Here is a 72089-nt window from a genome sequence, read left to right as displayed (position 1 = left end):
TCGAAATATGTCCGTCAGGCCCCTTCCCTTGAGATAAATCTGCAAATATCTCGGAAACGAAGAGAGCTATGGCAAAATGTTAAGAGACCTTTTTTGTAGAGAATTAAGTTTCCTACAATTTATGTTCTATGATATTTTTTGATCAGAAGCGTAGTTTTCGAGATATATCGAGATATTTAAAAGTTCCGAAGCCGCACCAACATAATAGAGATACAGAAACACCGTGGCCCCTTTCTTTGAGATAACTCTGCACTATTGCGAGCTGCAAATGCCACTTCCAGCTTAGCTGTGCAGAAGAAGAACAACAAGAAGAAGAAATATCTCGAAATATGTCCGTCAGGCCCCTTCCCTTGAGATATATCTGCAAATATCTCGGAAACGAAGCGAGCTATGGCAAAATGTTAAGAGACCTATTTTGTAGAGAATTATGTTTCCTACAATTTAGGTTCTATGATATTTTTTGATCAGAAGCGTAGTTTTCGAGATGTATCGAGATATTTAAAAGTTCCGAAGCCGCACCAACATAATAGAGATACAGAAACACCGTGGCCCCTTTCTTTGAGATAACTCTGCACTAGTACGAGCCGCAAATGCCACTTCCAGCTTAGCTGTGCAGAAGAAGAACAACAAGAAGAAGAAATATCTCGAAATATGTCCGTCAGGCCCCTTCCCTTGAGATATATCTGCAAATATCTCGGAAACGAAGCGAGCTATGGCAAAATGTTAAGAGACCTTTTTTGTAGATAATTAAGTTTCCTACTTTTTATGTTCTATGATATTTTTTGATCAGATGCGTAGTTCTCGAGATATATCAAGATATTTAAAAGTTCCGAAGCCGCACCAACATAATAGAGATACAGAAACACCGTGGCCCCTTTCTTTGAGATAACTCTGCACTATGGCGAGCTGCAAATGCCACTTCCAGCTTAGCTGTGCAGAAGAAGAACAACAAGAAGAAGAAATATCTCGAAATATGTCCGTCAGGCCCCTTCCCTTGAGATAAATCTGCAAATATCTCGGAAACGAAGAGAGCTATGGCAAAATGTTAAGAGACCTTTTTTGTAGAGAATTAAGTTTCCTACAATTTATGTTCTATGATATTTTTTGATCAGAAGCGTAGTTTTCGAGATATATCGAGATATTTAAAAGTTCCGAAGCCGCACCAACATAATAGAGATACAGAAACACCGTGGCCCCTTTCTTTGAGATAACTCTGCACTATTGCGAGCTGCAAATGCCACTTCCAGCTTAGCTGTGCAGAAGAAGAACAACAAGAAGAAGAAATATCTCGAAATATGTCCGTCAGGCCCCTTCCCTTGAGATATATCTGCAAATATCTCGGAAACGAAGCGAGCTATGGCAAAATGTTAAGAGACCTTTTTTGTAGAGAATTATGTTTCCTACAATTTAGGTTCTATGATATTTTTTGATCAGAAGCGTAGTTTTCGAGATATATCGAGATATTTAAAAGTTCCGAAGCCGCACCAACATAATAGAGATACAGAAACACCGTGGCCCCTTTCTTTGAGATAACTCTGCACTAGTGCGAGCCGCAAATGCCACTTCCAGTTTAGCTGTGCTGAAGAAGAACAACAAGAAGAAGAAATATCTCGAAATATGTCCGTCAGGCCCCTTCCCTTGAGATAAATCTGCAAATATCTCGGAAACGAAGCGAGTTATGGCAAAATGCTAAGAGACCTTTTTTGTAGAGAATTAAGTTTCCTACTTTTTATGTTCTATGATATTTTTTGATCAGATGCGTAGTTCTCGAGATATATCAAGATATTTAAAAGTTCCGAACCCGCACCAACATAATAGAGATACAGAAACACCGTGGCCCCTTTCTTTGAGATAACTCTGCACTAGTGCGAGCCGCAAATGCCACTTCCAGCTTAGGTGTGCAGAAGAAGAACAACAAGAAGAAGAAATATCTCGAAATATGTCCGTCAGGCCCCTTCCCTTGAGATAAATCTGCAAATATCTCGGAAACGAAGCGAGCTATGGCAAAATGTTAAGAGACCTTTTTTGTAGAGAATTAAGTTTCCCACTTTTTATGTTCTATGATATTTTTTGATCAGATGCGTAGTTCTCGAAATATATCAAGATATTTAAAAGTTCCGAAGCCGCACCAACATAATAGAGATACAGAAACACCGTGGCCCCTTTCTTTGAGATAACTCTGCACTATTGCGAGCTGCAAATGCCACTTCCAGCTTAGCTGTGCAGAAGAAGAACAACAAGAAGAAGAAATATCTCGAAATATGTCCGTCAGGCCCCTTCCCTTGAGATAAATCTGCAAATATCTCGGAAACGAAGCGAGCTATGGCAAAATGTTAAGAGACCTTTTTTGTAGAGAATTAAGTTTCCTACTTTTTATGTTCTATGATATTTTTTGATCAGATGCGTAGTTCTCGAGATATATCAAGATATTTAAAAGTTCCGAAGCCGCACCAACATAATAGAGATACAGAAACACCGTGGCCCCTTTCTTTGAGATAACTGTGCACTAGTGCGAGCCGCAAATGCCACTTCCAGCTTAGCTGTGCAGAAGAAGAACAACAAGAAGAAGAAATATCTCGAAATATGTCCGTCAGGCCCCTTCCCTTGAGATAAATCTGCAAATATCTCGGAAACGAAGCGAGTTATGGCAAAATGCTAAGAGACCTTTTTTGTAGAGAATTAAGTTTCCTACTTTTTATGTTCTATGATATTTTTTGATCAGATGCGTAGTTCTCGAGATATATCAAGATATTTAAAAGTTCCGAACCCGCACCAACATAATAGAGATACAGAAACACCGTGGCCCCTTTCTTTGAGATAACTCTGCACTATTGCGAGCTGCAAATGCCACTTCCAGCTTAGCTGTGCAGAGGAAGAACAACAAGAAGAAGAAATATCTCGAAATATGTCCGTCAGGCCCCTTCCCTTGAGATATATCTGCAAATATCTCGGAAACGAGGCGAGCTATGGCAAAATGTTAAGAGACCTTTTTTGTAGAGAATTATGTTTCCTACAATTTATGTTCTATGATATTTTTTGATCAGAAGCGTAGTTTTCGAGATATATCGAGATATTTAAAAGTTCCGAAGCCGCACCAACATAATAGAGATACAGAAACACCGTGGCCCCTTTCTTTGAGATAACTCTGCACTATTGCGAGCTGCAAATGCCACTTCCAGCTTAGCTGTGCAGAAGAAGAACAACAAGAAGAAGAAATATCTCGAAATATGTCCGTCAGGCCCCTTCCCTTGAGATATATCTGCAAATATCTCGGAAACGAAGCGAGCTATGGCAAAATGTTAAGAGACCTTTTTTGTAGAGAATTATGTTTCCTACAATTTAGGTTCTATGATATTTTTTGATCAGAAGCGTAGTTTTCGAGATGTATCGAGATATTTAAAAGTTCCGAAGCCGCACCAACATAATAGAGATACAGAAACACCGTGGCCCCTTTCTTTGAGATAACTCTGCACTAGTACGAGCCGCAAATGCCACTTCCAGCTTAGCTGTGCAGAAGAAGAACAACAAGAAGAAGAAATATCTCGAAATATGTCCGTCAGGCCCCTTCCCTTGAGATATATCTGCAAATATCTCGGAAACGAAGCGAGCTATGGCAAAATGTTAAGAGACCTTTTTTGTAGATAATTAAGTTTCCTACTTTTTATGTTCTATGATATTTTTTGATCAGATGCGTAGTTCTCGAGATATATCAAGATATTTAAAAGTTCCGAAGCCGCACCAACATAATAGAGATACAGAAACACCGTGGCCCCCTTCTTTGAGATAACTCTGCACTATGGCGAGCTGCAAATGCCACTTCCAGCTTAGCTGTGCAGAAGAAGAACAACAAGAAGAAGAAATATCTCGAAATATGTCCGTCAGGCCCCTTCCCTTGAGATAAATCTGCAAATATCTCGGAAACGAAGAGAGCTATGGCAAAATGTTAAGAGACCTTTTTTGTAGAGAATTAAGTTTCCTACAATTTATGTTCTATGATATTTTTTGATCAGAAGCGTAGTTTTCGAGATATATCGAGATATTTAAAAGTTCCGAAGCCGCACCAACATAATAGAGATACAGAAACACCGTGGCCCCTTTCTTTGAGATAACTCTGCACTATTGCGAGCTGCAAATGCCACTTCCAGCTTAGCTGTGCAGAAGAAGAACAACAAGAAGAAGAAATATCTCGAAATATGTCCGTCAGGCCCCTTCCCTTGAGATATATCTGCAAATATCTCGGAAACGAAGCGAGCTATGGCAAAATGTTAAGAGACCTTTTTTGTAGAGAATTATGTTTCCTACAATTTAGGTTCTATGATATTTTTTGATCAGAAGCGTAGTTTTCGAGATGTATCGAGATATTTAAAAGTTCCGAAGCCGCACCAACATAATAGAGATACAGAAACACCGTGGCCCCTTTCTTTGAGATAACTCTGCACTAGTACGAGCCGCAAATGCCACTTCCAGCTTAGCTGTGCAGAAGAAGAACAACAAGAAGAAGAAATATCTCGAAATATGTCCGTCAGGCCCCTTCCCTTGAGATATATCTGCAAATATCTCGGAAACGAAGCGAGCTATGGCAAAATGTTAAGAGACCTTTTTTGTAGAGAATTCTGTTTCCTACAATTTATGTTCTATGATATTTTTTGATCAGAAGCGTAGTTTTCGAGATATATCGAGATATTTAAAAGTTCCGAAGCCGCACCAACATAATAGAGATACAGAAACACCGTGGCCCCTTTCTTTGAGATAACTCTGCACTAGTGCGAGCCGCAAATGCCACTTCCAGTTTAGCTGTGCTGAAGAAGAACAACAAGAAGAAGAAATATCTCGAAATATGTCCGTCAGGCCCCTTCCCTTGAGATAAATCTGCAAATATCTCGGAAACGAAGCGAGTTATGGCAAAATGCTAAGAGACCTTTTTTGTAGAGAATTAAGTTTCCTACTTTTTATGTTCTATGATATTTTTTGATCAGATGCGTAGTTCTCGAGATATATCAAGATATTTAAAAGTTCCGAACCCGCACCAACATAATAGAGATACAGAAACACCGTGGCCCCTTTCTTTGAGATAACTCTGCACTATTGCGAGCTGCAAATGCCACTTCCAGCTTAGCTGTGCAGAGGAAGAACAACAAGAAGAAGAAATATCTCGAAATATGTCCGTCAGGCCCCTTCCCTTGAGATATATCTGCAAATATCTCGGAAACGAGGCGAGCTATGGCAAAATGTTAAGAGACCTTTTTTGTAGAGAATTATGTTTCCTACAATTTATGTTCTATGATATTTTTTGATCAGAAGCGTAGTTTTCGAGATATATCGAGATATTTAAAAGTTCCGAAGCCGCACCAACATAATAGAGATACAGAAACACCGTGGCCCCTTTCTTTGAGATAACTCTGCACTAGTGCGAGCCGCAAATGCCACTTCCAGCTTAGGTGTGCAGAAGAAGAACAACAAGAAGAAGAAATATCTCGAAATATGTCCGTCAGGCCCCTTCCCTTGAGATAAATCTGCAAATATCTCGGAAACGAAGCGAGCTATGGCAAAATGTTAAGAGACCTTTTTTGTAGAGAATTAAGTTTCCCACTTTTTATGTTCTATGATATTTTTTGATCAGATGCGTAGTTCTCGAAATATATCAAGATATTTAAAAGTTCCGAAGCCGCACCAACATAATAGAGATACAGAAACACCGTGGCCCCTTTCTTTGAGATAACTCTGCACTATTGCGAGCTGCAAATGCCACTCCCAGCTTAGCTGTGCAGAAGAAGAACAACAAGAAGAAGAAATATCTCGAAATATGTCCGTCAGGCCCCTTCCCTTGAGATATATCTGCAAATATCTCGGAAACCAAGCGAGCTATGGCAAAATGTTAAGAGACCTTTTTTGTAGAGAATTAAGTTTCCTACTTTTTATGTTCTATGATATTTTTTGATCGGATGCGTAGTTCTCGAGATATATCAAGATATTTAAAAGTTCCGAAGCCGCACCAACATAATAGAGATACAGAAACACCGTGGCCCCTTTCTTTGAGATAACTCTGCACTATTGCGCGCTGCAAATGCCACTTCCAGCTTAGCTGTGCAGAAGAAGAACAACAAGAAGAAGAGATATCTCGAAATATGTCCGTCAGACCCCTTCCCTTGAGATAAATCTGCAAATATCTCGGAAACGAAGCGAGCTATGGCAAAATGTTGAGAGACCTTTTTTGTAGAGAATTAAGTTTCCTACTTTTTATGTTCTATGATATTTTTTGACCGGATGCGTAGTTCTCGAGATATATCAAGATATTTAAAAGTTCCGAAGCCGCACCAACATAATAGAGATACAGAAACACCGTGGCCCCTTTCTTTGAGATAACTCTGCACTAGTGCGAGCCGCAAATGCCACTTCCAGCTTAGCTGTGCAGAAGAAGAACAACAAGAAGAAGAAATATCACGAAATATGTCCGTCAGGCCCCTTCCCTTGAGATAAATATGCAAATATCTCGGAAACGAAGCGAGCTATGGCAAAATGTTAAGTGACCTTTTTTGTAGAGAATTAAGTTTCCTACTTTTTATGTTCTATGATATTTGTTGATCAGATGCGTTGTTCTCGAGATATATCAAGATATTTAAAAGTTCCGAAGCCGCACCAACATAATAGAGATACAGAAACACCGTGGCCCCTTTCTTTGAGATAACTCTGCACTATTGCGAGCTGCAAATGCCACTCCCAGCTTAGCTGTGCAGAAGAAGAACAACTAGAAGAAGAAATATCTCGAAATATGTCCGTCAGGCCCCTTCCCTTGAGATATATCTGCAAATATGTCGGAAACGAAGCGAGCTATGGCAAAATGTTAAGAGACCTTTTTTGGAGAGAATTAAGTTTCCTACTTTTTATGTGCTATGATATTTTTTGATCGGATGCGTAGTTCTCGAGATATATCAAGATATTTAAAAGTTCCGAAGCCGCACCAACATAATAGAGATACAGAAACACCGTGGCCCCTTTCTTTGAGATAACTCTGCACTACTGCGAGCTGCAAATGCCACTTCCAGCTTAGCTGTGCAGAAGAAGAACAACAAGAAGAAGAAATATCTCGAAATATGTCCGTCAGGCCCCTTCCCTTGAGATAAATCTGCAAATATCTCGGAAACGAAGAGAGCTATGGCAAAATGTTAAGAGACCTTTTTTGTAGAGAATTAAGTTTCCTACAATTTATGTTCTATGATATTTTTTGATCAGAAGCGTAGTTTTCGAGATATATCGAGATATTTAAAAGTTCCGAAGCCGCACCAACATAATAGAGATACAGAAACACCGTGGCCCCTTTCTTTGAGATAACTCTGCACTATTGCGAGCTGCAAATGCCACTTCCAGCTTAGCTGTGCAGAAGAAGAACAACAAGAAGAAAAAATATCTCGAAATATGTCCGTCAGACCCCTTCCCTTGAGATATATCTGCAAATATCTCGGAAACGAGGCGAGCTATGGCAAAATGTTAAGAGACCTTTTTTGTAGAGAATGATGTTTCCTACAATTTATGTTCTATGATATTTTTTGATCAGAAGCGTAGTTTTCGAGATATATCGAGATATTTAAAAGTTCCGAAGCCGCACCAACATAATAGAGATACAGAAACACCGTGGCCCCTTTCTTTGAGATAACTCTGCACTAGTGCGAGCCGCAAATGCCACTTCCAGCTTAGGTGTGCAGAAGAAGAACAACAAGAAGAAGAAATATCTCGAAATATGTCCGTCAGGCCCCTTCCCTTGAGATAAATCTGCAAATATCTCGGAAACGAAGCGAGCTATGGCAAAATCTTAAGAGACCTTTTTCGTAGAGATTTAAGTTTCCTACTTTTTATGTTCTATGATATTTTTTGATCAGATGCGTAGTTCTCGAAATATATCAAGATATTTAAAAGTTCCGAAGCCGCACCAACATAATAGAGATACAGAAACACCGTGGCCCCTTTCTTTGAGATAACTCTGCACTATTGCGAGCTGCAAATGCCACTTCCAGCTTAGCTGTGCAGAAGAAGAACAACAAGAAGAAGAAATATCTCGAAATATGTCCGTCAGGCCCCTTCCCTTGAGATAAATCTGCAAATATCTCGGAAACGAAGCGAGCTATGGCAAAATGTTAAGAGACCTTTTTTGTAGAGAATTAAGTTTCCTACTTTTTATGTTCTATGATATTTTTTGATCAGATGCGTAGTTCTCGAGATATATCAAGATATTTAAAAGTTCCGAAGCCGCACCAACATAATAGAGATACAGAAACACCGTGGCCCCTTTCTTTGAGATAACTGTGCACTAGTGCGAGCCGCAAATGCCACTTCCAGCTTAGCTGTGCAGAAGAAGAACAACAAGAAGAAGAAATATCTCGAAATATGTCCGTCAGGCCCCTTCCCTTGAGATATATCTGCAAATATCTCGGAAACGAAGTGAGCTATGGCAAAATGTTAAGAGACCGTTTTTGTAGAGAATTAAGTTTCCTACTTTTTATGTTCTATGATATTTTTTGATCAGACGCGCAGTTCTCGAGATATATCAAGATATTTAAAAGTTCCGAAGCCGCACCAACATAATAGAGATACAGAAACACCGTGGCCCCTTTCTTTGAGATAACTCTGCACTATTGCGAGCTGCAAATGCCACTCCCAGCTTAGCTGTGCAGAAGAAGAACAACAAGAAGAAGAAATATCTCGAAATATGTCCGTCAGGCCCCTTCCCTTGAGATATATCTGCAAATATCTCGGAAACCAAGCGAGCTATGGCAAAATGTTAAGAGACCTTTTTTGTAGAGAATTAAGTTTCCTACTTTTTATGTTCTATGATATTTTTTGATCGGATGCGTAGTTCTCGAGATATATCAAGATATTTAAAAGTTCCGAAGCCGCACCAACATAATAGAGATACAGAAACACCGTGGCCCCTTTCTTTGAGATAACTCTGCACTATTGCGCGCTGCAAATGCCACTTCCAGCTTAGCTGTGCAGAAGAAGAACAACAAGAAGAAGAAATATCTCGAAATATGTCCGTCAGACCCCTTCCCTTGAGATAAATCTGCAAATATCTCGGAAACGAAGCGAGCTATGGCAAAATGTTAAGAGACCTTTTTTGTAGAGAATTAAGTTTCCTACTTTTTATGTTCTATGATATTTTTTGATCAGATGCGCAGTTCTCGAGATATATCCAGATATTTAAAAGTTCCGAAGCGGCACCAACATAATAGAGATACAGAAACACCGTGGCCCCTTTCTTTGAGGTAACTCTGCACTATTGCGAGCTGCAAATGCCACTTCCAGCTTAGCTGTGCAGAAGAAGAACAACAAGAAGAAGAAATATCTCGAAATATGTCCGTCAGGCCCCTTCCCTTGAGATATATCTGCAAATATCTCGGAAACGAAGCGAGCTATGGCAAAATGTTGAGAGACCTTTTTTGTAGAGAATTAAGTTTCCTACTTTTTATGTTCTATGATATTTTTTGACCGGATGCGTAGTTCTCGAGATATATCAAGATATTTAAAAGTTCCGAAGCCGCACCAACATAATAGAGATACAGAAACACCGTGGCCCCTTTCTTTGAGATAACTCTGCACTATTGCGAGCTGCAAATGCCACTTCCAGCTTAGCTGTGCAGAAGAAGAACAACAAGAAGAAAAAATATCTCGAAATATGTCCGTCAGACCCCTTCCCTTGAGATATATCTGCAAATATCTCGGAAACGAGGCGAGCTATGGCAAAATGTTAAGAGACCTTTTTTGTAGAGAATGATGTTTCATACAATTTATGTTCTATGATATTTTTTGATCAGAAGCGTAGTTTTCGAGATATATCGAGATATTTAAAAGTTCCGAAGCCGCACCAACATAATAGAGATACAGAAACACCGTGGCCCCTTTCTTTGAGATAACTCTGCACTAGTGCGAGCCGCAAATGCCACTTCCAGCTTAGGTGTGCAGAAGAAGAACAACAAGAAGAAGAAATATCTCGAAATATGTCCGTCAGGCCCCTTCCCTTGAGATAAATCTGCAAATATCTCGGAAACGAAGCGAGCTATGGCAAAATGTTAAGAGACCTTTTTTGTAGAGATTTAAGTTTCCTACTTTTTATGTTCTATGATATTTTTTGATCAGATGCGTAGTTCTCGAAATATATCAAGATATTTAAAAGTTCCGAAGCCGCACCAACATAATAGAGATACAGAAACACCGTGGCCCCTTTCTTTGAGATAACTCTGCACTATTGCGAGCTGCAAATGCCACTTCCAGCTTAGCTGTGCAGAAGAAGAACAACAAGAAGAAGAAATATCTCGAAATATGTCCGTCAGGCCCCTTCCCTTGAGATAAATCTGCAAATATCTCGGAAACGAAGCGAGCTATGGCAAAATGTTAAGAGACCTTTTTTGTAGAGAATTAAGTTTCCTACTTTTTATGTTCTATGATATTTTTTGATCAGATGCGTAGTTCTCGAGATATATCAAGATATTTAAAAGTTCCGAAGCCGCACCAACATAATAGAGATACAGAAACACCGTGGCCCCTTTCTTTGAGATAACTCTGCACTATTGCGCGCTGCAAATGCCACTTCCAGCTTAGCTGTGCAGAAGAAGAACAACAAGAAGAAGAAATATCTCGAAATATGTCCGTCAGACCCCTTCCCTTGAGATAAATCTGCAAATATCTCGGAAACGAAGCGAGCTATGGCAAAATGTTAAGAGACCTTTTTTGTAGAGAATTAAGTTTCCTACTTTTTATGTTCTATGATATTTTTTGATCAGATGCGCAGTTCTCGAGATATATCCAGATATTTAAAAGTTCCGAAGCGGCACCAACATAATAGAGATACAGAAACACCGTGGCCCCTTTCTTTGAGGTAACTCTGCACTATTGCGAGCTGCAAATGCCACTTCCAGCTTAGCTGTGCAGAAGAAGAACAACAAGAAGAAGAAATATCTCGAAATATGTCCGTCAGGCCCCTTCCCTTGAGATATATCTGCAAATATCTCGGAAACGAAGCGAGCTATGGCAAAATGTTGAGAGACCTTTTTTGTAGAGAATTAAGTTTCCTACTTTTTATGTTCTATGATATTTTTTGACCGGATGCGTAGTTCTCGAGATATATCAAGATATTTAAAAGTTCCGAAGCCGCACCAACATAATAGAGATACAGAAACACCGTGGCCCCTTTCTTTGAGATAACTCTGCACTATTGCGCGCTGCAAATGCCACTTCAAGCTTAGCTGTGCAGAAGAAGAACAACAAGAAGAAGAAATATCTCGAAATATGTCCGTCAGGCCCCTTCCCTTGAGATAAATCTGCAAATATCTCGGAAACGAAGCGAGCTATGGCAAAATGTTAAGAGACGTTTTTTGTAGAGAATTAAGTTTCCTACTTTTTATGTTCTATGATATTTTTCGATCAGAGGCGTAGTTCTCGAGATATATCAAGATATTTAAAAGTTCCGAAGCCGCACCAACATAATAGAGATACAGAAACACCGTGGCCCCTTTCTTTGAGATAACTCTGCACTATTGCGAGCTGTAAATGCCACTTCCAGCTTAGCTGTGCAGAAGAAGAACAACAAGAAGAAGAAATATCTCGAAATATGTCCGTCAGGCCCCTTCCCTTGAGATATATCTGCAAATATCTCGGAAACGAAGCGAGCTATGGCAAAATGTTAAGAGACCTTTTTTGTAGAGAATTATGTTTCCTACAATTTATGTTCTATGATATTTTTTGATCAGAAGCGTAGTTTTCGAGATATATCGAGATATTTAAAAGTTCCGAAGCCGCACCAACATAATAGAGATACAGAAACACCGTGGCCCCTTTCTTTGAGATAACTCTGCACTAGTGCGAGCCGCAAATGCCACTTCCAGCTTAGCTGTGCAGAAGAAGAACAACAAGAAGAAGAAATATCACGAAATATGTCCGTCAGGCCCCTTCCCTTGAGATAAATATGCAAATATCTCGGAAACGAAGCGAGCTATGGCAAAATGTTAAGTGACCTTTTTTGTAGAGAATTAAGTTTCCTACTTTTTATGTTCTATGATATTTGTTGATCAGATGCGTTGTTCTCGAGATATATCAAGATATTTAAAAGTTCCGAAGCCGCACCAACATAATAGAGATACAGAAACACCGTGGCCCCTTTCTTTGAGATAACTCTGCACTACTGCGAGCTGCAAATGCCACTTCCAGCTTAGCTGTGCAGAAGAAGAACAACAAGAAGAAGAAATATCTCGAAATATGTCCGTCAGACCCCTTCCCTTGAGATAAATCTGCAAATATCTCGGAAACGAAGCGAGCTATGGCAAAATGTTAAGAGACCTTTTTTGTAGAGAATTAAGTTTCCTACTTTTTATGTTCTATGATATTTTTTGATCAGATACGTTGTTCTCGCGATATATCAAGATATTTAAAAGTTCCGAAGCCGCACCAACATAATAGAGATACAGAAACACCGTGGCCCCTTTCTTTGAGATAACTCTGCACTATTGCGCGCTGCAAATGCCACTTCCAGCTTAGCTGTGCAGAAGAAGAACAACAAGAAGAAGAAATATCTCGAAATATGTCCGTGAGGCCCCTTCCCTTGAGATATATCTGCAAATATCTCGGAAACGAAGCGCGCTATGGCAAAATATTGAGAGACCTTTTTTGTAGAGAATTAAGTTTCCTACTTTTTATGTTCTATGATATTTTTTGATCGGATGCGTAGTTCTCGAGATATATCAAGATATTTAAAAGTTCCGAAGCCGCACCAACATAATAGAGATACAGAAACAGCGTGGCCCCTTTCTTTGAGATAACTCTGCACTATTGCGCGCTGCAAATGCCACTTCCAGCTTAGCTGTGCAGAAGAAGAACAACAAGAAGAAGAAATATCTCGAAATATGCCCGTCAGGCCCCTTCCATTGAGATAAATCTGCAAATATCTCGGAAACGAAGCGAGCTATGGCAAAATGTTAAGAGACCTTTTTTGTAGAGAATTAAGTTTCCTACTTTTTATGTTCTATGATATTTTTTGATCAGATGCGTAGTTCTCGAGATATATCCAGATATTTAAAAGTTCCGAAGCGGCACCAACATAATAGAGATACAGAAACACCGTGGCCCCTTTCTTTGAGGTAACTCTGCACTATTGCGAGCTGCAAATGCCACTTCCAGCTTAGCTGTGCAGAAGAAGAACAACAAGAAGAAGAAATATCTCGAAATATGTCCGTGAGGCCCCTTCCCTTGAGATATATCTGCAAATATCTCGGAAACGAAGCGCGCTATGGCAAAATATTGAGAGACCTTTTTTGTAGAGAATTAAGTTTCCTACTTTTTACGTTCTATGATATTTTTCGATCAGAGGCGTAGTTCTCGAGATATATCAAGATATTTAAAAGTTCCGAAGCCGCACCAACATAATAGAGATACAGAAACAGCGTGGCCCCTTTCTTTGAGATAACTCTGCACTATTGCGCGCTGCAAATGCCACTTCCAGCTTAGCTGTGCAGAAGAAGAACAACAAGAAGAAGAAATATCTCGAAATATGTTCGTCAGGCCCCTTCCCTTGAGATAAATCTGCAAATATCTCGGAAACGAAGCGAGCTATGCCAAAATGCTAAGAGACCTTATTTGTAGAGAATTAAGTTTCCTACTTTTTATGTTCTATGATATTTTTTGATCAGATGCGTAGTTCTCGAGATATATCGAGATATTTAAAAGTTCCGAAGCCGCACCAACATAATAGAGATACAGAAACACCGTGGCCCCTTTCTTTGAGATAACTCTGCACAATTGCGAGCTGCAAATGCCACTTCCAGCTTAGCTGTGCAGAAGAAGAACAACAAGAAGAAGAAATATCTCGAAATATGCCCGTCAGGCCCCTTCCATTGAGATAAATCTGCAAATATCTCGGAAACGAAGCGAGCTATGGCAAAATGTTAAGAGACCTTTTTTGTAGAGAATTAAGTTTCCTACTTTTTATGTTCTATGATATTTTTTGATCAGATGCGTAGTTCTCGAGATATATCAAGATATTTAAAAGTTCCGAAGCCGCACCAACATAATAGAGATACAGAAACACCGTGGCCCCTTTCTTTGAGATAAGTCTGCACTATTGCGCGCTGCAAATGCCACTTCCAGCTTAGCTGTGCAGAAGAAGAACAACAAGAAGAAGAAATATCTCGAAATATGCCCGTCAGGCCCCTTCCATTGAGATAAATCTGCAAATATCTCGGAAACGAAGCGAGCTATGGCAAAATGTTAAGAGACCTTTTTTGTAGAGAATTAAGTTTCCTACTTTTTATGTTCTATGATATTTTTTGATCAGATGCGTAGTTCTCGAGATATATCAAGATATTTAAAAGTTCCGAAGCCGCACCAACATAATAGAGATACAGAAACACCGTGGCCCCTTTCTTTGAGATAACTCTGCACTACTGCGAGCTGCAAATGCCACTTCCAGCTTAGCTGTGCAGAAGAAGAACAACAAGAAGAAGAAATATCTCGAAATATGTCCGTCAGACACCTTCCCTTGAGATAAATCTGCAAATATCTCGGAAACGAAGCGAGCTATGGCAAAATGTTAAGAGACCTTTTTTGTAGAGAATTAAGTTTTCTACTTTTTATGTTCTATGATATTTTTTGATCAGATGCGTAGTTCTCGAGATATATCCAGATATTTAAAAGTTCGGAAGCGGCACCAACATAATAGAGATACAGAAACACCGTGGCCCCTTTCTTTGAGGTAACTCTGCACTATTGCGAGCTGCAAATGCCACTTCCAGCTTAGCTGTGCAGAAGAAGAACAACAAGAAGAAGAAATATCTCGAAATATGTCCGTCAGGCCCCTTCCCTTGAGATATATCTGCAAATATCTCGGAAACGAAGCGCGCTATGGCAAAATGTTGAGAGACCTTTTTTGTAGAGAATTAAGTTTCCTACTTTTTATGTTCTATGATATTTTTTGATCGGATGCGTAGTTCTCGAGATATATCAAGATATTTAAAAGTTCCGAAGCCGCACCAACATAATAGAGATACAGAAACAGCGTGGCCCCTTTCTTTGAGATAACTCTGCACTATTGCGCGCTGCAAATGCCACTTCCAGCTTAGCTGTGCAGAAGAAGAACAACAAGAAGAAGAAATATCTCGAAATATGCCCGTCAGGCCCCTTCCCTTGAGATAAATCTGCAAATATCTCGGAAACGAAGCGAGCTATTGCAAAATGTTAAGAGATCTTTTTTGTAGAGAATTAAGTTTCCTACTTTTTATGTTCTATGATATTTTTTGATCAGATGCGTAGTTCTCGAGATATATCAAGATATTTAAAAGTTCCGAAGCCGCACCAACATAATAGAGATACAGAAACACCGTGGCCCCTTTCTTTGAGATAACTCTGCACTACTGCGAGCTGCAAATGCCACTTCCAGCTTAGCTGTGCAGAAGAAGAACAACAAGAAGAAGAAATATCTCGAAATATGTCCGTCAGACCCCTTCCCTTGAGATAAATCTGCAAATATCTCGGAAACGAAGCGAGCTATGGCAAAATGTTAAGAGACCTTTTTTGTAGAGAATTAAGTTTCCTACTTTTTATGTTCTATGATATTTTTTGATCAGATGCGTTGTTCTCGAGATATATCAAGATATTTAAAAGTTCCGAAGCCGCACCAACATAATAGAGATACAGAAACACCGTGGCCCCTTTCTTTGAGATAAGTCTGCACTATTGCGCGCTGCAAATGCCACTTCCAGCTTAGCTGTGCAGAAGAAGAACAACAAGAAGAAGAAATATCTCGAAATATGCCCGTCAGGCCCCTTCCATTGAGATAAATCTGCAAATATCTCGGAAACGAAGCGAGCTATGGCAAAATGTTAAGAGACCTTTTTTGTAGAGAATTAAGTTTCCTACTTTTTATGTTCTATGATATTTTTTGATCAGATGCGTAGTTTTCGAGATATATCGAGATATTTAAAAGTTCCGAAGCCGCACCAACATAATAGAGATACAGAAACACCGTGGCCCCTTTCTTTGAGATAACTCTGCACTAGTGCGAGCCGCAAATGCCACTTCCAGCTTAGCTGTGCAGAAGAAGAACAACAAGAAGAAGAAATATCTCGAAATATGTCCGTCAGGCCCCTTCCCTTGAGATAAATCTGCACATATCTCGGAAACGAAGCGAGCTATGGCAAAATGTTAAGAGACGTTTTTTGTAGAGAATTATGTTTCCTACAATCTATGTTCTATGATATTTTTTGATCAGAAGCGTAGTTTTCGAGATATATCGAGATATTTAAAAGTTCCGAAGCCGCACCAACATAATAGAGATACAGAAACACCGTGGCCCCTTTCTTTGAGATAACTCTGCACTAGTGCGAGCCGCAAATGCCACTTCCAGCTTAGCTGTGCAGAAGAAGAACAACAAGAAGAAGAAATATCTCGAAATATGTCCGTCAGGCCCCTTCCCTTGAAATATATCTGCAAATATCTCGGAAACGAAGCGAGCTATGGCAAAATGTTAAGAGACCTTTTCTGTAGAGAATTAAGTTTTCTACTTTTTATGTTCCATGATATTTTTTGATGAGATGCGTAGTTCTCGAGATATATCAAGATATTTAAAAGTTCCGAAGCCGCACCAACATAATAGAGATACAGAAACACCGTGGCCCCTTTCTTTGAGATAACTCTGCACTACTGCGAGCTGCAAATGCCACTTCCAGCTTAGCTGTGCAGAAGAAGAACAACAAGAAGAAGAAATATCTCGAAATATGTCCGTCAGACCCCTTCCCTTGAGATAAATCTGCAAATATCTCGGAAACGAAGCGAGCTATGGCAAAATGTTAAGAGACCTTTTTTGTAGAGAATTAAGTTTCCTACTTTTTATGTTCTATGATATTTTTCGATCAGAGGCGTAGTTCTCGAGATATATCAAGATATTTAAAAGTTCCGAAGCCGCACCAACATAATAGAGATACAGAAACAGCGTGGCCCCTTTCTTTGAGATAACTCTGCACTATTGCGCGCTGCAAATGCCACTTCCAGCTTAGCTGTGCAGAAGAAGAACAACAAGAAGAAGAAATATCTCGAAATATGCCCGTCAGGCCCCTTCCATTGAGATAAATCTGCAAATATCTCGGAAACGAAGCGAGCTATGGCAAGATGTTAAGAGACCTTTTTTGTAGAGAATTAAGTTTCCTACTTTTTATGTTCTATGATATTTTTTGATCAGATGCGTAGTTCTCGAGATATATCAAGATATTTAAAAGTTCCGAAGCCGCACCAACATAATAGAGATACAGAAACACCGTGGCCCCTTTCTTTGAGATAACTCTGCACGATTGCGAACTGGAAATGCCACTTCCAGCTTAGCTGTGCAGAAGAAGAACAACAAGAAGAAGAAATATCTCGAAATATGTTCGTCAGGCCCCTTCCCTTGAGATAAATCTGCAAATATCTCGGAAACGAAGCGAGCTATGCCAAAATGCTAAGAGACCTTATTTGTAGAGAATTAAGTTTCCTACTTTTTATGTTCTATGATATTTTTTGATCAGATGCGTTGTTCTCGAGATATATCAAGATATTTAAAAGTTCTGAAGCCGCACCAACATAATAGAGATACAGAAACACCGTGGCCCCTTTCTTTGAGATAAGTCTGCACTATTGCGCGCTGCAAATGCCACTTCCAGCTTAGCTGTGCAGAAGAAGAACAACAAGAAGAAGAAATATCTCGAAATATGCCCGTCAGGCCCCTTCCATTGAGATAAATCTGCAAATATCTCGGAAACGAAGCGAGCTATGGCAAAATGTTAAGAGACCTTTTTTGTAGAGAATTAAGTTTCCTACTTTTTATGTTCTATGATATTTTTTGATCAGATGCGTAGTTCTCGAGATATATCAAGATATTTAAAAGTTCCGAAGCCGCACCAACATAATAGAGATACAGAAACACCGTGGCCCCTTTCTTTGAGATAACTCTGCACTACTGCGAGCTGCAAATGCCACTTCCAGCTTAGCTGTGCAGAAGAAGAACAACAAGAAGAAGAAATATCTCGAAATATGTCCGTCAGACCCCTTCCCTTGAGATAAATCTGCAAATATCTCGGAAACGAAGCGAGCTATGGCAAAATGTTAAGAGACCTTTTTTGTAGAGAATTAAGTTTTCTACTTTTTATGTTCTATGATATTTTTTGATCAGATGCGTAGTTCTCGAGATATATCCAGATATTTAAAAGTTCCGAAGCGGCACCAACATAATAGAGATACAGAAACACCGTGGCCCCTTTCTTTGAGGTAACTCTGCACTATTGCGAGCTGCAAATGCCACTTCCAGCTTAGCTGTGCAGAAGAAGAACAACAAGAAGAAGAAATATCTCGAAATATGTCCGTCAGGCCCCTTCCCTTGAGATATATCTGCAAATATCTCGGAAACGAAGCGCGCTATGGCAAAATGTTGAGAGACCTTTTTTGTAGAGAATTAAGTTTCCTACTTTTTATGTTCTATGATATTTTTTGATCGGATGCGTAGTTCTCGAGATATATCAAGATATTTAAAAGTTCCGAAGCCGCACCAACATAATAGAGATACAGAAACACCGTGGCCCCTTTCTTTGAGATAACTCTGCACGATTGCGAGCTGGAAATGCCACTTCCAGCTTAGCTGTGCAGAAGAAGAACAACAAGAAGAAGAAATATCTCGAAATATGTCCGTCAGGCCCCTTCCCTTGAGATAAATCTGCAAATATCTCGGAAACGAAGCGAGCTATGCCAAAATGCTAAGAGACCTTATTTGTAGAGAATTAAGTTTCCTACTTTTTATGTTCTATGATATTTTTTGATCAGATGCGTAGTTCTCGAGATATATCGAGATATTTAAAAGTTCCGAAGCTGCACCAACATAATAGAGATACAGAAACACCGTGGCCCCTTTCTTTGAGATAACTCTGCACAATTGCGAGCTGCAAATGCCACTTCCAGCTTAGCTGTGCAGAAGAAGAACAACAAGAAGAAGTAATATCTCGAAATATGCCCGTCAGGCCCCTTCCATTGAGATAAATCTGCAAATATCTCGGAAACGAAGCGAGCTATGGCAAAATGTTAAGAGACCTTTTTTGTAGAGAATTAAGTTTCCTACTTTTTATGTTCTATGATATTTTTTGATCAGATGCGTAGTTCTCGAGATATATCAAGATATTTAAAAGTTCCGAAGCCGCACCAACATAATAGAGATACAGAAACACCGTGGCCCCTTTCTTTGAGATAACTCTGCACTACTGCGAGCTGCAAATGCCACTTCCAGCTTAGCTGTGCAGAAGAAGAACAACAAGAAGAAGAAATATCTCGAAATATGTCCGTCAGACCCCTTCCCTTGAGATAAATCTGCAAATATCTCGGAAACGAAGCGAGCTATGGCAAAATGTTAAGAGACCTTTTTTGTAGAGAATTAAGTTTCCTACTTTTTATGTTCTATGATATTTTTCGATCAGAGGCGTAGTTCTCGAGATATATCAAGATATTTAAAAGTTCCGAAGCCGCACCAACATAATAGAGATACAGAAACAGCGTGGCCCCTTTCTTTGAGATAACTCTGCACTATTGCGCGCTGCAAATGCCACTTCCAGCTTAGCTGTGCAGAAGAAGAACAACAAGAAGAAGAAATATCTCGAAATATGCCCGTCAGGCCCCTTCCATTGAGATAAATCTGCAAATATCTCGGAAACGAAGCGAGCTATGGCAAAATGTTAAGAGACCTTTTTTGTAGAGAATTAAGTTTCCTACTTTTTATGTTCTATGATATTTTTTGATCAGATGCGTAGTTCTCGAGATATATCAAGATATTTAAAAGTTCCGAAGCCGCACCAACATAATAGAGATACAGAAACACCGTGGCCCCTTTCTTTGAGATAACTCTGCACGATTGCGAGCTGGAAATGCCACTTCCAGCTTAGCTGTGCAGAAGAAGAACAACAAGAAGAAGAAATATCTCGAAATATGTTCGTCAGGCCCCTTCCCTTGAGATAAATCTGCAAATATCTCGGAAACGAAGCGAGCTATGCCAAAATGCTAAGAGACCTTATTTGTAGAGAATTAAGTTTCCTACTTTTTATGTTCTATGATATTTTTTGATCAGATGCGTAGTTCTCGAGATATATCGAGATATTTAAAAGTTCCGAAGCCGCACCAACATAATAGAGATACAGAAACACCGTGGCCCCTTTCTTTGAGATAACTCTGCACGATTGCGAGCTGGAAATGCCACTTCCAGCTTAGCTGTGCAGAAGAAGAACAACAAGAAGAAGAAATATCTCGAAATATGTTCGTCAGGCCCCTTCCCTTGAGATAAATCTGCAAATATCTCGGAAACGAAGCGAGCTATGCCAAAATGCTAAGAGACCTTATTTGTAGAGAATTAAGTTTCCTACTTTTTATGTTCTATGATATTTTTTGATCAGATGCGTTGTTCTCGAGATATATCAAGATATTTAAAAGTTCCGAAGCCGCACCAACATAATAGAGATACAGAAACACCGTGGCCCCTTTCTTTGAGATAAGTCTGCACTATTGCGCGCTGCAAATGCCACTTCCAGCTTAGCTGTGCAGAAGAAGAACAACAAGAAGAAGAAATATCTCGAAATATGCCCGTCAGGCCCCTTCCATTGAGATAAATCTGCAAATATCTCGGAAACGAAGCGAGCTATGGCAAAATGTTAAGAGACCTTTTTTGTAGAGAATTAAGTTTCCTACTTTTTATGTTCTATGATATTTTTTGATCAGATGCGTAGTTCTCGAGATATATCAAGATATTTAAAAGTTCCGAAGCCGCACCAACATAATAGAGATACAGAAACACCGTGGCCCCTTTCTTTGAGATAAGTCTGCACTACTGCGAGCTGCAAATGCCACTTCCAGCTTAGCTGTGCAGAAGAAGAACAACAAGAAGAAGAAATATCTCGAAATATGTCCGTCAGACCCCTTCCCTTGAGATAAATCTGCAAATATCTCGGAAACGAAGCGAGCTATGGCAAAATGTTAAGAGACCTTTTTTGTAGAGAATTAAGTTTTCTACTTTTTATGTTCTATGATATTTTTTGATCAGATGCGTAGTTCTCGAGATATATCCAGATATTTAAAAGTTCCGAAGCGGCACCAACATAATAGAGATACAGAAACACCGTGGCCCCTTTCTTTGAGATAACTCTGCACAATTGCGAGCTGCAAATGCCACTTCCAGCTTAGCTGTGCAGAAGAAGAACAACAAGAAGAAGAAATATCTCGAAATATGTTCGTCAGGCCCCTTCCCTTGAGATAAATCTGCAAATATCTCGGAAACGAAGCGAGCTATGCCAAAATGCTAAGAGACCTTATTTGTAGAGAATTAAGTTTCCTACTTTTTATGTTCTATGATATTTTTTGATCAGATGCGTTGTTCTCGAGATATATCAAGATATTTAAAAGTTCCGAAGCCGCACCAACATAATAGAGATACAGAAACACCGTGGCCCCTTTCTTTGAGATAAGTCTGCACTATTGCGCGCTGCAAATGCCACTTCCAGCTTAGCTGTGCAGAAGAAGAACAACAAGAAGAAGAAATATCTCGAAATATGCCCGTCAGGCCCCTTCCATTGAGATAAATCTGCAAATATCTCGGAAACGAAGCGAGCTATGGCAAAATGTTAAGAGACCTTTTTTGTAGAGAATTAAGTTTCCTACTTTTTATGTTCTATGATATTTTTTGATCAGATGCGTAGTTCTCGAGATATATCAAGATATTTAAAAGTTCCGAAGCCGCACCAACATAATAGAGATACAGAAACACCGTGGCCCCTTTCTTTGAGATAAGTCTGCACTACTGCGAGCTGCAAATGCCACTTCCAGCTTAGCTGTGCAGAAGAAGAACAACAAGAAGAAGAAATATCTCGAAATATGTCCGTCAGACCCCTTCCCTTGAGATAAATCTGCAAATATCTCGGAAACGAAGCGAGCTATGGCAAAATGTTAAGAGACCTTTTTTGTAGAGAATTAAGTTTTCTACTTTTTATGTTCTATGATATTTTTTGATCAGATGCGTAGTTCTCGAGATATATCCAGATATTTAAAAGTTCCGAAGCGGCACCAACATAATAGAGATACAGAAACACCGTGGCCCCTTTCTTTGAGGTAACTCTGCACTATTGCGAGCTGCAAATGCCACTTCCAGCTTAGCTGTGCAGAAGAAGAACAACAAGAAGAAGAAATATCTCGAAATATGTCCGTCAGGCCCCTTCCCTTGAGATATATCTGCAAATATCTCGGAAACGAAGCGCGCTATGGCAAAATCTTGAGAGACCTTTTTTGTAGAGAATTAAGTTTCCTACTTTTTATGTTCTATGATATTTTTTGATCGGATGCGTAGTTCTCGAGATATATCAAGATATTTAAAAGTTCCGAAGCCGCACCAACATAATAGAGATACAGAAACACCGTGGCCCCTTTCTTTGAGATAACTCTGCACGATTGCGAGCTGGAAATGCCACTTCCAGCTTAGCTGTGCAGAAGAAGAACAACAAGAAGAAGAAATATCTCGAAATATGTCCGTCAGGCCCCTTCCCTTGAGATAAATCTGCAAATATCTCGGAAACGAAGCGAGCTATGCCAAAATGCTAAGAGACCTTATTTGTAGAGAATTAAGTTTCCTACTTTTTATGTTCTATGATATTTTTTGATCAGATGCGTAGTTCTCGAGATATATCGAGATATTTAAAAGTTCCGAAGCTGCACCAACATAATAGAGATACAGAAACACCGTGGCCCCTTTCTTTGAGATAACTCTGCACAATTGCGAGCTGCAAATGCCACTTCCAGCTTAGCTGTGCAGAAGAAGAACAACAAGAAGAAGAAATATCTCGAAATATGCCCGTCAGGCCCCTTCCATTGAGATAAATCTGCAAATATCTCGGAAACGAAGCGAGCTATGGCAAAATGTTAAGAGACCTTTTTTGTAGAGAATTAAGTTTCCTACTTTTTATGTTCTATGATATTTTTTGATCAGATGCGTAGTTCTCGAGATATATCAAGATATTTAAAAGTTCCGAAGCCGCACCAACATAATAGAGATACAGAAACACCGTGGCCCCTTTCTTTGAGATAACTCTGCACTACTGCGAGCTGCAAATGCCACTTCCAGCTTAGCTGTGCAGAAGAAGAACAACAAGAAGAAGAAATATCTCGAAATATGTCCGTCAGACCCCTTCCCTTGAGATAAATCTGCAAATATCTCGGAAACGAAGCGAGCTATGGCAAAATGTTAAGAGACCTTTTTTGTAGAGAATTAAGTTTCCTACTTTTTATGTTCTATGATATTTTTCGATCAGAGGCGTAGTTCTCGAGATATATCAAGATATTTAAAAGTTCCGAAGCCGCACCAACATAATAGAGATACAGAAACAGCGTGGCCCCTTTCTTTGAGATAACTCTGCACTATTGCGCGCTGCAAATGCCACTTCCAGCTTAGCTGTGCAGAAGAAGAACAACAAGAAGAAGAAATATCTCGAAATATGCCCGTCAGGCCCCTTCCATTGAGATAAATCTGCAAATATCTCGGAAACGAAGCGAGCTATGGCAAAATGTTAAGAGACCTTTTTTGTAGAGAATTAAGTTTCCTACTTTTTATGTTCTATGATATTTTTTGATCAGATGCGTAGTTCTCGAGATATATCAAGATATTTAAAAGTTCCGAAGCCGCACCAACATAATAGAGATACAGAAACACCGTGGCCCCTTTCTTTGAGATAACTCTGCACGATTGCGAGCTGGAAATGCCACTTCCAGCTTAGCTGTGCAGAAGAAGAACAACAAGAAGAAGAAATATCTCGAAATATGTTCGTCAGGCCCCTTCCCTTGAGATAAATCTGCAAATATCTCGGAAACGAAGCGAGCTATGCCAAAATGCTAAGAGACCTTATTTGTAGAGAATTAAGTTTCCTACTTTTTATGTTCTATGATATTTTTTGATCAGATGCGTAGTTCTCGAGATATATCGAGATATTTAAAAGTTCCGAAGCCGCACCAACATAATAGAGATACAGAAACACCGTGGCCCCTTTCTTTGAGATAACTCTGCACGATTGCGAGCTGGAAATGCCACTTCCAGCTTAGCTGTGCAGAAGAAGAACAACAAGAAGAAGAAATATCTCGAAATATGTCCGTCAGGCCCCTTCCCTTGAGATATATCTGCAAATATCTCGGAAACGAAGCGAGCTATGGCAAAATGTTAAGAAACCGTTTTTGTAGAGAATTAAGTTTCCTACTTTTTATGTTCTATGATATTTTTTGATCGGACGCGTAGTTCTCGAGATATATCAAGATATTTAAAAGTTCCGAAGCCGCACCAACATAACAGAGATACAGAAACACCGTGGCCCCTTTCGTTGAGATAACTCTGCACTAGTGCGAGCCGCAAATGCCACTTCCAGCTTAACTGTGCAGAAGAAGAACAACAAGAAGAAAAAATATCTCGAAATATGTCCGTCAGGCCCCTTCCCTTGAGATAAATCTGCAAATATCTCGGAAACGAAGCGAGCTATGGCAAAATGTTAAGAGACCTTTTTTGTAGAGAATTAAGTTTCCTACTTTTTATGTTCTATGATATTTTTTGATCAGATGCGTAGTTCTCGAGATATATCAAGATATTTCAAAGTTCCGAAGCCGCACCAACATAATAGAGATAGAGAAACACCGTGGCCCCTTTCTTTGAGATAACTCTGCACTATTGCGAGCTGCAAATGCCACTTCCAGCTTAGCTGTGCAGAAGAAGGACAACAAGAAGAAGAAATATCTCGAAATATGTCCGTCAGGCCCCTTCCCTTGAGATAAATCTGCAAATATCTCGGAAACGAAGAGAGCTATGGCACAATGTTAAGCGACCTTTTTTGTAGAGAATTAAGTTTCCTACTTTTTATGTTCTATGATATTTTTTGATCAGATGCGTAGTTCTCGAGATATATCAAGATATTTAAAAGTTCCGAAGCCGCACCAACATAATAGAGATACAGAAACACCGTGGCCCCTTTCTTTGAGATAACTCTGCACTAGTGCGAGCCGCAAATGCCACTTCCAGCTTAGCTGTGCAGAAGAAGAACAACAAGAAGAAGAAATATCTCGAAATATGTCCGTCAGGCCCCTTCCCTTGAGATAAATCTGCACATATCTCGGAAACGAAGCGAGCTATGGCAAAATGTTAAGAGACGTTTTTTGTAGAGAATTATGTTTCCTACAATCTATGTTCTATGATATTTTTTGATCGGAAGCGTAGTTTTCGAGATATATCGAGATATTTAAAAGTTCCGAAGCCGCACCAACATAATAGAGATACAGAAACACCGTGGCCCCTTTCTTTGAGATAACTCTGCACTAGTGCGAGCCGCAAATGCCACTTCCAGCTTAGCTGTGCAGAAGAAGAACAACAAGAAGAAGAAATATCTCGAAATATGTCCGTCAGGCCCCTTCCCTTGAAATATATCTGCAAATATCTCGGAAACGAAGCGAGCTATGGCAAAATGTTAAGAAACCGTTTTTGTAGAGAATTAAGTTTCCTACTTTTTATGTTCTATGATATTTTTTGATCGGACGCGTAGTTCTCGAGATATATCAAGATATTTAAAAGTTCCGAAGCCGCACCAACATAACAGAGATACAGAAACACCGTGGCCCCTTTCGTTGAGATAACTCTGCACTAGTGCGAGCCGCAAATGCCACTTCCAGCTTAACTGTGCAGAAGAAGAACAACAAGAAGAAAAAATATCTCGAAATATGTCCGTCAGGCCCCTTCCCTTGAGATAAATCTGCAAATATCTCGGAAACGAAGCGAGCTATAGCAAAATGCTAAGAGACCTTATTTGTAGAGAATTAAGTTTCCTACTTTTTATGTTCTATGATATTTTTTGATCAGATGCGTAGTTCTCGAGATATATCGAGATATTTAAAAGTTCCGAAGCTGCACCAACATAATAGAGATACAGAAACACCGTGGCCCCTTTCTTTGAGATAACTCTGCACAATTGCGAGCTGCAAATGCCACTTCCAGCTTAGCTGTGCAGAAGAAGAACAACAAGAAGAAGAAATATCTCGAAATATGCCCGTCAGGCCCCTTCCATTGAGATAAATCTGCAAATATCTCGGAAACGAAGCGAGCTATGGCAAAATGTTAAGAGACCTTTTTTGTAGAGAATTAAGTTTCCTACTTTTTATGTTCTATGATATTTTTTGATCAGATGCGTAGTTCTCGAGATATATCAAGATATTTAAAAGTTCCGAAGCCGCACCAACATAATAGAGATACAGAAACACCGTGGCCCCTTTCTTTGAGATAACTCTGCACTACTGCGAGCTGCAAATGCCACTTCCAGCTTAGCTGTGCAGAAGAAGAACAACAAGAAGAAGAAATATCTCGAAATATGTCCGTCAGGCCCCTTCCCTTGAGATATATCTGCAAATATCTCGGAAACGAAGCGCGCTATGGCAAAATCTTGAGAGACCTTTTTTGTAGAGAATTAAGTTTCCTACTTTTTATGTTCTATGATATTTTTTGATCGGATGCGTAGTTCTCGAGATATATCAAGATATTTAAAAGTTCCGAAGCCGCACCAACATAATAGAGATACAGAAACACCGTGGCCCCTTTCTTTGAGATAACTCTGCACGATTGCGAGCTGGAAATGCCACTTCCAGCTTAGCTGTGCAGAAGAAGAACAACAAGAAGAAGAAATATCTCGAAATATGTCCGTCAGGCCCCTTCCCTTGAGATAAATCTGCAAATATCTCGGAAACGAAGCGAGCTATGCCAAAATGCTAAGAGACCTTATTTGTAGAGAATTAAGTTTCCTACTTTTTATGTTCTATGATATTTTTTGATCAGATGCGTAGTTCTCGAGATATATCGAGATATTTAAAAGTTCCGAAGCTGCACCAACATAATAGAGATACAGAAACACCGTGGCCCCTTTCTTTGAGATAACTCTGCACAATTGCGAGCTGCAAATGCCACTTCCAGCTTAGCTGTGCAGAAGAAGAACAACAAGAAGAAGAAATATCTCGAAATATGCCCGTCAGGCCCCTTCCATTGAGATAAATCTGCAAATATCTCGGAAACGAAGCGAGCTATGGCAAAATGTTAAGAGACCTTTTTTGTAGAGAATTAAGTTTCCTACTTTTTATGTTCTATGATATTTTTTGATCAGATGCGTAGTTCTCGAGATATATCAAGATATTTAAAAGTTCCGAAGCCGCACCAACATAATAGAGATACAGAAACACCGTGGCCCCTTTCTTTGAGATAACTCTGCACTACTGCGAGCTGCAAATGCCACTTCCAGCTTAGCTGTGCAGAAGAAGAACAACAAGAAGAAGAAATATCTCGAAATATGTCCGTCAGACCCCTTCCCTTGAGATAAATCTGCAAATATCTCGGAAACGAAGCGAGCTATGGCAAAATGTTAAGAGACCTTTTTTGTAGAGAATTAAGTTTCCTACTTTTTATGTTCTATGATATTTTTCGATCAGAGGCGTAGTTCTCGAGATATATCAAGATATTTAAAAGTTCCGAAGCCGCACCAACATAATAGAGATACAGAAACAGCGTGGCCCCTTTCTTTGAGATAACTCTGCACTATTGCGCGCTGCAAATGCCACTTCCAGCTTAGCTGTGCAGAAGAAGAACAACAAGAAGAAGAAATATCTCGAAATATGCCCGTCAGGCCCCTTCCATTGAGATAAATCTGCAAATATCTCGGAAACGAAGCGAGCTATGGCAAAATGTTAAGAGACCTTTTTTGTAGAGAATTAAGTTTCCTACTTTTTATGTTCTATGATATTTTTTGATCAGATGCGTAGTTCTCGAGATATATCAAGATATTTAAAAGTTCCGAAGCCGCACCAACATAATAGAGATACAGAAACACCGTGGCCCCTTTCTTTGAGATAACTCTGCACGATTGCGAGCTGGAAATGCCACTTCCAGCTTAGCTGTGCAGAAGAAGAACAACAAGAAGAAGAAATATCTCGAAATATGTTCGTCAGGCCCCTTCCCTTGAGATAAATCTGCAAATATCTCGGAAACGAAGCGAGCTATGCCAAAATGCTAAGAGACCTTATTTGTAGAGAATTAAGTTTCCTACTTTTTATGTTCTATGATATTTTTTGATCAGATGCGTAGTTCTCGAGATATATCGAGATATTTAAAAGTTCCGAAGCCGCACCAACATAATAGAGATACAGAAACACCGTGGCCCCTTTCTTTGAGATAACTCTGCACGATTGCGAGCTGGAAATGCCACTTCCAGCTTAGCTGTGCAGAAGAAGAACAACAAGAAGAAGAAATATCTCGAAATATGTCCGTCAGGCCCCTTCCCTTGAGATATATCTGCAAATATCTCGGAAACGAAGCGAGCTATGGCAAAATGTTAAGAAACCGTTTTTGTAGAGAATTAAGTTTCCTACTTTTTATGTTCTATGATATTTTTTGATCGGACGCGTAGTTCTCGAGATATATCAAGATATTTAAAAGTTCCGAAGCCGCACCAACATAACAGAGATACAGAAACACCGTGGCCCCTTTCGTTGAGATAACTCTGCACTAGTGCGAGCCGCAAATGCCACTTCCAGCTTAACTGTGCAGAAGAAGAACAACAAGAAGAAAAAATATCTCGAAATATGTCCGTCAGGCCCCTTCCCTTGAGATAAATCTGCAAATATCTCGGAAACGAAGCGAGCTATGGCAAAATGTTAAGAGACCTTTTTTGTAGAGAATTAAGTTTCCTACTTTTTATGTTCTATGATATTTTTTGATCAGATGCGTAGTTCTCGAGATATATCAAGATATTTCAAAGTTCCGAAGCCGCACCAACATAATAGAGATAGAGAAACACCGTGGCCCCTTTCTTTGAGATAACTCTGCACTATTGCGAGCTGCAAATGCCACTTCCAGCTTAGCTGTGCAGAAGAAGGACAACAAGAAGAAGAAATATCTCGAAATATGTCCGTCAGGCCCCTTCCCTTGAGATAAATCTGCAAATATCTCGGAAACGAAGAGAGCTATGGCACAATGTTAAGCGACCTTTTTTGTAGAGAATTAAGTTTCCTACTTTTTATGTTCTATGATATTTTTTGATCAGATGCGTAGTTCTCGAGATATATCAAGATATTTAAAAGTTCCGAAGCCGCACCAACATAATAGAGATACAGAAACACCGTGGCCCCTTTCTTTGAGATAACTCTGCACTAGTGCGAGCCGCAAATGCCACTTCCAGCTTAGCTGTGCAGAAGAAGAACAACAAGAAGAAGAAATATCTCGAAATATGTCCGTCAGGCCCCTTCCCTTGAGATAAATCTGCACATATCTCGGAAACGAAGCGAGCTATGGCAAAATGTTAAGAGACGTTTTTTGTAGAGAATTATGTTTCCTACAATCTATGTTCTATGATATTTTTTGATCGGAAGCGTAGTTTTCGAGATATATCGAGATATTTAAAAGTTCCGAAGCCGCACCAACATAATAGAGATACAGAAACACCGTGGCCCCTTTCTTTGAGATAACTCTGCACTAGTGCGAGCCGCAAATGCCACTTCCAGCTTAGCTGTGCAGAAGAAGAACAACAAGAAGAAGAAATATCTCGAAATATGTCCGTCAGGCCCCTTCCCTTGAAATATATCTGCAAATATCTCGGAAACGAAGCGAGCTATGGCAAAATGTTAAGAAACCGTTTTTGTAGAGAATTAAGTTTCCTACTTTTTATGTTCTATGATATTTTTTGATCGGACGCGTAGTTCTCGAGATATATCAAGATATTTAAAAGTTCCGAAGCCGCACCAACATAACAGAGATACAGAAACACCGTGGCCCCTTTCGTTGAGATAACTCTGCACTAGTGCGAGCCGCAAATGCCACTTCCAGCTTAACTGTGCAGAAGAAGAACAACAAGAAGAAAAAATATCTCGAAATATGTCCGTCAGGCCCCTTCCCTTGAGATAAATCTGCAAATATCTCGGAAACGAAGCGAGCTATAGCAAAATGTTAAGAGACCTTTTTTGTAGAGAATTAAGTTTCCTACTTTTTATGTTCTATGATATTTTTTGATCAGATGCGTAGTTCTCGAGATATATCAAGATATTTAAAAGTTCCGAAGCCGCACCAACATAATAGAGATACAGAAACACCGTGGCCCCTTTCTTTGAGATAACTCTGCACTATTGCGAGCTGCAAATGCCACTTCCAGCTTAGCTGTGCAGGAGAAGAACAACAAGAAGAAGAAATATCTCGAAATATGTCCGTCATGCCCCTTCCCTTGAGATAAATCTGCAAATATCTCGGAAACGAAGCGAGCTATGCCAAAATGCTGAGAGACCTTATTTGTAGAGAATTAAGTTTCCTACTTTTTATGTTCTATGATATTTTTTGATCAGAAGCGTAGTTTTCGCGATATATCGAGATATTTAAAAGTTCCGAAGCCGCACCAACATAATAGAGATACAGAAACACCGTGGCCCCTTTCTTTGAGATAACTCTGCACTATTGCGCGCTGCAAATGCCACTTCCAGCTTAGCTGTGCAGAAGAAGAACAACAAGAAGAAGAAATATCTCGAAATATGTCCGTCAGGCCCCTTCCCTTGAGATAAATCTGCAAATATCTCGGAAACGAAGCGAGCTATGGCAAAATGTTAAGAGACCTTTTTTGTAGAGAATTAAGTTTCCTACTTTTTATGTTCTATGATATTTTATGATCAGATGCGTAGTTCTCGAGATATATCAAGATATTTAAAAGTTGCGAAGCCGCACCAACATAATAGAGATACAGAAACACCGTGGCCCCTTTCTTTGAGATAACTCTCCACTATTGCGAGCTGCAAATGCCACTTCCAGCTTAGCTGTGCAGAGGAAGAACAACAAGAAGAAGAAATATCTCGAAATATGTCCGTCAGGCCAGTTCCTTTGAGGTGAATCTGCAAATATCTCGGAAACGAAGCGAGCTATGGCAAAATGTTAAGAGACGTTTTTTGTAGAGAATTATGTTTCCTACAATTTATGTTCTATGATATTTTTTGATCAGAAGCGTAGTTTTCGAGATATATCGAGATATCTAAAAGTTCCGAAGCCGCACCAACATAATAGGGATACAGAAACACCGTGGCCCCTTTCTTTGAGATAACTCTGCACTAGTGCGAGCCGCAAATGCCACTTCCAGCTTAGCTGTGCAGAAGAAGAACAACAAGAAGAAGAAATATCTCGAAATATGTCCGTCAGGCCCCTTCCCTTGAGATAAATCTGCAAATATCTCGGAAACGAAGCGAGCTATGGCAAAATGTTAAGAGACGTTTTTTGTAGAGAATTATGTTTCCTACAATTTATGTTCTATGATATTTTTTGATCAGAAGCGTAGTTTTCGCGATATATCGAGATATTTAAAAGTTCCGAAGCCGCACCAACATAATAGAGATACAGAAACACCGTGGCCCCTTTCTTTGAGATAACTCTGCACTATTGCGCGCTGCAAATGCCACTTCCAGCTTAGCTGTGCAGAAGAAGAACAACAAGAAGAAGAAATATCTCGAAATATGTCCGTCAGGCCCCTTCCCTTGAGATAAATCTGCAAATATCTCGGAAACGAAGCGAGCTATGGCAAAATGTTAAGAGACCTTTTTTGTAGAGAATTAAGTTTCCTACTTTTTATGTTCGATGATATTTTTTGATCAGATGCGTAGTTCTCGAGATATATCAAGATATTTAAAAGTTCCGAAGCTGCACCAACATAATAGAGGTACAGAAACACCGTGGCCTCTTTCTTTGAGATAACTCTGCACTATTGCGAGCTGCAAATGCCACTTCCAGCTTAGCTGTGCAGAAGAAGAACAACAAGAAGAAGAAACATCTCGAAATATGTCCGTCAGGCCCCTTCCCTTGAGATAAATCTGCAAATATCTCGGAAACGAAGCGAGCTATGGCAAAATCTTTAGAGACCTTTCTTGTAGAGAATTAAGTTTCCTACTTTTTATGTAGTATGATATTTTTTGATCAGACGCGTAGTTCTCGAGATATATCAAGATATTTAAAAGTTCCGAAGCCGCACCAACATAATAGAGATACAGAAACACCGTGGCCCCTTTCTTTGAGATAACTCTGCACTATTGCGCGCTGCAAATGCCACTTCCAGCTTAGCTGTGTAGAAGAAGAACAACAAGAAGAAGAAATATCTCGAAATATGTCCGTCAGGCCCCTTCCCTTGAGATAAATCTACAAATATCTCTGAAACGAAGCGAGCTATGGCAAAATGTTAAGAGACCTTTTTTGTAGAGAATTATGTTTCCTACAATTTATGTTCTATGATATTTTTTGAGCAGAAGCGTAGTTTTCGAGATATATCGAGATATTTAAAAGTTCCGAAGCCGCACCAACATAATAGAGATACAGAAACAGCGTGGCCCCTTTCTTTGGGATAACTCTGCACTATTGCGAGCTGGAAATGCCACTTCCAGCTTAGCTGAGCAGGAGAAGAACAACAAGAAGAAGAAATATCTCGAAATATGTCCGTCAGGCCCCTTCCCTTGAGATAAATCTGCAAATATCTCGGAAACGAAGCGAGCCATGCCAAAATGTTAAGAGACCTTATTTGTAGAGAATTAGGTTTCCTACTTTTTATGTTCTATGATATTTTTGGATTAGATGCGTAGTTCTCGAGATATATCGAGATATTTAAAAGTTCCGAAGCCGCACCAACATAATAGAGATACAGAAACACCGTGGCCCCTTTCTTTGAGATAACTCTGCACAATTGCGAGCTGCAAATGCCACTTCCAGCTTAGCTGTGCAGAAGAAGAACAACAAGAAGAAGAAATATCTCGAAATATGTCCGTCAGGCCCCTTCCCTTGAGATATATCTGCAAATATCTCGGAAACGAAGCTAGCTATGGCAAAATCTTAAGAGACCTTTTTTGTAGAGAATTATGTTTCCTACAATTTAGGTTCTATGATATTTTTTGATCAGAAGCGTAGTTTTCGAGATATATCGAGATATTTAAAAGTTCCGAAGCCGCACCAACATAAGAGGGATACAGAAACACCGTGGCCCCTTTCATTGAGATAACTCTGCACTAGTGCGAGCCGCAAATGCCACTTCCAGCTTAGCTGTGCAGAAGAAGAACAACAAGAAGAAGAAATATCTCGAAATATGTCCGTCAGGCCCCTTCCCTTGAGATAAATCTGCAAATATCTCGGAAACGAAGCGAGCTATGGCAAAATGTTAAGAGACCTTTTTTGTAGAGAATTATGTTTCTTACTTTTTATGTTCTATGATATTTTTTGATCAGACGCGTAGTTCTCGAGATATATCAAGATATTTAAAAGTTCCAAAGCCGCACCAACATAATAGAGATACAGAAACACCGTGGCCCCTTTCTTTGAGATATCTCTGCACTATTGCGAGCTGCAGATGCCACTTCCAGCTTAGCTGTGCAGAAGAAGAAATATCTCGAAATATGTCCGTCAGGCCAGTTCCTTTGAGCTGAATCTGCAAATATCTCGGAAACGAAGCGAGCTATGGCAAAATGTTAAGAGACGTTTTTTGTAGAGAATTATGTTTCCTACAATTTAGGTTCTATGCTATTTTTTGATCAGAAGCGTAGTTTTCGAGATATATCGAGATACTTAAAAGTTCCGAAGCCGCACCAACATAATAGAGATACAGAAACACCGTGGCCCCTTTCTTTGAGATAACTGTGCACTAGTGCGAGCCGCAAATGCCACTTCCAGCTTAGCTGTGCAGAAGAAGAACAACAAGAAGAAGAAATATCTCGAAATATGTCCGTCAGGCCCCTTCCCTTGAGATAAATCTGCAAATATCTCGGAAACGAAGCGAGCTATGGCAAAATGTTAAGAGACCTTTTTTGTAGAGAATTAAGTTTCCTACTTTTTATGTTCTATGATATTTTTGGATCAGATGCGTAGTTCTCGAGATATATCAAGATATTTAAAAGTTCCGAAGCCGCACCAACATAATAGAGATACAGAAACACCGTGGCCCCTTTCTTTGAGATAACTCTGCACTATTGCGAGCTGTAAATGCCACTTCCAGCTTAGCTGTGCAGAAGAAGAACAACAAGAAGAAGAAATATCTCGAAATATGTCCGTCAGGCCCCTTCCCTTGAGATAAATCTGCAAATATCTCGGAAACGAAGCGAGCTATGGCAAAATGTTAAGAGACCTTTTTTGTAGAGAATTATTTTTCCTACAATTTATGTTCTATGATATTTTTTGATCAGAAGCGTAGTTTTCGCGATATATCGAGATATTTAAAAGTTCCGAAGCCGCACCAACATAATAGAGATACAGAAACACCGTGGCCCCTTTCTTTGAGATAACTCTGCACTATTGCGCGCTGCAAATGCCACTTCCAGCTTAGCTGTGCAGAAGAAGAACAACAAGAAGAAGAAATATCTCGAAATATGTCCGTCAGGCCCCTTCCCTTGAGATAAATCTGCAAATATCTCGGAAACGAAGCGAGCTATGGCAAAATGTTAAGAGACCTTTTTTGTAGAGAATTAAGTTTCCTACTTTTTATGTTCTATGATATTTTATGATCAGATGCGTAGTTCTCGAGATATATCGAGATATTTAAAAGTTCCGAAGCCGCACCAACATAATAGAGATACAGAAACACCGTGGCCCCTTTCTTTGAGATAACTCTGCACTATTGCGAGCTGCAAATGCCACTTCCAGCTTAGCTGTGCAGAAGAAGAACAACAAGAAGAAGAAATATCTCGAAATATGTCCGTCAGGCCCCTTCCCTTGAGATATATCTGCAAATATCTCGGAAACGAAGCGAGCTATGGCAAAATGTTAAGAGACCTTTTTTGTAGAGAATTAAGTTTCCTACTTTTTATGTTCTATGATATTTTTTGATCAGATGCGTAGTTCTCGAGATATATGAAGATATTTAAAAGTTCCGAAGCCGCACCAACATAATAGAGATACAGAAACACCGTGGCCCCTTTCTTTCAGATAACTCTGCACTATTGCGAGCTGCAAATGCCACTTCCAGCTTAGCTGTGCAGAAGAAGAACAACAAGAAGAAGAAATATCTCGAAATATGTCCGTCAGGCCCCTTCCCTTGAGATAAATCTGCAAATATCTCGGAAACGAAGAGAGCTATGGCAAAATGTTAAGAGACCTTTTTGGTAGAGAATTAAGTTTCCTACTTTTTATGTTCTATGATATTTTTTGATCAGATGCGTAGTTCTCGAGATATATCAAGATATTTAAAAGTTCCGAAGCCGCACCAACATAATAGAGATACAGAAACACCGTGGCCCCTTTCTTTGAGATAACTCTGCACTATTGCGAGCTGCAAATGCCACTTCCAGCTTAGCTGTGCAGAAGAAGAACAACAAGAAGAAGAAATATCTCGAAATATGTCCGTCAGGCCAGTTCCTTTGAGCTGAATCTGCAAATATCTCGGAAACGAAGCGAGCTATGGCAAAATGTTAAGAGACATTTTTTGTAGAGAATTATGTTTCCTACAATTTATGTTCTATGATATTTTTTGATCAGAAGCGTAGTTTTCGAGATATATCGAGATACTTAAAAGTTCCGAAGCCGCACCAACATAATAGAGATTCAGAAACACCGTGGCCCCTTTCTTTGAGATAACTGTGCACTAGTGCGAGCCGCAAATGCCACTTCCAGCTTAGCTGTGCAGAAGAAGAACAACAAGTAGAAGAAATATCTCGAAATATGTCCGTCAGGCCCCTTCCCTTGAGATAAATCTGCAAATATCTCGAAAACGAAGCGAGCTATGGCAAAATGTTAAGAGACCTTTTTTGTAGAGAATTAAGTTTCCTACTTTTTAAGTTCTATGATATTTTTTGATCAGACGGGTAGTTCTCGAGATATATCAAGATATTTAAAAGTTCCGAAGCCGCACCAACATAATAGAGATACAGAAACACCGTGGCCCCTTTCTTTGAGATAACTCTGCACTATTGCGAGCTGCAAATGCCACTTCCAGCTTAGCTGTGCCGAAGAAGAACAACAAGAAGAAGAAATATCTCGAAATATGTCCGTCAGGCTCCTTCCCTTGAGATATATCTGCAAATATCTCGGAAACGAAGCGAGCTATGGCAAAATCTTAAGAGACCTTTTTTGTAGAGAATTATGTTTCCTACAATTTAGGTTCTATGATATTTTTTGATCAGAAGCGTAGTTTTCGAGATATATCGAGATATTTAAAAGTTCCGAAGCCGCACCAACATAAGAGAGATACAGAAACACCGTGGCCCCTTTCATTGAGATAACTCTGCACTAGTGCGAGCCGCAAATGCCACTTCCAGCTTAGCTGTGCAGAAGAAGAACAACAAGAAGAAGAAATATCTCGAAATATGTCCGTCAGGCCCCTTCCCTTGAGATAAATCTGCAAATATCTCGGAAACGAAGAGAGCTATGGCAAAATGTTAAGAGACCTTTTTGGTAGAGAATTAAGTTTCCTACTTTTCATGTTCTATGATATTTTTTGATCAGATGCGTAGTTCTCGAGATATATCAAGATATTTAAAAGTTCCGAAGCCGCACCAACATAATAGAGATACAGAAACACCGTGGCCCCTTTCTTTGAGATAACTCTGCACTATTGCGAGCTGCAAATGCCACTTCCAGCTTAGCTGTGCAGAAGAAGAACAACAAGAAGAAGAAATATCTCGAAATATGTCCGTGAGGCCCCTTCCCTTGAGATATATCTGCAAATATCTCGGAAACGAAGCGAGCTATGGCAAAATGTTAAGAGACCTTTTTTGTAGAGAATTAAGTTTCCTACTTTTTATGTTCTATGATATTTTTTGATCAGATGCGTAGTTCTCGAGATATATCAAGATATTTAAAAGTTCCGAAGCCGCACCAACATAATAGAGATACAGAAACACCGTGGCCCCTTTCTTTGAGATAACTCTGCACTATTGCGAGCTGCAAATGCCACTTCCAGCTTAGCTGTGCAGAAGAAGAACAACAAGAAGAAGAAATATCTCGAAATATGTCCGTCAGGCCCCTTCCCTTGAGATATATCTGCAAATATCTCGGAAACGAAGCGAGCTATGGCAAAATCTTAAGAGACCTTTTTTGTAGAGAATTATGTTTCCTACAATTTAGGTTCTATGATATTTTTTGATCAGAAGCGTAGTTTTCGAGATATATCGAGATATTTAAAAGTTCCGAAGCCGCACCAACATAAGAGAGATACAGAAACACCGTGGCCCCTTTCATTGAGATAACTCTGCACTAGTGCGAGCCGCAAATGCCACTTCCAGCTTAGCTGTGCAGAAGAAGAACAACAAGAAGAAGAAATATCTCGAAATATGTCCGTCAGGCCCCTTCCCTTGAGATAAATCTGCAAATATCTCGGAAACGAAGCGAGCTATGGCAAAATGTTAAGAGACCTTTTTTGTAGAGAATTAAGTTTCCTACTTTTTATGTTCTATGATATTTTTTGATCAGACGGGTAGTTCTCGAGATATATCAAGATATTTAAAAGTTCCGAAGCCGCACCAACATAATAGAGATACAGAAACACCGTGGCCCCTTTCTTTGAGATAACTCTGCACTATTGCGAGCTGCAAATGCCACTTCCAGCTTAGCTGTGCAGAAGAAGAACAACAAGAAGAAGAAATATCTCGAAATATGTCCGTCAGGCCCCTTCCCTTGAGATATATCTGCAAATATCTCGGAAACGAAGCGAGCTATGGCAAAATGTTAAGAGACCTTTTTGGTAGAGAATTAAGTTTCCTACTTTTCATGTTCTATGATATTTTTTGATCAGATGCGTAGTTCTCGAGATATATCAAGATATTTAAAAGTTCCGAAGCCGCACCAACATAATAGAGATACAGAAACACCGTGGCCCCTTTCTTTGAGATAACTCTGCACTATTGCGAGCTGCAAATGCCACTTCCAGCTTAGCTGTGCAGAAGAAGAACAACAAGAAGAAGAAATATCTCGAAATATGTCCGTCAGGCCCCTTCCCTTGAGATATATCTGCAAATATCTCGGAAACGAAGCGAGCTATGGCAAAATCTTAAGAGACCTTTTTTGTAGAGAATTAAGTTTCCTACTTTTTATGTTCTATGATATTTTTTGATCAGATGCGTAGTTCTCGAAATATATCAAGATATTTAAAAGTTCCGAAGCCGCACCAACATAATAGAGATACAGAAACACCGTGGCCCCTTTCTTTGAGATAACTCTGCACTATTGCGAGCTGTAAATGCCACTTCCAGCTTAGCTGTGCAGAAGAAGAACAACAAGAAGAAGAAATATCTCGAAATATGTCCGTCAGGCCCCTTCCCTTGAGATATATCTGCAAATATCTCGGAAACGAAGCGAGCTATGGCAAAATGTTAAGAGACCTTTTTTGTAGAGAATTATGTTTCCTACAATTTATGTTCTATGATATTTTTTGATCAGAAGCGCAGTTTTCGAGATATATCGACATATTTAAAAGTTCCGAAGACGCACCAACATAATAGAGATACAGAAACACCGTGGCCCCTTTCTTTGAGATAACTGTGCACTAGTGCGAGCCGCAAATGCCACTTCCAGCTTAGCTGTGCAGAAGAAGAACAACAAGAAGAAGAAATATCTCGAAATATGCCCGTCAGGCCCCTTCGCTTGAAATATATCTGCAAATATCTCGGAAACGAAGCGAGCTATGGCAAAATGTTAAGAGACCTTTTTTGTAGAGAATTATGTTTCCTACAATCTATCTTCTATGATATTTTTTGATCAGAAGCGTAGTTTTCGAGATATATCGAGATATTTAAAAGTTCCGAAGCCGCACCAACATAATAGAGATACAGAAACACCGTGGCCCCTTTCTTTGAGATAACTCTGCACTAGTGCGAGCCGCAAATGCCACTTCCAGCTTAGCTGTGCAGAAGAAGAACAACAAGAAGAAGAAATATCTCGAAATATGTCCGTCAGGCCCCTTCCCTTGAGATAAATCTGCAAATATCTCGGAAACGAAGCGAGCTATGGCAAAATGTTAAGAGACCTTTTTTGTAGAGAATTAAGTTTCCTACTTTTTATGTTCTATGATATTTTTTGATCAGATGCGTAGTTCTCGAGATATATCAAGATATTTAAAAGTTCCGAAGCCGCACCAACATAATAGAGATACAGAAACACCGTGGCCCCTTTCTTTGAGATAACTCTGCACTATTGCGAGCTGGAAATGCCACTTCCAGTTTAGCTGTGCAGAAGAAGAACAACAAGAAGAAGAAATATCTCGAAATATGTCCGTTAGGCCCCTTCCCTTGAGATATATATGCAAATATCTCGGAAACGAAGCGAGCTATGGCAAAATGTTAAGAGACCTTTTTTGTAGAGAATTAGGTTTCCTACTTTTTACGTTCTATGATATTTTTTGATCAGATGCGTAGTTCTCGAGATATATCAAGATATTTAAAAGTTCCGAAGCCGCACCAACATAATAGAGATACAGAAACACCGTGGCCCCTTTCTTTGAGATAACTCTGCACTAGTGCGAGCCGCAAATGCCACTTCCAGCTTAGCTGTGCAGAAGAAGAACAACAAGAAGAAGAAATATCTCGAAATATGTCCGTCAGGCCCCTTCCCTTGAGATAAATATGCAAATATCTCGGAAACGAAGCGAGCTATGGCAAAATGTTAAGAGACCTTTTTTGTAGAGAATTAAGTTTCCTACTTTTTATGTTCTATGATATTTTTTGATCAGATGCGTAGTTCTCGAGATATATCAAGATATTTAAAAGTTCCGAAGCCGCACCAACATAATAGAGATACAGAAACACCGTGGCCCCTTTCTTTGAGATAACTCTGCACTATTGCGAGCTGCAAATGCCACTTCCAGCTTAGCTGTGCAGAGGAAGAACAACAAGAAGAAGAAATATCTCGAAATATGTCCGTCAGGCCCCTTCCCTTGAGATGAATCTGCAAATATCTCGGAAACGAAGCGAGCTATGGCAAAATGTTAAGAGACCTTTTTTGTAGAGAATAATGTTTCCTACAATTTACGTTCTATGATATTTTTTGATCAGAAGCGTAGTTCTCGAGATATATCAAGATATTTAAAAGTTCCGAAGCCGCACCAACATAATAGAGATACAGAAACACCGTGGCCCCTTTCTTTGAGATAACTCTGAACTATTGCGAGCTGCAAATGCCACTTCCAGCTTAGCTGTGCAGAAGAAGAACAACAAGAAGAAGAAATATCTCGAAATATGTCCGTCAGGCCCCTTCCCTTGAGATATATCTGCAAATATCTCGGAAACGAAGCGAGCTATGGCAAAATCTTAAGAGACCTTTTTTGTAGAGAATTATGTTTCCTACAATTTAGGTTCTATCATATTTTTTTATCAGAAGCGTAGTTTTCGAGATATATCGAGATATTTAAAAGTTCCGAAGCCGCACCAACATAAGAGAGATACAGAAACACCGTGGCCCCTTTCATTGAGATAACTCTGCACTAGTGCGAGCCGCAAATGCCACTTCCAGCTTAGCTGTGCAGAAGAAGAACAACAAGAAGAAGAAATATCTCGAAATATGTCCGTCAGGCCCCTTCCCTTGAGATAAATCTGCAAATATCTCGGAAACGAAGCGAGCTATGGCAAAATGTTAAGAGACCTTTTTTGTAGAGAATTATGTTTCTTACTTTTTATGTTCTATGATATTTTTTGATCAGACGCGTAGTTCTCGAGATATATCAAGATATTTAAAAGTTCCAAAGCCGCACCAACATAATAGAGATACAGAAACACCGTGGCCCCTTTCTTTGAGATATCTCTGCACTATTGCGAGCTGCAGATGCCACTTCCAGCTTAGCTGTGCAGAAGAAGAACAACAAGAAGAAGAAATATCTCGAAATATGTCCGTCAGGCCAGTTCCTTTGAGCTGAATCTGCAAATATCTCGGAAACGAAGCGAGCTATGGCAAAATGTTAAGAGACGTTTTTTGTAGAGAATTATGTTTCCTACAATTTAGGTTCTATGCTATTTTTTGATCAGAAGCGTAGTTTTCGAGATATATCGAGATACTTAAAAGTTCCGAAGCCGCACCAACATAATAGAGATACAGAAACACCGTGGCCCCTTTCTTTGAGATAACTGTGCACTAGTGCGAGCCGCAAATGCCACTTCCAGCTTAGCTGTGCAGAAGAAGAACAACAAGAAGAAGAAATATCTCGAAATATGTCCGTCAGGCCCCTTCCCTTGAGATAAATCTGCAAATATCTCGGAAACGAAGCGAGCTATGGCAAAATGTTAAGAGACCTTTTTTGTAGAGAATTAAGTTTCCTACTTTTTATGTTCTACGATATTTTTGGATCAGATGCGTAGTTCTCGAGATATATCAAGATATTTAAAAGTTCCGAAGCCGCACCAACATAATAGAGATACAGAAACACCGTGGCCCCTTTCTTTGAGATAACTCTGCACTATTGCGAGCTGTAAATGCCACTTCCAGCTTAGCTGTGCAGAAGAAGAACAACAAGAAGAAGAAATATCTCGAAATATGTCCGTCAGGCCCCTTCCCTTGAGATAAATCTGCAAATATCTCGGAAACGAAGAGAGCTATGGCAAAATGTTAAGAGACCTTTTTTGTAGAGAATTAAGTTTCCTACTTTTCATGTTCTATGATATTTTTTGATCAGATGCGTAGTTCTCGAGATATATCAAGATATTTAAAAGTTCCGAAGCCGCACCAACATAATAGAGATACAGAAACACCGTGGCCCCTTTCTTTGAGATAACTCTGAACTATTGCGAGCTGCAAATGCCACTTCCAGCTTAGCTGTGCAGAAGAAGAACAACAAGAAGAAGAAATATCTCGAAATATGTCCGTCAGGCCACTTCCCTTGAGATGAATCTGCAAATATCTCGGAAACGAAGCGAGCTATGTCAAAATGTTAAGAGACCTTTTTTGTAGAGAATTAAGTTTCCTACTTTTTATGTTCTATGATATTCTTTGATCAGACGGGTAGTTCTCGAGATATATCAAGATATTTAAAAGTTCCGAAGCCGCACCAACATAATAGAGATACAGAAACACCGTGGCCCCTTTCTTTGAGATAACTCTGCACTATTGCGAGCTGCAAATGCCACTTCCAGCTTAGCTGTGCAGAAGAAGAACAACAAGAAGAAGAAATATCTCGAAATATGTCCGTCAGGCCCCTTCCCTTGAGATATATCTGCAAATATCTCGGAAACGAAGCGAGCTATGGCAAAATCTTAAGAGAACTTTTTTGTAGAGAATTATGTTTCCTACAATTTAGGTTCTATGATATTTTTTGATCAGAAGCGTAGTTTTCGAGATATATCGAGATATTTAAAAGTTCCGAAGCCGCACCAACATAAGAGAGATACAGAAACACCGTGGCCCCTTTCATTGAGATAACTCTGCACTAGTGCGAGCCGCAAATGCCACTTCCAGCTTAGCTGTGCAGAAGAAGAACAACAAGAAGAAGAAATATCTCGAAATATGCCCGTCAGGCCCCTTCGCTTGAAATATATCTGCAAATATCTCGGAAACGAAGCGAGCTATGGCAAAATGTTAAGAGACCTTTTTTGTAGAGAATTATGTTTCCTACAATCTATGTTCTATGATATTTTTTGATCAGAAGCGTAGTTTTCGAGATATATCGAGATATTTAAAAGTTCCGAAGCCGCACCAACATAATAGAGATACAGAAACACCGTGGCCCCTTTCTTTGAGATAACTCTGCACTAGTGCGAGCCGCAAATGCCACTTCCAGCTTAGCTGTGCAGAAGAAGAACAACAAGAAGAAGAAATATCTCGAAATATGTCCGTCAGGCCCCTTCCCTTGAGATAAATCTGCAAATATCTCGGAAACGAAGCGAGCTATGGCAAAATGTTAAGAGAACTTTTTTGTAGAGAATTAAGTTTCCTACTTTTTATGTTCTATGATATTTTTTGATCAGATGCGTAGTTCTCGAGATATATCAAGATATTTAAAAGTTCCGAAGCCGCACCAACATAATAGAGATACAGAAACACCGTGGCCCCTTTCTTTGAGATAACTCTGCACTATTGCGAGCTGGAAATGCCACTTCCAGTTTAGCTGTGCAGAAGAAGAACAACAAGAAGAAGAAATATCTCGAAATATGTCCGTTAGGCCCCTTCCCTTGAGATATATATGCAAATATCTCGGAAACGAAGCGAGCTATGGCAAAATGTTAAGAGACCTTTTTTGTAGAGAATTAGGTTTCCTACTTTTTACGTTCTATGATATTTTTTGATCAGATGCGTAGTTCTCGAGATATATCAAGATATTTAAAAGTTCCGAAGCCGCACCAACATAATAGAGATACAGAAACACCGTGGCCCCTTTCTTTGAGATAACTCTGCACTAGTGCGAGCCGCAAATGCCACTTCCAGCTTAGCTGTGCAGAAGAAGAACAACAAGAAGAAGAAATATCTCGAAATATGTCCGTCAGGCCCCTTCCCTTGAGATAAATATGCAAATATCTCGGAAACGAAGCGAGCTATGGCAAAATGTTAAGAGACCTTTTTTGTAGAGAATTAAGTTTCCTACTTTTTATGTTCTATGATATTTTTTGATCAGATGCGTAGTTCTCGAGATATATCAAGATATTTAAAAGTTCCGAAGCCGCACCAACATAATAGAGATACAGAAACACCGTGGCCCCTTTCTTTGAGATAACTCTGCACTATTGCGAGCTGCAAATGCCACTTCCAGCTTAGCTGTGCAGAGGAAGAACAACAAGAAGAAGAAATATCTCGAAATATGTCCGTCAGGCCCCTTCCCTTGAGATGAATCTGCAAATATCTCGGAAACGAAGCGAGCTATGGCAAAATGTTAAGAGACCTTTTTTGTAGAGAATAATGTTTCCTACAATTTACGTTCTATGATATTTTTTGATCAGAAGCGTAGTTCTCGAGATATATCAAGATATTTAAAAGTTCCGAAGCCGCACCAACATAATAGAGATACAGAAACACCGTGGCCCCTTTCTTTGAGATAACTCTGAACTATTGCGAGCTGCAAATGCCACTTCCAGCTTAGCTGTGCAGAAGAAGAACAACAAGAAGAAGAAATATCTCGAAATATGTCCGTCAGGCCCCTTCCCTTGAGATATATCTGCAAATATCTCGGAAACGAAGCGAGCTATGGCAAAATCTTAAGAGACCTTTTTTGTAGAGAATTATGTTTCCTACAATTTAGGTTCTATCATATTTTTTTATCAGAAGCGTAGTTTTCGAGATATATCGAGATATTTAAAAGTTCCGAAGCCGCACCAACATAAGAGAGATACAGAAACACCGTGGCCCCTTTCATTGAGATAACTCTGCACTAGTGCGAGCCGCAAATGCCACTTCCAGCTTAGCTGTGCAGAAGAAGAACAACAAGAAGAAGAAATATCTCGAAATATGTCCGTCAGGCCCCTTCCCTTGAGATAAATCTGCAAATATCTCGGAAACGAAGCGAGCTATGGCAAAATGTTAAGAGACCTTTTTTGTAGAGAATTATGTTTCTTACTTTTTATGTTCTATGATATTTTTTGATCAGACGCGTAGTTCTCGAGATATATCAAGATATTTAAAAGTTCCAAAGCCGCACCAACATAATAGAGATACAGAAACACCGTGGCCCCTTTCTTTGAGATATCTCTGCACTATTGCGAGCTGCAGATGCCACTTCCAGCTTAGCTGTGCAGAAGAAGAACAACAAGAAGAAGAAATATCTCGAAATATGTCCGTCAGGCCAGTTCCTTTGAGCTGAATCTGCAAATATCTCGGAAACGAAGCGAGCTATGGCAAAATGTTAAGAGACGTTTTTTGTAGAGAATTATGTTTCCTACAATTTAGGTTCTATGCTATTTTTTGATCAGAAGCGTAGTTTTCGAGATATATCGAGATACTTAAAAGTTCCGAAGCCGCACCAACATAATAGAGATACAGAAACACCGTGGCCCCTTTCTTTGAGATAACTGTGCACTAGTGCGAGCCGCAAATGCCACTTCCAGCTTAGCTGTGCAGAAGAAGAACAACAAGAAGAAGAAATATCTCGAAATATGTCCGTCAGGCCCCTTCCCTTGAGATAAATCTGCAAATATCTCGGAAACGAAGCGAGCTATGGCAAAATGTTAAGAGACCTTTTTTGTAGAGAATTAAGTTTCCTACTTTTTATGTTCTACGATATTTTTGGATCAGATGCGTAGTTCTCGAGATATATCAAGATATTTAAAAGTTCCGAAGCCGCACCAACATAATAGAGATACAGAAACACCGTGGCCCCTTTCTTTGAGATAACTCTGCACTATTGCGAGCTGTAAATGCCACTTCCAGCTTAGCTGTGCAGAAGAAGAACAACAAGAAGAAGAAATATCTCGAAATATGTCCGTCAGGCCCCTTCCCTTGAGATAAATCTGCAAATATCTCGGAAACGAAGAGAGCTATGGCAAAATGTTAAGAGACCTTTTTTGTAGAGAATTAAGTTTCCTACTTTTCATGTTCTATGATATTTTTTGATCAGATGCGTAGTTCTCGAGATATATCAAGATATTTAAAAGTTCCGAAGCCGCACCAACATAATAGAGATACAGAAACACCGTGGCCCCTTTCTTTGAGATAACTCTGAACTATTGCGAGCTGCAAATGCCACTTCCAGCTTAGCTGTGCAGAAGAAGAACAACAAGAAGAAGAAATATCTCGAAATATGTCCGTCAGGCCACTTCCCTTGAGATGAATCTGCAAATATCTCGGAAACGAAGCGAGCTATGTCAAAATGTTAAGAGACCTTTTTTGTAGAGAATTAAGTTTCCTACTTTTTATGTTCTATGATATTCTTTGATCAGACGGGTAGTTCTCGAGATATATCAAGATATTTAAAAGTTCCGAAGCCGCACCAACATAATAGAGATACAGAAACACCGTGGCCCCTTTCTTTGAGATAACTCTGCACTATTGCGAGCTGCAAATGCCACTTCCAGCTTAGCTGTGCAGAAGAAGAACAACAAGAAGAAGAAATATCTCGAAATATGTCCGTCAGACCCCTTCCCTTGAGATGAATCTGCAAATATCTCGGAAACGAAGCGAGCTATGGCAAAACGTTAAGAGACCTTTTTTGTAGAGAATTAAGTTTCCTACTTTTTATGTTCTATGACATTTTTTGATCAGACGCGCAGTTCTCGAGATATATCAAGATATTTAAAAGTTCCGAAGCCGCACCAACATAATAGAGATACAGAAACACCGTGGCCCCTTTCTTTGAGATAACTCTGCACTATTGCGAGCTGCAAATGCCACTTCCAGCTTAGCTGTGCAGAAGAAGAACAACAAGAAGAAGAAATATCTCGAAATACGTCCGTCAGGCCAGTTCCTTTGAGCTGAATCTGCAAATATCTCGGAAACGAAGCGAGCTATGGCAAAATGTTAAGAGACCTTTTTTGTAGAGAATTAAGTTTCCTACTTTTTATGTTCGATGATATTTTTTGATCAGAAGCGTAGTTTTCGAGATATATCGACATATTTAAAAGTTCCGAAGACGCACCAACATAATAGAGATACAGAAACACCGTGGCCCCTTTCTTTGAGATAACTCTGCACTATTGCGAGCTGCAAATGCCACTTCCAGCTTAGCTGTGCAGAAGAAGAACAACAAGAAGAAGAAATATCTCGAAATATGTCCGTCAGGCCCCTTCCCTTGAGATATATCTGCAAATATCTCGGAAACGAAGCGAGCTATGGCAAAATCTTAAGAGAACTTTTTTGTAGAGAATTATGTTTCCTACAATTTAGGTTCTATGATATTTTTTGATCAGAAGCGTAGTTTTCGAGATATATCGAGATATTTAAAAGTTCCGAAGCCGCACCAACATAAGAGAGATACAGAAACACCGTGGCCCCTTTCATTGAGATAACTCTGCACTAGTGCGAGCCGCAAATGCCACTTCCAGCTTAGCTGTGCAGAAGAAGAACAACAAGAAGAAGAAATATCTCGAAATATGTCCGTCAGGCCCCTTCCCTTGAGATAAATCTGCAAATATCTCGGAAACGAAGCGAGCTATGGCAAAATGTTAAGAGACCTTTTTTGTAGAGAATTATGTTTCTTACTTTTTATGTTCTATGATATTTTTTGATCAGACGCGTAGTTCTCGAGATATATCAAGATATTTAAAAGTTCCAAAGCCGCACCAACATAATAGAGATACAGAAACACCGTGGCCCCTTTCTTTGAGATATCTCTGCACTATTGCGAGCTGCAGATGCCACTTCCAGCTTAGCTGTGCAGAAGAAGAACAACAAGAAGAAGAAATATCTCGAAATATGTCCGTCAGGCCACTTCCCTTGAGATAAATCTGCAAATATCTCGGAAACGAAGCGAGCTATGGCAAAATGTTAAGAGACCTTTTTTGTAGAGAATTAAGTTTCCTACTTTTTATGTTCGATGATATTTTTTGATCAGATGCGTAGTTCTCGAGACATATCAAGATATTTAAAAGTTCCGAAGCTGCACCAACATAATAGAGGTACAGAAACACCGTGGCCTCTTTCTTTGAGATAACTCTGCACTATTGCGAGCTGCAAATGCCACTTCGAGCTTAGCTGTGCAGAAGAAGAACAACAAGAAGAAGAAATATCTCGAAATATGTCCGTCAGACCCCTTCCCTTGAGATGAATCTGCAAATATCTCGGAAACGAAGCGAGCTATGGCAAAACGTTAAGAGACCTTTTTTGTAGAGAATTAAGTTTCCTACTTTTTATGTTCTATGACATTTTTTGATCAGACGCGCAGTTCTCGAGATATATCAAGATATTTAAAAGTTCCGAAGCCGCACCAACATAATAGAGATACAGAAACACCGTGGCCCCTTTCTTTGAGATAACTCTGCACTATTGCGAGCTGCAAATGCCACTTCCAGCTTAGCTGTGCAGAAGAAGAACAACAAGAAGAAGAAATATCTCGAAATACGTCCGTCAGGCCAGTTCCTTTGAGCTGAATCTGCAAATATCTCGGAAACGAAGCGAGCTATGGCAAAATGTTAAGAGACCTTTTTTGTAGAGAATTAAGTTTCCTACTTTTTATGTTCGATGATATTTTTTGATCAGAAGCGTAGTTTTCGAGATATATCGACATATTTAAAAGTTCCGAAGACGCACCAACATAATAGAGATACAGAAACACCGTGGCCCCTTTCTTTGAGATAACTCTGAACTATTGCGAGCTGCAAATGCCACTTCCAGCTTAGCTGTGCAGAAGAAGAACAACAAGAAGAAGAAATATCTCGAAATATGTCCGTCAGGCCACTTCCCTTGAGATGAATCTGCAAATATCTCGGAAACGAAGCGAGCTATGGCAAAATGTTAAGAGACCTTTTTTGTAGAGAATTAAGTTTCCTACTTTTTATGTTCTATGATATTTTTTGATCAGACGGGTAGTTCTCGAGATATATCAAGATATTTAAAAGTTCCGAAGCCGCACCAACATAATAGAGATACAGAAACACCGTGGCCCCTTTCTTTGAGATAACTCTGCACTAGTGCGAGCCGCAAATGCCACTTCCAGCTTAGCTGTGCAGAAGAAGAACAACAAGAAGAAGAAATATCTCGAAATATGTCCGTCAGGCCCCTTCCCTTGAGATAAATATGCAAATATCTCGGAAACGAAGCGAGCTATGGCAAAATGTTAAGAGACCTTTTTTGTAGAGAATTAAGTTTCCTACTTTTTATGTTCTATGATATTTTTTGATCAGATGCGTAGTTCTCGAGATATATCAAGATATTTAAAAGTTCCGAAGCCGCACCAACATAATAGAGATACAGAAACACCGTGGCCCCTTTCTTTGAGATAACTCTGCACTATTGCGAGCTGCAAATGCCACTTCCAGCTTAGCTGTGCAGAGGAAGAACAACAAGAAGAAGAAATATCTCGAAATATGTCCGTCAGGCCCCTTCCCTTGAGATGAATCTGCAAATATCTCGGAAACGAAGCGAGCTATGGCAAAATGTTAAGAGACCTTTTTTGTAGAGAATAATGTTTCCTACAATTTACGTTCTATGATATTTTTTGATCAGAAGCGTAGTTCTCGAGATATATCAAGATATTTAAAAGTTCCGAAGCCGCACCAACATAATAGAGATACAGAAACACCGTGGCCCCTTTCTTTGAGATAACTCTGAACTATTGCGAGCTGCAAATGCCACTTCCAGCTTAGCTGTGCAGAAGAAGAACAACAAGAAGAAGAAATATCTCGAAATATGTCCGTCAGGCCCCTTCCCTTGAGATATATCTGCAAATATCTCGGAAACGAAGCGAGCTATGGCAAAATCTTAAGAGACCTTTTTTGTAGAGAATTATGTTTCCTACAATTTAGGTTCTATCATATTTTTTTATCAGAAGCGTAGTTTTCGAGATATATCGAGATATTTAAAAGTTCCGAAGCCGCACCAACATAAGAGAGATACAGAAACACCGTGGCCCCTTTCATTGAGATAACTCTGCACTAGTGCGAGCCGCAAATGCCACTTCCAGCTTAGCTGTGCAGAAGAAGAACAACAAGAAGAAGAAATATCTCGAAATATGTCCGTCAGGCCCCTTCCCTTGAGATAAATCTGCAAATATCTCGGAAACGAAGCGAGCTATGGCAAAATGTTAAGAGACCTTTTTTGTAGAGAATTATGTTTCTTACTTTTTATGTTCTATGATATTTTTTGATCAGACGCGTAGTTCTCGAGATATATCAAGATATTTAAAAGTTCCAAAGCCGCACCAACATAATAGAGATACAGAAACACCGTGGCCCCTTTCTTTGAGATATCTCTGCACTATTGCGAGCTGCAGATGCCACTTCCAGCTTAGCTGTGCAGAAGAAGAACAACAAGAAGAAGAAATATCTCGAAATATGTCCGTCAGGCCAGTTCCTTTGAGCTGAATCTGCAAATATCTCGGAAACGAAGCGAGCTATGGCAAAATGTTAAGAGACGTTTTTTGTAGAGAATTATGTTTCCTACAATTTAGGTTCTATGCTATTTTTTGATCAGAAGCGTAGTTTTCGAGATATATCGAGATACTTAAAAGTTCCGAAGCCGCACCAACATAATAGAGATACAGAAACACCGTGGCCCCTTTCTTTGAGATAACTGTGCACTAGTGCGAGCCGCAAATGCCACTTCCAGCTTAGCTGTGCAGAAGAAGAACAACAAGAAGAAGAAATATCTCGAAATATGTCCGTCAGGCCCCTTCCCTTGAGATAAATCTGCAAATATCTCGGAAACGAAGCGAGCTATGGCAAAATGTTAAGAGACCTTTTTTGTAGAGAATTAAGTTTCCTACTTTTTATGTTCTACGATATTTTTGGATCAGATGCGTAGTTCTCGAGATATATCAAGATATTTAAAAGTTCCGAAGCCGCACCAACATAATAGAGATACAGAAACACCGTGGCCCCTTTCTTTGAGATAACTCTGCACTATTGCGAGCTGTAAATGCCACTTCCAGCTTAGCTGTGCAGAAGAAGAACAACAAGAAGAAGAAATATCTCGAAATATGTCCGTCAGGCCCCTTCCCTTGAGATAAATCTGCAAATATCTCGGAAACGAAGAGAGCTATGGCAAAATGTTAAGAGACCTTTTTTGTAGAGAATTAAGTTTCCTACTTTTCATGTTCTATGATATTTTTTGATCAGATGCGTAGTTCTCGAGATATATCAAGATATTTAAAAGTTCCGAAGCCGCACCAACATAATAGAGATACAGAAACACCGTGGCCCCTTTCTTTGAGATAACTCTGAACTATTGCGAGCTGCAAATGCCACTTCCAGCTTAGCTGTGCAGAAGAAGAACAACAAGAAGAAGAAATATCTCGAAATATGTCCGTCAGGCCACTTCCCTTGAGATGAATCTGCAAATATCTCGGAAACGAAGCGAGCTATGTCAAAATGTTAAGAGACCTTTTTTGTAGAGAATTAAGTTTCCTACTTTTTATGTTCTATGATATTCTTTGATCAGACGGGTAGTTCTCGAGATATATCAAGATATTTAAAAGTTCCGAAGCCGCACCAACATAATAGAGATACAGAAACACCGTGGCCCCTTTCTTTGAGATAACTCTGCACTATTGCGAGCTGCAAATGCCACTTCCAGCTTAGCTGTGCAGAAGAAGAACAACAAGAAGAAGAAATATCTCGAAATATGTCCGTCAGACCCCTTCCCTTGAGATGAATCTGCAAATATCTCGGAAACGAAGCGAGCTATGGCAAAACGTTAAGAGACCTTTTTTGTAGAGAATTAAGTTTCCTACTTTTTATGTTCTATGACATTTTTTGATCAGACGCGCAGTTCTCGAGATATATCAAGATATTTAAAAGTTCCGAAGCCGCACCAACATAATAGAGATACAGAAACACCGTGGCCCCTTTCTTTGAGATAACTCTGCACTATTGCGAGCTGCAAATGCCACTTCCAGCTTAGCTGTGCAGAAGAAGAACAACAAGAAGAAGAAATATCTCGAAATACGTCCGTCAGGCCAGTTCCTTTGAGCTGAATCTGCAAATATCTCGGAAACGAAGCGAGCTATGGCAAAATGTTAAGAGACCTTTTTTGTAGAGAATTAAGTTTCCTACTTTTTATGTTCGATGATATTTTTTGATCAGAAGCGTAGTTTTCGAGATATATCGACATATTTAAAAGTTCCGAAGACGCACCAACATAATAGAGATACAGAAACACCGTGGCCCCTTTCTTTGAGATAACTCTGCACTATTGCGAGCTGCAAATGCCACTTCCAGCTTAGCTGTGCAGAAGAAGAACAACAAGAAGAAGAAATATCTCGAAATATGTCCGTCAGGCCCCTTCCCTTGAGATATATCTGCAAATATCTCGGAAACGAAGCGAGCTATGGCAAAATCTTAAGAGAACTTTTTTGTAGAGAATTATGTTTCCTACAATTTAGGTTCTATGATATTTTTTGATCAGAAGCGTAGTTTTCGAGATATATCGAGATATTTAAAAGTTCCGAAGCCGCACCAACATAAGAGAGATACAGAAACACCGTGGCCCCTTTCATTGAGATAACTCTGCACTAGTGCGAGCCGCAAATGCCACTTCCAGCTTAGCTGTGCAGAAGAAGAACAACAAGAAGAAGAAATATCTCGAAATATGTCCGTCAGGCCCCTTCCCTTGAGATAAATCTGCAAATATCTCGGAAACGAAGCGAGCTATGGCAAAATGTTAAGAGACCTTTTTTGTAGAGAATTATGTTTCTTACTTTTTATGTTCTATGATATTTTTTGATCAGACGCGTAGTTCTCGAGATATATCAAGATATTTAAAAGTTCCAAAGCCGCACCAACATAATAGAGATACAGAAACACCGTGGCCCCTTTCTTTGAGATATCTCTGCACTATTGCGAGCTGCAGATGCCACTTCCAGCTTAGCTGTGCAGAAGAAGAACAACAAGAAGAAGAAATATCTCGAAATATGTCCGTCAGGCCACTTCCCTTGAGATAAATCTGCAAATATCTCGGAAACGAAGCGAGCTATGGCAAAATGTTAAGAGACCTTTTTTGTAGAGAATTAAGTTTCCTACTTTTTATGTTCGATGATATTTTTTGATCAGATGCGTAGTTCTCGAGACATATCAAGATATTTAAAAGTTCCGAAGCTGCACCAACATAATAGAGGTACAGAAACACCGTGGCCTCTTTCTTTGAGATAACTCTGCACTATTGCGAGCTGCAAATGCCACTTCGAGCTTAGCTGTGCAGAAGAAGAACAACAAGAAGAAGAAATATCTCGAAATATGTCCGTCAGACCCCTTCCCTTGAGATGAATCTGCAAATATCTCGGAAACGAAGCGAGCTATGGCAAAACGTTAAGAGACCTTTTTTGTAGAGAATTAAGTTTCCTACTTTTTATGTTCTATGACATTTTTTGATCAGACGCGCAGTTCTCGAGATATATCAAGATATTTAAAAGTTCCGAAGCCGCACCAACATAATAGAGATACAGAAACACCGTGGCCCCTTTCTTTGAGATAACTCTGCACTATTGCGAGCTGCAAATGCCACTTCCAGCTTAGCTGTGCAGAAGAAGAACAACAAGAAGAAGAAATATCTCGAAATACGTCCGTCAGGCCAGTTCCTTTGAGCTGAATCTGCAAATATCTCGGAAACGAAGCGAGCTATGGCAAAATGTTAAGAGACCTTTTTTGTAGAGAATTAAGTTTCCTACTTTTTATGTTCGATGATATTTTTTGATCAGAAGCGTAGTTTTCGAGATATATCGACATATTTAAAAGTTCCGAAGACGCACCAACATAATAGAGATACAGAAACACCGTGGCCCCTTTCTTTGAGATAACTCTGAACTATTGCGAGCTGCAAATGCCACTTCCAGCTTAGCTGTGCAGAAGAAGAACAACAAGAAGAAGAAATATCTCGAAATATGTCCGTCAGGCCACTTCCCTTGAGATGAATCTGCAAATATCTCGGAAACGAAGCGAGCTATGGCAAAATGTTAAGAGACCTTTTTTGTAGAGAATTAAGTTTCCTACTTTTTATGTTCTATGATATTTTTTGATCAGACGGGTAGTTCTCGAGATATATCAAGATATTTAAAAGTTCCGAAGCCGCACCAACATAATAGAGATACAGAAACACCGTGGCCCCTTTCTTTGAGATAACTCTGCACTATTGCGAGCTGCAAATGCCACTTCCAGCTTAGCTGTGCAGAAGAAGAACAACAAGAAGAAGAAATATCTCGAAATATGTCCGTCAGGCCCCTTCCCTTGAGGTAAATCTGCAAATATCTCGGAAACGAAGCGAGCTATGGCAAAATCTTAAGAGACCTTTTTTGTAGAGAATTAAGTTTCCTACAATTTATGTTCTATGATATTTTTTGATCAGAAGCGTAGTTTTCGAGATATATCGAGATATTTAAAAGTTCCGAAGCCGCACCAACATAATAGAGATACAGAAACACCGTGGCCACTTTCTTTGAGATAACTCTGCACTATTGCGAGCTGCAAATGCCACTTCCAGCTTAGCTGTGCAGAAGAAGAACAACAAGAAGAAGAAATATCTCGAAATATGTCCGTCAGGCCAGTTCCTTTGAGCTGAATCTGCAAATATCTCGGAAACGAAGCGAGCTATGGCAAAATGTTAAGAGACCTTTTTTGTAGAGAATTAAGTTTCCTACTTTTTATGTTCGATGATATTTTTTGATCAGAAGCGTAGTTTTCGAGATATATCGACATATTTAAAAGTTCCGAAGACGCACCAACATAATAGAGATACAGAAACACCGTGGCCCCTTTCTTTGAGATAACTCTGAACTATTGCGAGCTGCAAATGCCACTTCCAGCTTAGCTGTGCAGAAGAAGAACAACAAGAAGAAGAAATATCTCGAAATATGTCCGTCAGGCCACTTCCCTTGAGATGAATCTGCAAATATCTCGGAAACGAAGCGAGCTATGGCAAAATGTTAAGAGACCTTTTTTGTAGAGAATTAAGTTTCCTACTTTTTATGTTCTATGATATTTTTTGATCAGACGGGTAGTTCTCGAGATATATCAAGATATTTAAAAGTTCCGAAGCCGCACCAACATAATAGAGATACAGAAACACCGTGGCCCCTTTCTTTGAGATAACTCTGCACTATTGCGAGCTGCAAATGCCACTTCCAGCTTAGCTGTGCAGAAGAAGAACAACAAGAAGAAGAAATATCTCGAAATATGTCCGTCAGGCCCCTTCCCTTGAGATATATGTGCAAATATCTCGGAAACGAAGCGAGCTATGGCAAAATCTTAAGAGACCTTTTTTGTAGAGAATTATGTTTCCTACAATTTAGGTTCTATGATATTTTTTGATCAGAAGCGTAGTTTTCGAGATATATCGAGATATTTAAAAGTTCCGAAGCCGCACCAACATAAGAGAGATACAGAAACACCGTGGCCCCTTTCATTGAGATAACTCTGCACTAGTGCGAGCCGCAAATGCCACTTCCAGCTTAGCTGTGCAGAAGAAGAACAACAAGAAGAAGAATTATCTCGAAATATGTCCGTCAGGCCCCTTCCCTTGAGATAAATCTGCAAATATCTCGGAAACGAAGCGAGCTATGGCAAAATGTTAAGAGACCTTTTTTGTAGAGAATTAAGTTTCCTACTTTTTATGTTCTATGATATTTTTTGATCAGACGGGTAGTTCTCGAGATATATCAAGATATTTAAAAGTTCCGAAGCCGCACCAACATAATAGAGATACAGAAACACCGTGGCCCCTTTCTTTGAGATAACTCTGCACTATTGCGAGCTGCAAATGCCACTTCCAGCTTAGCTGTGCAGAAGAAGAACAACAAGAAGAAGAAATATCTCGAAATATGTCCGTCAGGCCCCTTCCCTTGAGATATATCTGCAAATATCTCGGAAACGAAGCGAGCTATGGCAAAATGTTAAGAGACCTTTTTGGTAGAGAATTAAGTTTCCTACTTTTCATGTTCTATGATATTTTTTGATCAGATGCGTAGTTCTCGAGATATATCAAGATATTTAAAAGTTCCGAAGCCGCACCAACATAATAGAGATACAGAAACACCGTGGCCCCTTTCTTTGAGATAACTCTGCACTATTGCGAGCTGCAAATGCCACTTCCAGCTTAGCTGTGCAGAAGAAGAACAACAAGAAGAAGAAATATCTCGAAATATGTCCGTCAGGCCCGTTCCCTTGAGATATATCTGCAAATATCTCGGAAACGAAGCGAGCTATGGCAAAATCTTAAGAGACCTTTTTTGTAGAGAATTAAGTTTCCTACTTTTTATGTTCTATGATATTTTTTGATCAGATGCGTAGTTCTCGAAATATATCAAGATATTTAAAAGTTCCGAAGCCGCACCAACATAATAGAGATACAGAAACACCGTGGCCCCTTTCTTTGAGATAACTCTGCACTATTGCGAGCTGTAAATGCCACTTCCAGCTTAGCTGTGCAGAAGAAGAACAACAAGAAGAAGAAATATCTCGAAATATGTCCGTCAGGCCCCTTCCCTTGAGATATATCTGCAAATATCTCGGAAACGAAGCGAGCTATGGCAAAATGTTAAGAGACCTTTTTTGTAGAGAATTATGTTTCCTACAATTTATGTTCTATGATATTTTTTGATCAGAAGCGTAGTTTTCGAGATATATCGACATATTTAAAAGTTCCGAAGACGCACCAACATAATAGAGATACAGAAACACCGTGGCCCCTTTCTTTGAGATACCTCTGCACTAGTGCGAGCCGCAAATGCCACTTCCAGCTTAGCTGTGCAGAAGAAGAACAACAAGAAGAAGAAATATCTCGAAATATGTCCGTCAGGCCCCTTCCCTTGAGATAAATCTGCAAATATCTCGGAAACGAAGCGAGCTATGGCAAAATGTTAGGAGACCTTTTTTGTAGAGAATTAAGTTTCCTACTTTTTATGTTCTATGATATTTTTTGATCAGATGCGTAGTTCTCGAGATATATCAAGATATTTAAAAGTTCCGAAGCCGCACCAACATAATAGAGATACAGAAACACCGTGGCCCCTTTCTTTGAGATAACTCTGCACTATTGCGAGCTGGAAATGCCACTTCCAGTTTAGCTGTGCAGAAGAAGAACAACAAGAAGAAGAAATATCTCGAAATATGTCCGTTAGGCCCCTTCCCTTGAGATATATATGCAAATATCTCGGAAACGAAGCGAGCTATGGCAAAATGTTAAGAGACCTTTTTTGTAGAGAATTAAGTTTCCTACTTTTTATGTTCTATGATATTTTTTGATCAGATGCGTAGTTCTCGAGATATATCAAGATATTTAAAAGTTCCGAAGCCGCACCAACATAATAGAGATACAGAAACACCGTGGCCCCTTTCTTTGAGATAACTCTGCACTATTGCGAGCTGCAAATGCCACTTCCAGCTTAGCTGTGCAGAAGAAGAACAACAAGAAGAAGAAATATCTCGAAATATGTCCGTCAGGCCCCTTCCCTTGAGATATATCTGCAAATATCTCGGAAACGAAGCGAGCTATGGCAAAATCTTAAGAGACCTTTTTTGTAGAGAATTATGTTTCCTACAATTTATGTTCTATGATATTTTTTGATCAGAAGCGTAGTTTTCGAGATATATCGACATATTTAAAAGTTCCGAAGACGCACCAACATAATAGAGATACAGAAACACCGTGGCCCCTTTCTTTGAGATAACTGTGCACTAGTGCGAGCCGCAAATGCCACTTCCAGCTTAGCTGTGCAGAAGAAGAACAACAAGAAGAAGAAATATCTCGAAATATGCCCGTCAGGCCCCTTCCCTTGAAATATATCTGCAAATATCTCGGAAACGAAGCGAGCTATGGCAAAATGTTAAGAGACCTTTTTTGTAGAGAATTATGTTTCCTACAATCTATGTTCTATGATATTTTTTGATCAGAAGCGTAGTTTTCGAGATATATCGAGATATTTAAAAGTTCCGAAGCCGCACCAACATAAGAGAGATACAGAAACACCGTGGCCCCTTTCATTGAGATAACTCTGCACTAGTGCGAGCCGCAAATGCCACTTCCAGCTTAGCTGTGCAGAAGAAGAACAACAAGAAGAAGAATTATCTCGAAATATGTCCGTCAGGCCCCTTCCCTTGAGATAAATCTGCAAATATCTCGGAAACGAAGCGAGCTATGGCAAAATGTTAAGAGACCTTTTTTGTAGAGAATTAAGTTTCCTACTTTTTATGTTCTATGATATTTTTTGATCAGACGGGTAGTTCTCGAGATATATCAAGATATTTAAAAGTTCCGAAGCCGCACCAACATAATAGAGATACAGAAACACCGTGGCCCCTTTCTTTGAGATAACTCTGCACTATTGCGAGCTGCAAATGCCACTTCCAGCTTAGCTGTGCAGAAGAAGAACAACAAGAAGAAGAAATATCTCGAAATATGTCCGTCAGGCCCCTTCCCTTGAGATATATCTGCAAATATCTCGGAAACGAAGCGAGCTATGGCAAAATGTTAAGAGACCTTTTTGGTAGAGAATTAAGTTTCCTACTTTTCATGTTCTATGATATTTTTTGATCAGATGCGTAGTTCTCGAGATATATCAAGATATTTAAAAGTTCCGAAGCCGCACCAACATAATAGAGATACAGAAACACCGTGGCCCCTTTCTTTGAGATAACTCTGCACTATTGCGAGCTGCAAATGCCACTTCCAGCTTAGCTGTGCAGAAGAAAAACAACAAGAAGAAGAAATATCTCGAAATATGTCCGTCAGGCCCGTTCCCTTGAGATATATCTGCAAATATCTCGGAAACGAAGCGAGCTATGGCAAAATCTTAAGAGACCTTTTTTGTAGAGAATTAAGTTTCCTACTTTTTATGTTCTATGATATTTTTTGATCAGATGCGTAGTTCTCGAAATATATCAAGATATTTAAAAGTTCCGAAGCCGCACCAACATAATAGAGATACAGAAACACCGTGGCCCCTTTCTTTGAGATAACTCTGCACTATTGCGAGCTGTAAATGCCACTTCCAGCTTAGCTGTGCAGAAGAAGAACAACAAGAAGAAGAAATATCTCGAAATATGTCCGTCAGGCCCCTTCCCTTGAGATATATCTGCAAATATCTCGGAAACGAAGCGAGCTATGGCAAAATGTTAAGAGACCTTTTTTGTAGAGAATTATGTTTCCTACAATTTATGTTCTATGATATTTTTTGATCAGAAGCGTAGTTTTCGAGATATATCGACATATTTAAAAGTTCCGAAGACGCACCAACATAATAGAGATACAGAAACACCGTGGCCCCTTTCTTTGAGATACCTCTGCACTAGTGCGAGCCGCAAATGCCACTTCCAGCTTAGCTGTGCAGAAGAAGAACAACAAGAAGAAGAAATATCTCGAAATATGTCCGTCAGGCCCCTTCCCTTGAGATAAATCTGCAAATATCTCGGAAACGAAGCGAGCTATGGCAAAATGTTAAGAGACCTTTTTTGTAGAGAATTAAGTTTCCTACTTTTTATGTTCTATGATATTTTTTGATCAGATGCGTAGTTCTCGAGATATATCAAGATATTTAAAAGTTCCGAAGCCGCACCAACATAATAGAGATACAGAAACACCGTGGCCCCTTTCTTTGAGATAACTCTGCACTATTGCGAGCTGGAAATGCCACTTCCAGTTTAGCTGTGCAGAAGAAGAACAACAAGAAGAAGAAATATCTCGAAATATGTCCGTTAGGCCCCTTCCCTTGAGATATATATGCAAATATCTCGGAAACGAAGCGAGCTATGGCAAAATGTTAAGAGACCTTTTTTGTAGAGAATTAAGTTTCCTACTTTTTATGTTCTATGATATTTTTTGATCAGATGCGTAGTTCTCGAGATATATCAAGATATTTAAAAGTTCCGAAGCCGCACCAACATAATAGAGATACAGAAACACCGTGGCCCCTTTCTTTGAGATAACTCTGCACTATTGCGAGCTGCAAATGCCACTTCCAGCTTAGCTGTGCAGAAGAAGAACAACAAGAAGAAGAAATATCTCGAAATATGTCCGTCAGGCCCCTTCCCTTGAGATATATCTGCAAATATCTCGGAAACGAAGCGAGCTATGGCAAAATCTTAAGAGACCTTTTTTGTAGAGAATTATGTTTCCTACAATTTATGTTCTATGATATTTTTTGATCAGAAGCGTAGTTTTCGAGATATATCGACATATTTAAAAGTTCCGAAGACGCACCAACATAATAGAGATACAGAAACACCGTGGCCCCTTTCTTTGAGATAACTGTGCACTAGTGCGAGCCGCAAATGCCACTTCCAGCTTAGCTGTGCAGAAGAAGAACAACAAGAAGAAGAAATATCTCGAAATATGCCCGTCAGGCCCCTTCCCTTGAAATATATCTGCAAATATCTCGGAAACGAAGCGAGCTATGGCAAAATGTTAAGAGACCTTTTTTGTAGAGAATTATGTTTCCTACAATCTATGTTCTATGATATTTTTTGATCAGAAGCGTAGTTTTCGAGATATATCGAGATATTTAAAAGTTCCGAAGCCGCACCAACATAATAGAGATACAGAAACACCGTGGCCCCTTTCTTTGAGATAACTCTGCACTAGTGCGAGCCGCAAATGCCACTTCCAGCTTAGCTGTGCAGAAGAAGAACAACAAGAAGAAGAAATATCTCGAAATATGTCCGTCAGGCCCCTTCCCTTGAGATAAATCTGCAAATATCTCGGAAACGAAGCGAGCTATGGCAAAATGTTAAGAGACCTTTTTTGTAGAGAATTATGTTTCCTACTTTTTATGTTCTATGATATTTTTTGATCAGATGCGTAGTTCTCGAGATATATCAAGATATTTAAAAGTTCCGAAGCCGCACCAACATAATAGAGATACAGAAACACCGTGGCCCCTTTCTTTGAGATAACTCTGCACTATTGCGAGCTGGAAATGCCACTTCCAGTTTAGCTGTGCAGAAGAAGAACAACAAGAAGAAGAAATATCTCGAAATATGTCCGTTAGGCCCCTTCCCTTGAGATATATATGCAAATATCTCGGAAACGAAGCGAGCTATGGCAAAATGTTAAGAGACCTTTTTTGTAGAGAATTAAGTTTCCTACTTTTTATGTTCTATGATATTTTTTGATCAGATGCGTAGTTCTCGAGATATATCAAGATATTTAAAAGTTCCGAAGCCGCACCAACATAATAGAGATACAGAAACACCGTGGCCCCTTTCTTTGAGATAACTCTGCACTAGTGCGAGCCGCAAATGCCACTTCCAGCTTAGCTGTGCAGAAGAAGAACAACAAGAAGAAGAAACATCTCGAAATATGTCCGTCAGGCCCCTTCCCTTGAGATAAATATGCAAATATCTCGGAAACGAAGCGAGCTATGGCAAAATGTTAAGAGACCTTTTTTGTAGAGAATTAAGTTTCCTACTTTTTATGTTCTATGATATTTTTTGATCAGATGCGTAGTTCTCGAGATATATCAAGATATTTAAAAGTTCCGAAGCCGCACCAACATAATAGAGATACAGAAACACCGTGGCCCCTTTCTTTGAGATAACTCTGCACTATTGCGAGCTGCAAATGCCACTTCCAGCTTAGCTGTGCAGAGGAAGAACAACAAGAAGAAGAAATATCTCGAAATATGTCCGTCAGGCCCCTTCCCTTGAGATGAATCTGCAAATATCTCGGAAACGAAGCGAGCTATGGCAAAATGTTAAGAGACCTTTTTTGTAGAGAATAATGTTTCCTACAATTTACGTTCTATGATATTTTTTGATCAGAAGCGTAGTTCTCGAGATATATCAAGATATTTAAAAGTTCCGAAGCCGCACCAACATAATAGAGATACAGAAACACCGTGGCCCCTTTCTTTGAGATAACTCTGCACTAGTGCGAGCCGCAAATGCCACTTCCAGCTTAGCTGTGCAGAAGAAGAACAACAAGAAGAAGAAATATCTCGAAATATGTCCGTTAGGCCCCTTCCCTTGAGATAAATATGCAAATATCTCGGAAACGAAGCGAGCTATGGCAAAATGTTAAGAGACCTTTTTTGTAGAGAATTAAGTTTCCTACTTTTTATGTTCGATGATATTTTTTGATCAGATGCGTAGTTCCCGAGATATATCAAGATATTTAAAAGTTCCGAAGCTGCACCAACATAATAGAGGTACAGAAACACCGTGGCCTCTTTCTTTGAGATAACTCTGCACTATTGCGAGCTGCAAATGCCACTTCGAGCTTAGCTGTGCAGAAGAAGAACAACAAGAAGAAGAAATATCTCGAAATATGTCCGTCAGACCCCTTCCCGTGAGATGAATCTGCAAATATCTCGGAAACGAAGCGAGCTATGGCGAAATGTTAAGAGACCTTTTTTGTAGAGAATTAAGTTTCCTACTTTTTATGTTCTATGATATTTTTTGATCAGGAGCGTAGTTTTCGAGATATATCGAGATATTTAAAAGTTCCGAAGCCGCACCAACATAATAGAGATACAGAAACACCGTGGCCCCTTTCTTTGAGATAACTGTGCACTAGTGCGAGCCGCAAATGCCACTTCCAGCTTAGCTGTGCAGAAGAAGAACAACAAGAAGAAGAAATATCTCGAAATATGCCCGTCAGGCCCCTTCCCTTGAAATATATCTGCAAATATCTCGGAAACGAAGCGAGCTATGGCAAAATGTTAAGAGACCATTTTTGTAGAGAATTAAGTTTCCTACTTTTTATGTTCTATGATATTTTTTGATCAGACGCGTAGTTCTCGAGATATATCAAGATATTTAAAAGTTCCGAAGCCGCACCAACATAATAGAGATACAGAAACACCGTGGCCCCTTTCTTTGAGATAACTCTGCACTAGTGCGAGCCGCAAATGCCACTTCCAGCTTAGCTGTGCAGAAGAAGAACAACAAGAAGAAGAAATATCTCGAAATATGTCCGTCAGGCCCCTTCCCTTGAGATAAATATGCAAATATCTCGGAAACGAAGCGAGCTATGGCAAAATGTTAAGAGACCTTTTTTGTAGAGAATTAAGTTTCCTACTTTTTATGTTCTATGATATTTTTTGATCAGATGCGTAGTTCTCGAGATATATCAAGATATTTAAAAGTTCCGAAGCCGCACCAACATAATAGAGATACAGAAACACCGTGGCCCCTTTCTTTGAGATAACTCTGCACTATTGCGAGCTGCAAATGCCACTTCCAGCTTAGCTGTGCAGAGGAAGAACAACAAGAAGAAGAAATATCTCGAAATATGTCCGTCAGGCCCCTTCCCTTGAGATGAATCTGCAAATATCTCGGAAACGAAGCGAGCTATGGCAAAATGTTAAGAGACCTTTTTTGTAGAGAATAATGTTTCCTACAATTTACGTTCTATGATATTTTTTGATCAGAAGCGTAGTTCTCGAGATATATCAAGATATTTAAAAGTTCCGAAGCCGCACCAACATAATAGAGATACAGAAACACCGTGGCCCCTTTCTTTGAGATAACTCTGCACTAGTGCGAGCCGCAAATGCCACTTCCAGCTTAGCTGTGCAAAAGAAGAACAACAAGAAGAAGAAATATCTCGAAATATGTCCGTCAGGCCCCTTCCCTTGAGATAAATATGCAAATATCTCGGAAACGAAGCGAGCTATGGCAAAATGTTAAGAGACCTTTTTTGTAGAGAATAATGTTTCCTACAATCTACGTTCTATGATATTTTTTGATCAGAAGCGTAGTTCTCGAGATATATCAAGATATTTAAAAGTTCCGAAGCCGCACCAAAATAATAGAGATACAGAAACACCGTGGCTCCTTTCTTTGAGATAACTCTGCACTAGTGCGAGCCGCAAATGCCACTTCCAGCTTAGCTGTGCAGAAGAAGAACAACAAGAAGAAGAAATATCTCGAAATATGTCCGTTAGGCCCCTTCCCTTGAGATAAATATGCAAATATCTCGGAAACGAAGCGAGCTATGGCAAAATGTTAAGAGACCTTTTTTGTAGAGAATTAAGTTTCCTACTTTTTATGTTCGATGATATTTTTTGATCAGATGCGTAGTTCTCGAGATATATCAAGATATTTAAAAGTTCCGAAGCCGCACCAACATAATAGAGATACAGAAACACCGTGGCCCCTTTCTTTGCGATAACTCTGCACTATTGCGAGCTGCAAATGCCACTTCCAGCTTAGCTGTGCAGAAGAAGAACAACAAGAAGAAGAAATATCTCGAAATATGTCCGTCAGGCCCCTTCCCTTGAGATAAATCTGCAAATATCTCGGAAACGAAGCGAGCTATGCCAAAATGTTGAGAGACCTTTTTTGTAGAGAATTAAGTTTCCTACTTTTTATGTTCTATGATATTTTTTGATCAGATGCGTAGATCTCGAGATATATCAAGATATTTAAAAGTTCCGAAGCCGCACCAACATAATAGAGATACAGAAACACCGTGGCCCCTTTCTTTGAGATACCTCTGCACTATTGCGAGCTGCAAATGCCACTTCCAGCTTAGCTGTGCAGAAGAAGAACAACAAGAAGAAGAAATATCTCGAAATATGTCCGTCAGGCCCCTTCCCTTGAGATAAATCTGCAAATATCTCGGAAACGAAGCGAGCTATGGCAAAATGTTAAGAGACCTTTTTTGTATGGAATTATGTTTCCTACTTTTTATGTTCTATGATATTTTTTGATCAGACGCGTAGTTCTCGAGATATATCAAGATATTTAAAAGTTCCGAAGCCGCACCAACATAATAGAGATACAGAAACACCGTGGCCCCTCTCTTTGAGATAACTCTGCACATTTGCGAGCTGCAAATGCCACTTCCAGCTTAGCTGTGCAGAAGAAGAACAACAAGAAGAAGAAATATCTCGAAATATGTCCGTCAGGCCCCTTCCCTTGAGATAAATCTGCAAATATCTCGGAAACGAAGCGAGCTATTGCAAAATGTTAAGAGACCTTTTTTGTAGAGGATTGAGTTTCCTACTTTTTATGTTCTATGATATTTTTTGATCAGATGCGTAGTTCTCGAGATATATCAAGATATTTAAAAGCTCCGAAGCTGCACCAACATAATAGAGGTACAGAAACACCGTGGCCCCTTTCTTTGAGATAACTCTGCACTATTGCGAGCTGCAAATGCCACTTCCAGCTTAGCTGTGGAGAAGAAGAACAACAAGAATAAGAAATATTTCGAAATATGTCCGTCAGGCCCCTTCCCTTGAGATAAATCTGCAAATATCTCGGAAACGAAGCGAGCTACGGCAAAATGTTAAGAGTCCTTTTTTGTAGAAAATTAGGTTTCCTACTTTTTATGTTCTATGATATTTTTTGATCAGATGCGTAGTTCTCGAGATATATCAAGATATTTAAAAGTTCCGAAGCCGCACCAACATAATAGAGATACAGAAACACCGTGGCCCCTTTCTTTGAGATAACTCTGCACTATTGCGAGCTGCAAATGCCACTTCCAGCTTAGCTGTGCAGAAGAAGAACAACAAGAAGAAGAAATATCTCGAAATGTGTCCGTCAGGCCCCTTCCCTTGAGATAAATCTGCAAATATCTCGGAAACGAAGAGAGCTATGGCAAAATGTTCAGAGACCTTTTTTGTAGAGAATTAAGTTTCCTACTTTTTATATTCTATGATATTTTTTGATCAGATGCGTAGTTCTCGAGATATATCAAGATATTTAAAAGTTCCGAAGCCGCACCAACATAATAGAGATACAGAAACACCGTGGCCCCTTTCTTTGAGATAACTCTGTACTATTGCGAGCTGGAAATGCCACTTCCAGTTTAGCTGTGCAGAAGAAGAACAACAAGAAGAAGAAATATCTCGAAATATGTCCGTTAGGCCCCTTCCCTTGAGATAAATCTGCAAATATCTCGGAAACGAAGCGAGCTATGGCAAAATGCTAAGAGACGTTTTTTGTAGAGAATTATGTTTCCTACAATTTATGTTCTATGATATTTTTTGATCAGAAGCGTAGTTTTCGAGATATATCGAGATATTTAAAAGTTCCGAAGCAGCACCAACATAATAGAGATACAGAAACACCGTGGCCCCTTTCTTTGAGATAACTCTGCACTAGTGCGAGCCGCAAATGGCACTTCCAGCTTAGCTGTGCAGAAGAAGAACAACAAGAAGAAGAAATATCTCGAAATATGTCCGTCAGGCCCCTTCCCTTGAGATAGATCTGCAAATATCTCGGAAACGAAGCGAGCTATTGCAAAATGTTAAGAGACCTTTTTTATAGAGAATTGAGTTTCCTACTTTTTATGTTCTATGATATTTTTTGATCAGATGCGTAGTTCTCGAGATATATCAAGATATTTAAAAGTTCCGAAGCCGCACCAACATAATAGAGATACAGAAACACCGTGGCCCCTTTCTTTCAGATACCTATGCACTATTGCGAGCTGTAAATGCCACTTCCAGCTTAGCTGTGCAGAAGAAGAACAACAAGAAGAAGAAATATCTCGAAATATGTCCGTCAGGCCCCTTACCTTGAGATAAATCTGCAAATATCTCGGAAACGAAGCGAGCTATGGCAAAATGTTAAGAGACGTTTTTTGTAGAGAATTAAGTTTCCTACAATTTACGTTCTATGATATTTTTTGATCAGAAGCGTAGTTTTCGAGATATATCGAGATATTTAAAAGTTCCGAAGCAGCACCAACATAATAGAGATACAGAAACACCGTGGCCCCTTTCTTTGAGATAACTCTGCACTAGTGCGAGCCGCAAATGCCACTTCCAGCTTAGCTGTGCAGAAGAAGAACAACAAGAAGAAGAAATATCTCGAAATATGTCCGTCAGGCCACTTCCCTTGAGATAAATCTGCAAATATCTCGGAAACGAAGCGAGCTATGGCAAAATGTTAAGAGACCTTTTTTGTAGAGAATTATGTTTCCTACTTTTTATGTTCTATGATATTTTTTGATCAGACGCGTAGCTCTCGAGATATATCAAGATATTTAAAAGTTCCGAAGCCGCACCAACATAATAGAGATACAGAAACACCGTGACCCCTCTCTTTGAGATAACTCTGCATTATTGCGAGCTGGAAATGCCACTTCCAGTTAAGCTGTGCAGAAGAAGAACAACAAGAAGAAGAAATATCTCGAAATATGTCCGTTAGGCCCCTTCCCTTGAGATATATCTGCAAATATCTCGGAAACGAAGCGAGCTATGGCAAAATGTTAAGAGACCTTTTTGTAGAGAATTATGTTTCCTACTTTTTATGTTCTATGATATTTTTTGATCAGACGCGTAGCTCTCGAGATATATCAAGATATTTAAAAGTTCCGAAGCCGCACCAACATAATAGAGATACAGAAACACCGTGGCCCCTTTCTTTGAGATAACTCTGCACTAGTGCGAGCCGCAAATGCCACTTCCAGCTTAGCTGTGCAGAAGAAGAACAACAAGAAGAAGAAATATCTCGAAATATGTCCGTCAGGCCCCTTCCCTTGAGATAAATCTGCAAATATCTCGGAAACGAAGCGAGCTATGGCAAAATGTTAAGAGACCTTTTTTGTAGAGAATTATGTTTCCTACTATTTATGTTCTATGATATTTTTTGATCAGAAGCGTAGTTTTCGAGATATATCGAGATATTTAAAAGTTCCGAAGCCGCACCAACATAATAGAGATACAGAAACACCGTGGCCCCTCTCTTTGAGATAACTCTGCACTATTGCGAGCTGGAAATGCCACTTCCAGTTTAGCTGTGCAGAAGAAGAACAACAAGAAGAAGAAATATCTCGAAATATGTCCGTTAGGCCCCTTCCCTTGAGATAAATCTGCAAATATCTCGGAAACGAAGCGAGCTATGGCAAAATGTTAAGAGACCTTTTTTGTAGAGAATTATGTTTCCTACTTTTTATGTTCTATGATATTTTTTGATCAGAAGCGTAGTTTTCGAGATATATCGAGATATTTAAAAGTTCCGAAGCCGCACCAACATAATAGAGATACAGAAACACCGTGGCCCCTTTCTTTGAGATAACTCTGCACTAGTGCGAGCTGCAAATGCCACTTCCAGCTTAGCTGTGCAGAAGAAGAACAACAAGAAGAAGAAATATCTCGAAATATGTCCGTCAGGCCCCTTCCCTTGAGATAAATCTGCAAATATCTCGGAAACGAAGCGAGCTATGGTAAAATGTTAAGAGACCTTTTTTGTAGAGAATTAAGTTTCCTGCTTTTTATGTTCTATGATATTTTTTGATCAGATGCGTAGTTCTCGAGATATATCAAGATATTTAAAAGTTCCGAAGCCGCACCAACATAATAGAGATACAGAAACACCGTGGCCCCTCTCTTTGAGATAACTCTGCACTATTGCGAGCTGTAAATGCCACTTCCAGCTTAGCTGTGCAGAAGAAGAACAACAAGAAGAAGAAATATCTCGAAATAATTCCGTCAGGCCCCTTCCCTTGAGATATATCTGCAAATATCTCGGAAACGAAGCGAGCTATGTCAAAATGTTAAGAGACCTTTTTTGTAGAGAATTATGTTTCGTACAATTTATGTTCTATGATATTTTTTGGTGAGAAGCGTAGTTTTCGAGATATATCGAGATATTTAAAAGTTCCAAAGCCGCACCAACATAATAGAGATACAGAAACACCGTGGCCCCTTTCTTTGAGATAACTCTGCACTAGTGCGAGCCGCAAATGCCACTTCCAGCTTAGCTGTGCAGAAGAAGAACAACAAGAAGAAGAAATATCTCGAAATATGTCCGTCAGGCCCCTTCCCTTGAGATATATCTGCAAATATCTCGGAAACGAAGAGAGCTATGGCAAAATGTTAACAGACATTTTTGTAGAGAATTAAGTTTCCTACTTTTTATGTTCTATGATATTTTTTGATCTGATGCGTAGTTCTCGAGATATATCAAGATATTTAAAAGTTCCGAAGCCGCACCAACATAATAGAGATACAGAAACACCGTGGCCCCTTTCTTTGAGATAACTCTGCACTATTGCGAGCTGTAAATGCCACTTCCAGCTTAGCTGTGCAGAAGAAGAACAACAAGAAGAAGAAATATCTCGAAATAATTCCATCAGGCCCCTTCCCTTGAGATATATCTGCAAATATCTCGGAAACGAAGCGAGCTATGGCAAAATGTTAAGAGACCTTTTTTGTAGAGAATTATGTTTCGTACAATTTATGTTCTATGATATTTTTTGGTGAGAAGCGTAGTTTTCGAGATATATCGAGATATTTAAAAGTTCCGAAGCCGCACCAACATAATAGAGATACAGAAACACCGTGGCCCCTTTCTTTGAGATAACTCTGCACTAGTGCGAGCCGCAAATGCCACTTCGAGCTTAGCTGTGCAGAAGAAGAACAACAAGAAGAAGAAATATCTCGAAATATGTCCGTCATGCCCCTTCCCTTGAGATAAATCTGCAAATATCTCGGAAACGAAGAGAGCTATGGCAAAATGTTAAGAGACCTTTTCTGTAGAGAGTTAAGTTTCCTACTTTTTATGTTCTATGATATTTTTTGACCAGATGCGTAGTTCTCGAGATATATCAAGATATTTAAAAGTTCCGAAGCCGCACCAACATAATAGAGATACAGAAACACCGTGGCCCCTTTCTTTGAGATAACTCTGCACTATTGCGAGCTGCAAATGCCACTTCCAGCTTAGCTGTGCAGAAGAAGAACAACAAGAAGGAGAAATATCTCGAAATATGTCCGTCAGGCCCCTTCCCTTGAGATACATCTGCAAATATCTCGGAAACGAAGAGAGCTATGGCAAAATGTTAAGAGACCTTTTTTGTAGAGAATTATGTTTCCTACAATTTATGTTCTATGATATTTTTTGATCAGAAGCGTAGTTTTCGAGATATATCGAGATATTTAAAAGTTCCGAAGCCGCACCAACATAATAGAGATACAGAAACACCGTGGCCCCTTTCTTTGAGATAACTCTGCACTAGTGCGAGCCGCAAATGCCACTTCCAGCTTAGCTGTGCAGAAGAAGAACAACAAGAAGAAGAAATATCTCGAAATATGTCCGTCATGCCCCTTCCCTTGAGATAAATCTGCAAATATCTCGGAAACGAAGCGAGCTATGGCAAAATGTTAAGAGACCTTTTTTGTAGAGAATTAAGTTTCCTACTTTTTATGTTCTATGATAATTTTTGATCAGATGCGTAGTTCTCGAGATATATCAAGATATTTAAAAGTTCCGAAGCCGCACCAACATAATAGAGATACAGAAACACCGTGGCCCCTTTCTTTGAGATAACGCTGCACTAGTGCGAGCCGCAAATGCCACTTCCAGCTTAGCTGTGCAGAAGAAGAACAACAAGAAGAAGAAATATCTCGAAATATGTCCGTCAGGCCCCTTCCCTTGAGATAAATCTGCAAATATCTCGGTAACGAAGCGAGCTATGGCAAAATGTTAAGAGACCTTTTTTGTAGAGAATTAAGTTTCCTACTTTTTATTTTCTATGATATTTTTTGATCAGATGCGTAGTTCTCGAGATATATCAAGATATTTAAAAGTTCCGAAGCCGCACCAACATAATAGAGATACAGAAACACCGTGGCCCCTTTCTTTGAGATAACTCTGCACTAGTGCGAGCCGCAAATGCCACTTCCAGCTTAGCTGTGCAGAAGAAGAACAACAAGAAGAAGAAATATCTCGAAATATGTCCGTTAGGCCCCTTCCCTTGAGATAAACCTGCAAATATCTCGGAAACGAAGCGAGCTATGGCAAAATGTTAAGAGACCTTTTTTGTAGAGAATTAAGTTTCCTACTTTTTATGTTCTATGATATTTTTTGATCAGATGCGTAGTTTTCGAGATATATCGAGATATTTAAAAGTTCCGAAGCCGCACCAACATAATAGAGATACAGAAACACCGTGGCCCCTTTCTTTGAGATAACTCTGCACTAGTGCGAGCCGCAAATGCCACTTCCAGCTTAGCTGTGCAGAAGAAGAACAACAAGAAGAAGAAATATCTCGAAATATGTCCGTTAGGCCCCTTCCCTTGAGATAAACCTGCAAATATCTCGGAAACGAAGCGAGCTATGGCAAAATGTTAAGAGACCTTTTTTGTAGAGAATTAAGTTTCCTACTTTCTATGTTCTATGAAATTTTTTGATCAGATGCGTAGTTTTCGAGATATATCGAGATATTTAAAAGTTCCGAAGCCGCACCAACATAATAGAGATACAGAAACACCGTGGCCCCTTTCTTTGAGATAACTCTGCACTATTGCGAGCTGCAAATGCCACTTCCAGCTTAGCTATGCAGAAGAAGAACAACAAGAATAAGAAATATCTCGAAATATGTCCGTCAGGCCCCTTCCCTTGAGATAAATCTGCAAATATCTCGGAAACGAAGAGAGCTATGGCAAAATGTTAAGAGACCTTTTCTGTAGAGAGTTAAGTTTCCTACTTTTTATGTTCTATGATATTTTTTGACCAGATGCGTAGTTCTCGAGATATATCAAGATATTTAAAAGTTCCGAAGCCGCACCAACATAATAGAGATACAGAAACACCGTGGCCCATTTCTTTGAGATAACTCAGCACTATTGCGAGCTGCAAATGCCACTTCCAGCTTAGCTGTGCAGAAGAAGAACAACAAGAAGAAGAAATATCTCGAAATATGTCCGTCAGGCCCCTTCCCTTGAGATAAATCTGCAAATATCTCGGAAACGAAGCGAGCTATGGCAAAATGTTAAGAGACCTTTTTTGTAGAGAATTAAGTTTCCCACTTTTTATGTTCCATGATATTTTTTGATCAGATGCGTAGTTCTCGAGATATATCAAGATATTTAAAAGTTCCGAAGCCGCACCAACATAATAGAGATACAGAAACACCGTGGCCCCTTTCTTTGAGATCACTCTGCACTAGTGCGAGCCGCAAATGCCACTTCCAGCTTAGCTGTGCAGAAGAAGAACAACAAGAAGAAGAAATATCTCGAAATATGTCCGTCATGCCCCTTCCCTTGAGATAAATCTGCAAATATCTCGGAAACGAAGCGAGCTATGGCAAAATGTTAAGAGACCTTTTTTGTAGAGAATTAAGTTTCCTACTTTTTATGTTCTATGATATTTTTTGATCAGATGCGTAGTTCTCGAGATATATCGAGATATTTAAAAGTTCCGAAGCCGCACCAACATAATAGAGATACAGAAACACCGTGGCCCCTTTCTTTGAGATAACTCTGCACTAGTGCGAGCCGCAAATGCCACTTCCAGCTTAGCTGTGCAGAAGAAGAACAACAAGAAGAAGAAATATCTCGAAATATGTCCGTCATGCCCCTTCCCTTGAGATAAATCTGCGAATATCTCGGAAACGAAGAGAGCTATGGCCAAATGTTAAGAGACCTTTTTTGTAGAGAATTAAGTTTCCTACTTTTTATGTTCTATGATATCTTTTGATCAGATGCGTAGTTCTCGAGATATATCAAGATATTTAAAAGTTCCGAAGCCGCACCAACAGAATAGAGATACAGAAACACCGTGGCCCCTTTCTATGAGATAACTCTGCACTATTGCGAGCTGCAAATGCCACTTTCAGCTTAGCTGTGCAGAAGAAG

Source organism: Osmia lignaria, unplaced genomic scaffold, assembly GCF_051020975.1.
Source record: "Osmia lignaria lignaria isolate PbOS001 unplaced genomic scaffold, iyOsmLign1 scaffold0002, whole genome shotgun sequence".
Lineage (NCBI taxonomy): Eukaryota > Metazoa > Arthropoda > Insecta > Hymenoptera > Megachilidae > Osmia > Osmia lignaria.
Note: the sequence above shows the minus strand (reverse complement) of the source record.